General features: G+C 42.1%; 1 protein-coding gene across 2 annotated transcripts; it reads right to left on the bottom strand.

Annotated features, from left to right (window-relative positions):
• Window positions 1-18,291: 18,291 nt before the first annotated feature.
• Window positions 18,292-67,092, bottom strand: LOC112216752 (DENN domain-containing protein 2A). 2 transcript variants are annotated; one of them, XM_024376801.2, is made up of 20 exons: window positions 66,725-67,092; window positions 65,601-65,672; window positions 63,668-64,962; window positions 63,479-63,546; window positions 63,296-63,393; window positions 62,773-62,988; window positions 62,059-62,152; window positions 61,927-61,977; window positions 61,576-61,787; window positions 48,365-48,474; window positions 46,712-46,781; window positions 26,809-26,886; window positions 26,510-26,650; window positions 26,113-26,261; window positions 23,290-23,467; window positions 23,103-23,144; window positions 22,849-22,957; window positions 21,161-21,415; window positions 20,999-21,085; window positions 18,292-20,861 (listed from the first exon to the last, which is right to left on the bottom strand). In XM_024376801.2, exons 3-20 carry the CDS (start codon window positions 64,819-64,821, stop codon window positions 20,830-20,832), a joined length of 3,144 nt encoding a protein of 1,047 aa, XP_024232569.1. In that variant the 5' UTR covers window positions 64,822-64,962; window positions 65,601-65,672; window positions 66,725-67,092; the 3' UTR covers window positions 18,292-20,829. The 2 variants fall into 2 exon arrangements, with proteins under 2 accessions (XP_024232569.1, XP_024232568.1); XM_024376800.2 differs by having other exon boundaries at window positions 20,999-21,415.
• Window positions 67,093-72,089: the final 4,997 nt, after the last annotated feature.

Here is a 72,089-nt window from a genome sequence, read left to right as displayed (position 1 = left end):
TCTAGTTCCGACAATGCAGTAATAACCAACGAGTAATCTAGCTAACAATTCCAAAACTACTACCTTATACCCATAAGTGTAAAGGGATAAAGAATATGTACATAAAGATATATGAATGAGTGATGGTACAGAGCGGCATAGGCAAGATGCTGTAGATGGTATCGAGTACAGTATATATGAGATGAGTATGTAAACAAAGTGGCATAGTTTAAAGTGGCTAGTGATACATGTATTACATAAAGATGCAGTAGATGATATAGAGTACAGTATATACGTATACATATGAGATAAATAATGTAGGGTATGTAAACATTATATGAAGTAGCATTGTTTAAAGTGGCTAGTGATATATTTTACATCAATTCCCATCAATTCCCATTATTAAAGTGGCTGGAGTTGAGTCAGTGTGTTGGCAGCAGCCACTCAAAGTTAGTGGTGACTGTTTAACAGTCTGATGGCCTTGAGATAGAAGCTGTTTTTCAGTCTCTCGGTCCCAGCTTTGATGCACCTGTACTGACCGCGCCTTCTGGACGTTAGCAGGGTGAACAGGCAGTGGCTTGGGTGGTTGTTGTCCTTGATGATCTTTATGGCCTTCCTGTGACATCGGGTGGTGTGGTGTCCTGGAGGGCAGGTAGTTTGCCCCCGGTGATGCGTTGTGCAGACCTCACTACCCTCTGGAGAGCCTTACGGTTGTGGGCGGAGCAGTTGCCGTACCAGGCGGTGATACAGCCCGCCAGGATGCTCTCGATTGTGCATCTGTAGAAGTTTGTGAGTGCTTTTGGTGACAAGCCGAATTTCTTCAGCCTCCTGAGGTTGAAGAGGCGCTGCTGCGCCTTCTTCATGATGCTGTCTGTGTGGGTGGACCAATTCAGTTTGTCTGTGATGTGTACGCCGAGGAACTTAAAACTTACTACCCTCTCCACTACTGTTCCATCGATGTGGATAGGGGGGTGTTCCCTCTGCTGTTTCCTGAAGTCCACAATCATCTCCTTAGTTTTGTTGACGTTGACTGTGAGGTTATTTTCCTGACACCACACTCCGAGGGCCCTCACCTCCTCCCTGTAGGCCGTCTCATCGTTGTTGGTAATCAAGCCTACCACTGTTGTGTCGTCCGCAAACTTGATGATTGAGTTGGAGGCGTGCATGTCCACCCAGTCGTGGGTGAACAGGGAGTACAGGAGAGGGCTCAGAACGCACCCTTGTGGGGCCCCAGTGTTGAGGATCAGCGGGGTGGAGATGTTGTTACCTACCCTCACCACCTGGGGGCGGCCCGTCAGGAAGTCCAGTACCCAGTTGCACAGGGCGGGGTCGAGACCCAGGGTCTCGAGCTTGATGACGAGTTTGGAGGGTACTATATGGTGTTAAATACTGAGCTGTAGTCGATGAACAGCATTCTCACATAGGTATTCCTCTTGTCCAGATAGGTTAGGGCAGTATGCAGTCTGGTTGAGATTGCATTGTCTGTGGACCTATTTGGGCGGTAAGCAAATTGGAGTGGGTCTAGGGTGTCAGGTAGGGTGGAGGTGATATGGTCCTTGACTAGTCTCTCAAAGCACTTCATGATGACGGAAGTGAGTGCTACGGGGCGGTAGTCGTTTAGCTCAGTTACCTTAGCTTTCTTGGGAACAGGAACAATGGTGGCCCTCTTGAAGCATGTGGGAACAGCAGACTGGGATAGGGATTGATTGAATATGTCCGTAAACACACCAGCCAGCTGGTCTGCGCATGCTCTGAGGGCACGGCTGGGGATGCCGTCTGGGCCTGCAGCCTTGCGAGGGTTAACACGTTTAAATGTTATACTCACCTCGGCTGCAGTGAAGGAGAGTCTGCATGTTTTGGTTGCGGGCCGTGTCAGTGGCACTGTATTGTCCTCAAAGCGGGCAAAAAGTTATTTAGTCTGCCTGGGAGCAAGGCATCCTGGTCCGTGACATGGCTGGTTTTCTTTTTGTAATCCGTGATTGACTGTAGACCCTGCCACATACCTCTTGTGTCTGAGCCGTTGAATTGCGATTCTACTTTGTCTCTATACTGACGCTTAGCTTGTTTGATTGCCTTGCGGAGGGAATAGCTACACTGTTTGTATTCTGTCATGTTTCCGGTCACCTTGCCATGATTAAAAGCAGTGGTTCGCGCTTTCAGTTTCACACGAACGCTGCCATCAATCCACGGTTTCTGGTTTGGGAATGTTTTAATCGTGGCTATGGGAACGACATCTTCAACGCACGTTCTAATGAACTCGCTCACCGAATCAGCGTATTCATCAATGTTGTTGTTTGACGCAATACGAAACATATCCCAGTCCACGTGATGGAAGCAGTCTTGGAGCGTGGAATCAGATTGGTCGGACCAGCGTTGAACAGACCTCAGCGTGGGAGCTTCTTGTTTTAGCTTTTGTCTGTAGGCAGGGAGCAACAAAATGGAGTCGTGGTCAGCTCTTCCGAAAGGAGGGCGGGGCAGGGCCTTATATGCATCGCGAAAGTTAGAATAGCAATGATCCAAGGTTTTACCAGCCCTGGTTGCGCAATCGATATGCTGATACAATTTAGGGAGTCTTGTTTTCAGATTAGCCTTGTTAAAATCCCCAGCTACAATGAATGCAGCCTCAGGATATGTGGATTCCAGTTTGCAAAGAGTCAAATAATGTTCGTTCAGAGACATCGATGTGTCTGCTTGTGGGGGAATATATATGGCTGTGATTATAATCGAATTATAATTCTAAATCAGGTGAACAGAAGAACTTGAGTTCCTGTATGTTGTTGTGACCACACCACGTCTCGTTAACCATAAAGCATACGCCCCCGCCCCTCTTCTTACCAGAAAGATATTTGTTTCTGTCGGCGCGATGCGTGGAGAAACCAGCTGGCTGCACCGACTCCGTAAGCGTCTCTCCAGTGAGCCATGTTTCCATGAAGCAAAGAACGTAACAGTCCCTGATGTCCCTCTGGAATGCTACCCTTGCTCGGATTTCATCAACCTTGTTGTCAACAGACTGGACATTGGCGAGTAAGAATGCTAGGGAGTGGCGCGCGATGTGCCCATCTCCGGAGCCTGACCAGAAGACCGCTTCGTTTGCCTCTTTTACGACGTCGTTGTTTTGGGTCACAGGCTGGGATCCATTCCGTTGTCCTAGGTGGAAGGCAGAACACAGGATCCGCTCCGGGAAAGTCATATTCTTGGTCGTACTGATGGTGAATTGACGCTGCTCTTATTTTCAGTAGTTCTTCTCGACTGTATGTAAAGAAACCTAAGATGACCTGGGGTACCAATGTAAGAAATAACACGTAAAAAAAACAAAAAACTGCAGAGTTTCCTAGGAACGCGAAGCGAGGCGGCCATCTCTGTCGGCGCCGGAAGTACTGTGGCAGGGTCTACAGTCGATCACGGATTACAAAAAGAAAACCAGCCCCGTCGCGGACATCGACGTCTTGCTCCCAGACTGACTAAACAAATTCTTTGCTCACTTGAGGACAATACAGTGCCACTGACACGGTCCACTACAAAAACTCTGCGGCTAACATGAGTAAAACAGGTCATCTATAAGTCTATGCAAGGGTAAAGCTCCACCTTATCTCAGCCCACTGGTCACGATAACAACACCCACCCGTAGCACTCGCTCCAGCAGGTATATCTCACTGGTCATCCCCAAAGCCAACACCTCCTTTGGCCACCTTTCCTTCCAGTTCTCTGCTGTCAGTGACTGGAAAAAATTGCAAAAATCGCTGAAGCTGAACACTTACATTTCTGTCACTAACTTTAACCATCAGCTATCTGAGCAGCTAACCGATCGCTGCAGCTGTACATAGTCCATCTGTAAATAGCCCACCCAATCTACCTACCTCAACCCCATATTGTTTTTATTTACTTTGCTGCTCTTTTGCACCCCAGTATCACTACTTACACACGACCATCACCATGACCACCATGATGATGACCACTTACACTGCTCATCATCATCTGCTCATCCATCACTCCAGTGTTAATCTGCTAAATTGTAATTACTTTGCTACTCTGGCCTATTTATTGCCTTACCACCTCATGCCATTTGCACACACTGTATATAGACTTTCTTTTTTTCTATTGTGTTATTGACTGAACGCTTGTTTATTCCATGTGTAACTCTGTGTTGTTGTTTCTGTCGCACTGGTTTGCTTTATCTCGGCCAGGTTCCAGTTGTAAATGAGAACTTGTTCTCAACTGGTTTACCTGGTTAAATAAAGGTGAAATAAAAAGATAAAATAATAATCTTCCACGGAGACAGGCACAAATTCAAATGACATCCGACTCAGACTGTCTCAACTCCTCTATCTGACCACACAGTCCTCCGCCTCATAGTCCATGGCTCGTCAGTAGGCCCAGATGAAGCAAGCTTGAGCAGGGGGGTCAGTGGTCAATTCCAGCATGGGGAAAAAGACAGGAGGACACGTCTGGAGCCATTGATCAAGGCACCCCATTCCCAGCAGGGCTTTGTAAACTCTGTGGTGAACCACTCCTCAGTGGTAAACCACTCCAGGTTGTGTAAATGCTAAATATCTGACATTATATTCCCATTTCAAAAAATAATAATAATATTGGTCGCATACATGTGTTGAGAATATCTTATTGCGGGTGTAGCAAAATGCTTGTGTTCCTAGCTCCTACAGTGCAATAATATCTAACAATTCACAACAATAAACACAAATCTAAAAGTAAAAGAATGGAATTAAGAAATATTAGGACGATTAATGTCAGAGTCTGGAGTATAAATACAACGTCAACAGTAAAGAGGCTACTCCGGGATGCTGGCCTTCTAGGCAGAGTTGCAAAGTAAAAGCCATATCTCAGACTGGCCAATAAAAAGAAAAGATTATGATGGGCAAAATAACACAGACACTGGACAGAGGAACTCTGGCTAGAAGGCCAGCATTCCGGAGTCGCCTCTTCACTGTTAACGATGAGACTGGTGTTTTGCGGGCACTATTTAATGAAGCTGCCAGTTGAGGACTTGTGATGCGTCTGTTTCTCTAACTAGACACCATAATGTACTTGTCCTTTTCCTCAGTTGTGCACCGGGGCCTCCCACTCATTGTTCTATTCTGGTTAGAGCCAGTTTGCGCTGTTCTGTAAAGGGAGTAGTACACAGCGTTATACAAGATCTTCAGTCTTGGCAATACCTTGCATGGAATAGCCTTAGTCCATTATTTTTCAGAGAAATTGACGAGTTTCAGAAGAAAGTGAAAAAAGTTTCTGGACATTTTGAGCCTGTAATCGAACCCACAGATGCTGATGCTCCAGATACTCAACTAGTCTAAGGCCAGTTTTAATGCTTCTTAAATTAGAACAACAGTTTTCAGCTGTGCTAACATAATTGCAAAAGGGTTTTCTAATTATCAATTAGCCTTTTAAAATGATAAACTTGGATTAGCTTACACAACGTGCCATTGGAACACAGGAGTGATGGTTGCTGGTAATGGGCCTCTGTACGCCTATATAGATATTCCATTAAAAAATCTACCGTTTCCAGCTACAATAGTCATTTAAAACATTAACCATGTCTACACTGTATTTCTGATCTATTTGATGTTATTTTGATGGACAAAACAATTGCTTTTCTTTCAAAAACAATGACATTTCTAAGTGACCCCAAACTTTTGACGGTAGTGTATATCGATACCTACCTTCAAACTCAGTGCCTCTTTGATTGACATCATGGGAAAATCTAGTCTAGTTCATCCTTGTGAGCAATGTCCAAACCCCTGACGGTACCACTTTCATCTGTACAAACGTTCATCTGTACGCAAGTATAAACACCATGGGACCACACAGCCGTCATACCTTATCAGGATGGAGACGCGTTCTGTCTCCTAGAGATGAAAGGCCACTCAGCAAGGAAGAATCATCTGCTCCAAAACCACCATAAAAAATCCAGACTACGGTTTGCAACTGTACATGAGGACAAAGATTGTAATTTTTGGCGAAATGTCCTCTGGTCTGATAAAACAAAAATGGAACTGTTTGATCATAATGACCATCATTATGTTTGGAGGAAAAAGGGGAAGGCTTGCAAGACAAAGAACACCATCCTAACCGTGAAGCACTGGGGTGGCAGCATCATGTTGTGGGGATGCTTTGCTGCAGTAGGGACTGGTGCACTTCACAAAATAGATGGCATCATGAGGTAGGAAAATTCTGAGGATGTATTGAAGCAACATCTCAGGACTTCAGTCAGGAAGTTAAAGCTCGGTCGCAAATGGGTCTTCCAAATGGACAATGACCCCAAGCAAACTTCCAAAGTTGTGGCAAAATGGCTTAAGGACAACAAAGTCAAGGTATTGGAGAGGCCATCACAAAGCCCTGACCTCAATCCTATAGAAAATTTGTGGGCAGAACTGAAAAAGCATGTACGAGCAAGGAGGTCTACAAACCTGACTCAGTTACACCAGCTCTGTCAGGAGGAATGGGCCAAAATTCACCCAACTTATTGTGGGAAGCTTGTGGAAGGCTACCCAAAACATTTGACCCAAGTTAAACAATTTAAAGGCAATGCTACCAAATACTAATTGAGTGTATATGTAAACTTCTGACCCACTGGGAATGTGATGAAAGAAATTAAAGCTGAAATAAATCATTCTCTCTACTATTATTATTTCCCATTCTTAAAATAAAGTGGTGATCCTAACTGACCTAAGATAGGGCATTTTTACTAGTATTAAATGTCAGGAATTGTGAAAAACTGAGTTTAAATGTATTTGGCTAAGGTGTATGTAAACTTCCAACTTCAACTGTACATAGGGCAGTAGCCTCTAAGGTGCAGGGATGAGTAACCTGGTGGTAGCCGGCTAGTGACAGTGACTAAATTCAGGGCAGGGTACTGGGTGAAGGCAGGCTAGTGATGGCTATTTAACAGTCTGAATGCCTTGAGATAGAAGCTGTTTTCCCAGCTTATATTCACCTGTACTGGCCTCGTCTTGTGGATGATAGCGGGGTGAACAGGTCTTAGCTCAGAGCTTCTTGGCCTTCCTGTGACACCGGGTGCGGTAGATGTCCTGAAAGGCAGGCAGTGTGCAACCGGTGATGCTTTGGGCTGACCGCACCACTCTCTGGAGAGCCTTGTGGTAGCAGACAATGCAGTTGCCATACCAGGAGGTGAGACAGTCTGAGACAGGATCCTTTCAATGGTTCATCTATAAATGCTTGTGAGGGTCTTAGGGGCCAAGCCAAATTTCTTCAGCCTCCTGTTGTGCCTTCTTCACCACACTGTCTGTGTGGGTGGACCATTTCAGATTGTCAGTGATGTATACACCGAGGAAATGGGGGTGTGCTCCCTCTGCTGTCTCCTGAAGTCCACAATCAGCTCCTTGTTTTTTAGCACTCATCCTGTACTGTACCAAGACTTCCTGCCTCATACGTACTATTACCATGGGTTGACACAGAGCAGAGACTTTGAACATTAACATTCTCCAGTTTAGCCCTATCTAAGCTGGGGAAGGGGGGTTCTACTAAGCCACATGGAATTGTTTTAAGAAGGTCATTCCAAGGATCATTCAACTGTTTGATTTGGTATTTTAGGAGCCTTTGAATCATCCCAAAAATATATACATATATATTTGATGAAACAATATTTTTGCCCTTACCGCTATTAGCCCAACAGATAGTCCCAATAAAATATCAAAAGGAAGTTCTGAAGTGTCTCTCCTATATCTGAGAGATATAAGAAAGATAAGGAAACATTTTTTTAAAATATATTTTTGCACATTTATTTAAACCAATATTTTGGGCAATAAAGGGGACAGGCGAGACTCTGGAGGAAACCAGGCCAAGATTTAATCTGTCACAGTTAGTCCCAACAACCAGTCCTGTCTGCTGCAACACTAGAGATCTTGGAAGCCGTTAACCATAAACATAGATGGCGTGCTGTAGTAGATATATTGCACTCCGATCCAAAATACAGAATTCATGATTGGTGGATAAGCCATGTTGTTTGAAATATTCTTCGTTACAGTTTATAAATTAATATAGTGGAGCGGTATCCTAAAACTGCACAGAATAAAATGTGTTTAAATATAAAGTATAAGAAGTTGGTGTAGGGACGGATTTCAGGAAAAAGTGAATCAGAAACATGAATGAACGTTGCCTCTTACACAAATTCCGAGAGAGAGAGAGAGAGATTATTCAACTAAAATCTTTCTCTGGTTAATACTATTTTACTCAAAGTTCATCAAGCTTTTGTACTCTACTGTAGGCCTACTGGTAGCTACAATCTTAAAAATAAAGGTGCAAGTTGGAACCAAATAAGGTTCTTGAGAGCAATAGGAGAACCATTTTAGTAGTGCAAAGTTGGTCATAATTACAAAACAGAATTTCTTTCTTTCTTCCGGGTTAACTTTCCTAAGGGAAACAAAACAGCTATAGGCCTGAAAGCTATGGCAGTTCAGTAGGCTTCCAGTCAACCCCTACCCTTTTAAAATCTATTATCAGAAGAATTTGGTTACAGAAATATTGGATACGATGCCTTTAAAGACATACTCATCCAATTATAACGCTCCTCTCTTCTTTGATCATGGTTGTGTCCCAAATGGCACTCTATTCCCTACATAGTGCATGACTTTTGACCAGAGCCCTATGGACCATGGTCAAAAGTAGTGCACTATATAGGGAATTGGGTGCCATTTGGGACAAAGTCCACATGTTTCACTTCACTGTCACTGACAGCAAAGGATGTGCTCTGAGTCCACTGATGTCACTGATGTCCTCTTCATTGATCTTTATGGGCTTCATAACATCCTGCTCATCCTTTGACCACAATGAGGAAGACACAGATGACAAATGACAATGGTAATTGGTTATGACTAGACTGTATGAATTTCCTGTTTCCCTAACAGTGTAGCCAAATGAAAGTTGTCTTGGGGGCTTGGTTTAATGTGGGTGACCTCGTGTGTGTGTGTGTGTGTGTCTGTCTGTGTGTGAGTTCATGAGACCGTGTTGCTCCCATAGAGTGATGCCATCAGTTTAGGTGATGTAACCTTGTACTCAGTGTAAACTCACCATCATGTCCCAAACTCCCAATCACAGAAACAGCACAAGGATGCTACAGAATACATGAACTGTATGTATTAACTGTATGTTAATCAAACATATCCATGGATACCAAGGCCTGTTGCCATCTCAATGGAGATCAGGGAATCAACACTAATCAACACTCAAGCACAAACTTGTATAGAAGTCTCTCTAAAAATCGAAATATCTAAACACTCAAGATAAATATTGCCAGTCAACACACACCATCATAACAGAGATGAGGGCAAGACAAATACACAGAAAATATGACTGCAGTTATTTTGGGTGGCAGAGCTGAGACACAGCTGCTCTGTGAGAACTGTTTTATATTGTTGGGATGGGTAGTTAGGTCACACACACACACACACACACACACACACACACACACACACACACACACACACACACACACACACACACACACACACACACACACACACACACACACACACACACACACACACAGGCAAGAGTAGCTAGGCCCAGGGCTGATTCACTTCCCTCCTCTGGCAGACAGCCTTATAAAAGCATGGGGATTCTGAATGACTAGCCCTGGACCACAGCACGGCTGAGTTGAGTGTGTGTGTGTGCATGCGCTTGTGTTTCCAGGGAGAAGTGGGCAAAAAAAAACGTATTTCTTTCCATCTGCCTTCTATAGTGCTCAGTAATTTCCCTTTAAGGCACTCATGGGAGACGGTGGAAAAAGTACTCAATTGTCATACTTGAGTAAAAGTAAAGATACCTTAATAGAAAATGACTTAAGTAAAAGTGAAAGTCACCCAGTAAAATCCTACTTGAGTTAGTCTAAAAGTATTGTGTTTTAAACGTACTTAAGTATCAAAAGTAAAAGTATAAATCAGTTCTAATTCCTTATTTTTGTAAGGTTCTGTATTTATTTTCTTAGTCAACCTTGTGTTTTGTTTCGTTGTGTTCTTGAGCGTAGCCCTGTTTCTTTGTGTTCTTCAACGTAGGCCTGTCTTTCATTTTTGTTCATTGGTTTCACCTGTGTTAGTTACTCTTATCAGCTTCTTATTTAGTTCAGTTCATTCTGTTTGTGCCTTTGAGGTATTGTTCGTTTTGACTCTACTAAGCCTTGTCCTAGCTCTTTGTGAGAACCAGTTAGCCTTCAATCCTAGTTGTGATTCACCTGCCTGTTTGCCTACCTGTGTATGACCATTGCCTGCCTGTGACCACGATTCCTGCCTTCTGCGAAGGTGAAATAAACACCTGCTGCGTGTGAACCTACACATTTTTCTCCCTGGATAGTCATTACAATATTAAGCAAAGACAACAGCACCATTTTCTTATTTTTTTTTTATTGACAGATAGCCAGGGGCACACTCCAACATTATTTACAAACAAAGCATTTGTGTTTCATGAGTCCGCCAGATCAGAGGCAGTAGGGTTGGCCGGGGAATTTATCTTGATAAGTATGCAAATTGGACCATTTTCATGTCAAAATGTAATGCGTACTTTTGGGTGACAGGAAACATTTATGGAGTAAAAAGTACATTATTTTCTTTAGGAATGTAGTGAAGTAAAAGTAAAACTTGGCAAAAATATAAGTAGTAAAGTACAGCACTTTTTTTAACTTCACTACATTCCTAAAGAATATAATGTACTTTTTACTCCATAAATTTTTCCTGCATACATCTTCATATGGTGATGAGCCAAATTAGAGTTTTATGGCAGGGGATTGTTTTGGTATTTCTGTGAGATGAAACTTAAGTCCCTGGGATAACACACACACACGGTAGTTACCTTTCCCAGCTTTTCCCAGTTTCTGGGAAGAAATAGAAGAAACTTGTTGTTGTTGATTATTTTCCCATATTTAATTTTAATAAAGGTGTTTGATGCATGCAGGTTGTGTAATCAGACTGGCCCGTGAAGCAGTAGAGTGAAACTACTATTAATCCATTGGCAGCAGCAGGGATAAGCAGGGGGCTCATTTATCAAAGGTGCATCAGGGGTGTAAGTGCTCCCGAGCACAGAGGAGTGGCGCTCCCTCACTTCTTTTTTTTTCAGAATACGTGAAGCTGGTTAAACTATTTCTGGAATTATATTTATATTTATTTACCACTAAAATTCCATGAAAAATGATAGAATGGCAAACCAAATAAATACAGAATGTATTATAGATAGATACATTGTATTTTCTTTCCTGTCTTCTCTGTAGTGTTGAGCGTTTAGCCTAATTTCAGTTCATTCTTGTTTTTTAAACAACTAATTGACTAACATCGGGTCAGTTATTTGAATTCCATTTTGTACATTTTGTCCTCTGAGGGCATCACATCTTTGAGACAGCAGGACTAACTCCACAGGTCATTAAGCCACCCACCTTTGGGAAGAGAGGCTAGTTTCTCAGAGATCTCTTAAAGGTCTAGTTTCAGAGAAATAAAACTCCACCCTAATCTAGATAGAAAAAAAACCTCCTGTCCCGTCAACCAACCCATTGCTAGCTACTGTTTCAACACGTCTGAACGTGGGGCTGCCTCCTCTTCTTCTCTCCCTCCTTCATCCATTCCTCTCTCTGCCCTAAACAACCTGTAATCCTTTGATTTATTATTACAGCTGAGCAAAATCATAGAGTCCAATGGCAGACAGGAGTGTGTTTGCGTGTGTGTGTGCTCACGTGCGTGCATGCGTGTGTTTGTGCTTGCAAGCTTGCATCTGTGCATGCGAAACGAGTGCGTCTGTATATTTATGCATGCATGTGCGTGTGTGCGTCCATGCACGTGTTTGTGTGTGCATGTGTGTATGTGTGTTTGGGTGACAGTTTCCTGTTAGACAAAGAAAAAGCGCAGTGGGCTGGGACATAGCCTGGGTACAATACCAGCAGACAGAGAGACAGACTAACATCGTCAAGTGGTTTTTAATGAGGAAAGTTGATATCTAATTTCCGTCTTTCTAATCTATGGCCTGTAAATCCCAAATGGCACCATATTCCCTATATAGTCCACTACTTTTGAACCTATAGGGGTCGGGTAAAAAGTAGTGCACTATTGTAACGATGTTACCTGAGAGTCGGGAAGCAGGTTCAGGGAGTGAATACATTTGAATTAATTAATGAACAAAATAACAAACACAAACAGCGAACCGACATAAAACAGGAACAATGACGACTGGGGAAGAAACCAAAGGGAGTGACATATAAAGGGCAGGTAATCAAAGAGGTGATGGAGTCCAGTTGAGTGTCATTATGCTCTTAACGCTGGTGACAGGTGTGCGCCCTAACGAGCAGCCTGGTGACCTAGAGGTCAGAGAGGGAGCACACGTGACAACTATAGGGATTAGGGTGCCTTGTGGGACACATAATACATCTACGGTGACCTGCGACTCCTCAAGATGGGGAAGGGCAGGCTTAACGTTTGTTGAGCATCTGATAGAAAATCTAACTGATGACCTGGTAGGGAGATGAATTTCTCTCTTTTTTTTTTAGATTAAAGGCAGACAGTTGAGGATCCTTCCATATTGATGAGCATCATGGTGCGTGGCTTGTAACATGATCGCCCATTGTCTGTTTTAGTCAGCAGCCTGTGAGTGGGGCAGAGCAGTTAGCTTGGCCTCACAATACAGGGCCTCCACACAGTAGAGTCAGGCCCAAGCCATGCATAGTCCAGATGTTTCCACAGTTTTTCACTTTCCAGCAGAATACTGCATGTATTTTTTTTTAACTCCTGATTGGGAATGTGTTTTCAATATGTGGACTTGAATGGACTTTGGATGATTTTTCTAACCCGTATGAATCTTAGGGCTCAGGAGCAGGAGCTGGGACTGCATCTGTCATTATATAGACATACTTCAACATCTGACACTACAGAGATACTGCAGTATGTTATGTATAATAGATGCCTGGATACAGACATGGGGCATCTCTTATTCCATCCATACGGAGTCCTAAGGGCAGAAGCCAAACCATCAGCCATAAGTTGACCATGGTGAATGATGACAGCACATGGTCACTAGGTGAATGGTATTAGACTCTGTCGCAGACTTGGTGTTTCACACTTTGCAAATGTTAAAATCCCACCATACAAACTTTTCTATCTGCATCCCCTTCCACCAACCCACCTACCCATACCTTCTGCCCTCCTCAACCATAATTCACAGTCCATGCGTAGACCAGCCAGAGAGGCACAGCCACACACAGCAACGAGATGGTACAGAACGACTGGAAGGGGGAAATCTGCACGGACACGCTTGACCAGAACCAGCTCAGAGAAGTAGGGCAGCTGCGTAAACACACAATACGTAAAATGTAAGCTATGCACGTCACCCTGGATACGGGTTCCTGCCAAGAATAGAAATATTAAAACCTCTTGAGACTAGGGGGCAGTATTTTGATGTTTGGATGAAAAACGTGCCCAAAGTAAACTGCCTATTTCTCAGGCTCAGAAGCTAGAATATGCATAAAATTGGCAGATTAGTATAGAAAACACTCTAAAGTTTCCAAAACTGTCAAAATATTGTCTGTGAGTATAACAGAACTGATATTGCAGGCGAAAACCTGAGGAAAATCCAACCAGGAAGTGCGGTTTTTCTGAAACCTCTCTTTTCCATTGCAATTCTCCATTTATGGCTTCCACAAGGTGTGAACAGTCTTTAGATATAGTTTCAGGCTTTTATTCTGAAGAATGAGCGAGAATGATCACATCGCGTCAGTAGATAGCTTGGTGTCGAGACCTTTTCTCTCTCTCTCCTATTGAAAAGGCTACCGTCCGGTTGAAATATTATCGATTATTTATTGTAAAAACAACCTGAGGATTGATTATCAAAAATAGTTTGACATGTTTCTACGAACTTTACGGATACTATTTGGAATTTTCGTCTGCCCGTCGTGACCGCACGAGCCTGTGGATTACGAAACAAAACGCGCCAACCAAATGGAGGTTTTTGGATATAAAATAATCTTCATCGAACAAAACAAACATTTATTGTGTAACTGGGAGTCTCGTGAGTGAAAACATATGGAGATCATCAAAGGTAAGCGATTAATTTCATTGCTTTTCTGACTTTCGTGAGCAATCTACTTTGCTGCCAGCTGTTTGTAATGTTTTGTCTGCTGAGATCTGTCCTCACATAATCGCATGGTATGCTTTCACCGTAAAGCTTTTTTGAAATCTGACACGCCAGGTGGATTAACAACAAGCTAAGCTGTGTTTTAGTATATTGCACTTGTGATTTCATGAAAATTAAATATTTGTAGTAATTTAATTTGAATTTGGCGCTCTGCAATTCACCGGATGTTGACAAATGATCCCGCTAAAGGGATCGGTGCGCCAAGAGGTTTTTAATAAAGAATGATGAGGATAATAATAAGAAGTGAATACTTAAGTGGGATACGTGATAGCGACTGTGTGACGAAGGGGGCATGGGATGGATGACAGTGCCTTGAGGTTAGCTATAGTCCCCAAGTCCAAAAACTCTCAGTCCCCTAGTCAGGTCCTGCAAGGCCAGGACACAAGAGCCACGAGAGAAAGAGAGTGAGAGAGAGAGGAGGAGTCAGTAGATCATATTCACTACTGTAAATTAAAGACGGATTTCTGTCAAATATTTCTGAAGACTACATAGGATGGTATAGGATGGTACTTTAGCTATCCATTCTACACTGAAAAAAATGAAGGTTCTTTCTCAGCTCCTTGGAGAACTCTTGCCCAATAAATAACCTTTGAGAAAGGGTAGACTCAGTATCGGTCACACACAGTATCTGCACATGTGCACGGGTTCGCTTCACAGAGCTTGATTAACTTGATTAACAGCGGGGACTGTGAAGCAACCCAAACATTGGCACAGACACACACGATCATATACGCACTATACATACACATGTATTTAGTACTGTAGATATGTGGTAGTGGTGGAGTAGGGGCCTGAGGGCACACAGTGGGTTGTGAAATTTGTGAATGAATTGTAATGTTTTAAAATTGTATAAACGGCCTTAATTTTGGAAGAGTAGCTTCTGCTTTGGCAGCAGGTAATAGGGATCCAAAATAAATACAAATACAAAAAACTTTGAGTAAAACAGTAATTAACCACAGAAAAGTTTTAGTTGGATAAACGTTGAAAAAAGTTCAGATTTAGATGAAGTTTATATTTAGATAAAGTTTAGATTTGATATGAGATCTACTTCTAACCAGCTTTCTTTCTCTACTAACATGCAGAGAATGAATGACAATAGCTGTCCAAGCAGAAAAAAACGTCAGGATATTCTTCTCTGCACCACTTTAGAAATAAACACTCATGTGAGAATTCTCCAGGTTTGGAAGAGCTTTCGTTTGGCACGAAATCCACTGCACATAGAATTTGGAAGTGTATCAAAGACCATATTTGTCAGAGAAGCCTCGACTCAAACCTTTTCAAATCAAATCAAAGTTTATTTGTCACGTGCGCTGAATACAACAGGTTTAGACCTTACAGTGAAATGCTTACTTACAGGCTCTAACCAATAGTGTGAAAAAAGGTGTGTGTGTGTGTGTGTGTAGGTAAGTAAAACAACAGTAAAAAGACATTTGAAAATAACACTAGCAAGGCTATTTACAGACACCGGTTAGTCAGGCTTATTGAGGTAGTATGTACATGTAGGTATGGTTAAAGTGACTTTGCATATAAGATAAACAGAGAGTAGCAGCAGTGTTAAAAGAGGGGTTGGGAGGAGGCACACAATGCAAATAGTACGGGTAACCATTTGGTTACCTGTTCAGGAGACTTATGGCTTGGGGGTAAAAACTGTTGAGAAGCCTTTTTGTCCTAGACTTGGCACTCCGGTACTGCTTGCCATGCGGTAGTAGAGAGAACAGTCTATGACTGGGGTGGCTGGGATCTTTGACAATTTTTTGGGCCTTCCTCTGACACCGTATGGTGTAGATGTCCTGGATGGCAGGCAGCTTTGCCCCAGTGATGTACTGGGCCGTACGCACTACCCTCTGTAGTGCCTTGCGGTCGGAGGCAAGCAGTACCAAGTCTAAGGACAAAAAGGCTTCTCAATAGTTTTTACCCCCAAGCCATAAGACTCTTAAACAGGTAATCAAATGGCTACCCGGACTATTTTCATTGTGTTAATCATATCTACATGGAAATCGCTACTTTTATTGCCTCGCTACTGTATATAGCCTGTCTTTTACTGTTCTTTTATTTCTTTCTTTATTTCTATTGTCCACCTAATACATTTTTTTCATTATTGTTTAGAGCCTGATTTAATTTGATTTGAAAGTCTGTTGTCAATTTGTTTACTATAAAATAGCATTGTATCTGGTCAAACACAATTTCTTCCCCAAATGTTTACTAAGGGTTAGTAACAGGCTGATTGGTTGGCTATTTGAGCCAGTAAAGTGGGCAACAGTACATACCAAGACACAGTGAGACATACTTCAGGTACAATTCACTACAGAAAGATTCAATAAAATAGTAATTGATTGATGATACAGTAGTTGCAGATTAGTTATCTTCCCTACCTCCCTTAAATCAAGTAATCTGCATACCGAATGGTACCCTATTCTCCTCATAGTGCACAACTTTGGAGAAGGGCTCTCCCGCACCCTATGACTTTACTCTGGAAATAAAGTTTGGCTGTGGAAAATCTATGGTTTGTCAGGAGCAGCATAGGATGTAATGTGCTTTGAATGGGCTGTAATAGTGTGCTTTGTATAGCATCGAGTTGGTGGCCCTTGTTGCTTACAGCCCGCTTTCTTTTTTAAAACTGTTCAATTCCTTTCCAATGTTACAAATGAATGGTAAAAAAAGGAATATCATACATGTCAAGGGTGAATACCAGCTCAGTTTTTTACAGGAATGTCATACATGTAGACATGTGTCACGACTTCCGCAGAAGTTGGCTCCCCTGCCTGTTCCTGCGGTGCTCAGCGGTGTCGTCACCGTCCTACTAGCCGCTACCTACCGATCCCTTTTTCGTTTGTCTGTTGGTTTTGTCTTATTAGTTTCATCTGTGTGTATTTTAGTTTAATTAGCTTCCCTATATGTAGTAGGTCCCGCCCTTGTTTTGTGCGGGATTGTTTTTTGTTACTCTGTTGGATTGTGGTTTTCATGTGTGTATTCTCCGGACTGTTTGGTCCGGGTTTTGGGCTGGTCTGTTCTATGCGCCCTGTATGTTGGCGTGACTGTTTTTTGGCCGGAGAATAAAATCACAATATACTGATTCCAACCCACCACTCCTAGTATCCCGTGACAACATGTTGGCCACCATATTATAGCCCAGTTGTCTACACATGGCTAAACCCCAGCACAACCAATTCCATCTGTATTAATGTTGTATTGAGCACTCAGTAACAGGTCAGCTACATTGCATTAAGAACCAGGAGTCCTTGTCAGTAATCCACAACTGACATGCTGACAAACAGACAGGTGGTTGCACTGCAGGTATGCTGCCATGGATAGAATAACCAGATAGCAACCTGGCTGCTATAGAGAGAGATAATTTTATCCTGGAATGAGGCAAACATCTGTCAACAGACTTCTTTCAACAGATAATTCTTCAAAACATTGTGATATTTCATTGCATCCTGGGAGGAGTTTGAGGCATGTTAATGGACGTCACTGTCTGATTTGATGATACAATTACTTCTTGTTATCCTCTGACAGCTTTACGGTGCAAAAGTGTGGCTGTGAGTTTGTTGTGTTGATGTGGAATGTCCTTGGGGCATACAGGCTGGCTCACAGGGCAAAGGGTAAAGACCGGAGGCCGAGACAGTGTTATGTAATGCTTTACTTAGCTAGCAGGCTTAAAGGTGGCAGGAAGACATCTATGTGACCCCTCCTGTCTCAGCCTCCAGTATTTATGCTGCAGTAGTTTATGTGTCGGGGGGCTAGGGTCAGTTTGTTATATCTGGAGTACTTCTCCTGTCCTATTCGGTGTCCTGTGTGAATCTAAGTGTGCGTTCTCTAATTCTCTCCTTCTCTCTTTCTTTCTCTCTCTCGGAGGACCTGAGCCCTAGGACCATGCCCCAAGACTACCTGACATGATGACTCCTTGCTGTCCCCAGTCCACCTGGCCGTGCTGCTGCTCCAGTTTCAACTGTTCTGCCTTATTATTATACGACCATGCTGGTCATTTATGAACATTTGAACATCTTGGCCATGTTCTGTTATAATCTCCACCCGGCACAGCCAGAAGAGGACTGGCCACCCCACATAGCCTTGTTCCTCTCTAGGTTTCTTCCTAGGTTTTGGCCTTTCTAGGGAGTTTTTCCTAGCCACCGTGCTTCTACACCTGCATTGCTTGCTGTTTGGGGTTTTAGGCTGGGTTTCTGTACAGCACTTTGAGATATCAGCTGATGTACGAAGGGCTATATAAATAAATTTGATTTGATTTGATTGATGTGGCAGACTGAAGCTGTGCTTGTTTAGGATGGCAGAAAGGCAGGGCATTATGCCACATTCATGTTATGTTGGAAACTCAGGACCTCTGAGTTAAAATGAACGCAAGTTATTTCCTATTGGTTGATTCTGGTACCTCCCAAGTGGGAAACTCACCAACTCTTCCTGCTAGGTTAGCAAGTTGGAATTTTCAGAGTTTCCAACATGACAGGAATGCCGCATTAGCTCTGGAGGAGTTTCATGTCTAGGTCCAACACGACAGCTGTATGGACATCCATCAGCTGTCACCCCATGGACTCTCCTCTCCTCCTACTCTCCAGAAACATGCCCAGTACAACACCTATCCCCAGCACCTTCCCTTATCCTAGGTAGCCTGTTGAATATGTAGGCTGATAAACATGCATGCTCGGAATGAGTATGCATCTTCAACTTCATACAGTACATTTTAAGTTGTCCGTTTTTTAGACCCTCAATGTACTAACATTTATTGTACACAACACTGAAATAAACAAAGGAATTCAAGGGAAACAAAAGCTGTTGGTTTTGTCCGCAAATAATTATCCAGTCAGAGGGCAGGTTTCAATCAGCTTGACATCCGCATAGAGTTGTTTTGACGGTATCTGAGGTGGAATTGCGTTAGAGCTGTCAAATCTACAAGCAGTTTATTGCGTTACCTTATTGCAGACTGCCATTGGATGCAATGAAACCACACCTGACTATAATCCGACAAATCCCATACAGCCACTTTACAAGTTCAAACACAAAATATATATTGATGGGCATACATCCCCCCCCCCATCCAAATGAACATGCATTAGCCTAACATCAATGGTTTGACATTTGAGAGTCATTATTTCAAAGATCGATAGAGCCTTCGCTTTCTAGCGCAGTTTTGAACTTCTAACGCAATAGGTATAATAAATAACGGAGTGGTTTGTGACACACAAGAGCAGCCGCTCACAGATATGTCAGCTCATACTGCAGTTACACCTCCAACACCACCAATACATTTGCTATGCGGATATCGGTCAATGCCGGCTAACGCTCAATCTGATTGCATCCTGGCCAGAGTCTCATTCACAAGAACAATGGTCACGGCAAAGTGTCTGTATTCATCAAATCAGACACACTCATAACAATTACATTATACATGTTAAAATAAAATAAACTACTGCCCTCATGTGGCCTCAAATGTAGTTTGGATAATTTAGACTGGATAAGTACACTATATAGTACAATACCAGTCTCTCTACAGGCTGTGCTATACAGTCTCCCAGTATACAGGATTCTCTCTGTTGAGTCTATCATGTACACACCGCAGGCTTCATGTGTCCCTGAGGGCATGTCTACACTTGACACTTACATGCGACTTCTGCTATCAGAATATGAGGATCGGATTGAAAAGACAGGTGGTCTGATTGTGTTCAGAGATGGCTACCTTTTCATTATAATGTTGGAGGAAATATGTTTCTAGCGTTTGAGGAACGTGTTTGCTGTCCTCATAAATGCAAGCCAGAACAAAGTGTGGACACAGTAGACACATTTAAATGTAGGTGTAGATGCATGCTATCTTTTAAAAAGCATGTTGACGAGTTAGTCAATAAATTAATAATTAAGTTGGGCTTAATAGGAATAGGGCCAGCCTTTCATTTAAATAGTAGAAAACAGATAATTCAGGCTACATTTATTCCTGTTTTAGATTATGGTGATATTAAATACATGAATGCTGCTTCCAGTGTTTTGAAGCCCTTGGACACAATTTATCATAGCACACTTTGTTTTATAACATCTGACAGTTTTGACACTGACCACTGCATCCTTTATCATTATGTTGGTTGGACCTAGCTAAAAACACATAGGTCACTTCATTATTCTGTTTTTATTTATGAAGCCTTACTCAATAAAACTACCAATTTACTTAACAGCATTGTTGAAATATAGAAATGTGGATTACAACATTAGATCACAGGGTTGGTTACTGATGGAGACTCCACGTGTATCCATAGAGTTGGGTAAATCTGCCTTTTCCTACCAGGCCCCTATCATGTGGAATAATCATTTGAATGTGCTGTTGTCTCTGGGTCAATTTAGGAGAAAGGCTGGGGATTTTTTTTTACATATAAATGTGTTTGTTTTAGTTTGATTGTTTATATAATATTTTATATTTATTAAATGTGGTGTTCTGTATTGTTACCAGGGCACATGTGCAAATGAGACCTAGGTCTCAATGCGTTTTTCCCTGGTTAAATACAATTATATAAAATGTAATTATTTATTCGAAATTCCATGATCAGAACTCCATGATCAGAATACAAAAACTGCATTAACTGTCAAGTCTAGACATAGCCTCAGTCACAATAACCTCATTGTCAGTCGGTCTCTTGGTTCTTCAGTCATTAATGTGTCCAGTCCCATCTTCATCTGCATGTAGGCTACTGGTTTAACAGATTAGCGATCGAGAGAGGATCACTTTTTGGACAGGAATTTCATTTTATTTCCTGGAGGTAAAAAAACAACAAAAAACATGCCAGCTTTAAACACAGGTACATACTTAAACAATATGAGCACCAGCTTGTCTTCTCACACTCCATTAACACTCAGTTCATACTCTCCTATGTAATGTTGTAATCCTTACCCAGTCCTTTGAGGAACTTGTTAACCCTGCGATGCTCATTACCATGAATTGAATCCAAATACTCGTGCACCCTCACCTCAAACAGTCCTGTAGAAAAACAAACAAACTTTGTGTTATACAAAGTTGGACAATAAAGCTTTGAATCTGAACTTTGACCCGTACCTCTCAGTGCCTGTCTGTGGTGCTCTCTCTCCTGGATGAACAGTCCAAACATCTGTGTCTCCATGAAGACCTCCAGGAACTGTCTCATACTCTTAGACGAGACAGACTTACGGAAGGACTCGCGTTGGAAAGAAGAAGGGATGGGGGAGGAGGCCTCAATGTCCCTTTGGGTGATGAAGAGTGGATAGTGGCTGACGAGTTCTACAAAGAAACGCACAAAGGCCTCGGACACAACGGTGCTGAGGTGGCCAGAGTCTGTGTGAGAGAGTGAGAGAGAGAGTCAAAATTGCTACAGTCCAAACACTGGTCTGTCTCCCTCAAACTAATGATCTCGAGGGTCTAAAAAGTTACTCCAGTTCCGAGATGGACCCGGGGATGTCCTCCACGGACCCTACCTGAATAAATAAACATGGAGACCCGGTCCAAATGGCACTGAGGACAACCAGACCCAGCCCTGTATAGACCCGGTCAGGCCCAGACCTGATCTGAGCCATCCAAGTGAGGGAACCAGAGGAAAAGTCCATTTTTAGCGGCAATAAAACTTGTATTAATTGCCTGGTGTTTATTTGCTTAAATCACCAAACACAACAGGCACTTAGAGACACGCTTCTATTTGAGCCAGGCATCTATATCCTTAATGCACACAGGTTTAGCAAATTTACATACTTAATTGTTTCATTCCAGAATTTAAATCCATTTTTTCATTTACATTTTTGTCATTCAGCAGAGTGGATACATTTTTTTACTGGTCCTGAAATTGCTAGCACCATGCTCTACTAACTGAGCCACAGAGGACTAACATTTGCTGCACATATGCATTTACACACGGTCACATTTCTTTTGTCTTAGTATGCCTCTATTTCGAGAAGGAAAAATAAGTTTCCTTGACAGAATAATTATTCTCCTCTTTGACTGTGCATTTCAGCAGTTCTTACTTGCCGGCATTTATTTGAAAGAGGCGTTTATTTACTGAAATGTGTACCATTGCCCGGCTATTCAAAGGGACAGTCGGCTATTTGAGACTCAGCGTTTAATTGAAGTTAAGGTAGGCTATTAACTTAAGCTGTTAATGCACAAGCCGAGAGCCAAGGGAGAGAGGAATTCTAGCAGCAGGCGGGCGAGGCACTGTGCATATGCAGTGTGTGTAAGTAGCGTGAGGTGCAGGCAGCTTGGAGGAGGAAGAGAGACAGCAGCAACCAAGCTGAATCACACTAGTTACCAACTTCTAGCTGCTAACTTCTAGGTTATTTATCATCAATCTGATTCCATAGTAACTGTTTTGACTGCGTCAAACCCAAAAGAAAAGCTACGTAACCTAGCTACCTAGCTAGCAGGGTAGGCTAACTGAGGCTGCTCTTTCCCCATCCTACACAATTACAACAACTCCATTCAGAGTATTAAGTAGCAGCCTACCTGTTGGCTCTTGGTCATTGTAGCCTATCCTTTTCTCATTAACTTTAATTACGTCATTTTAGTTCATCTTCCATTGATCTCCTAACTTGTTTGCCACGGCACACAGAGCCAGAGGCTAGTGCCATATTATGCCGCTGCTCAGGTTTTTCACAAAAATGGCATGTGTAGCTTGTTGTTGTTGTCGTCGGCCAATCACAAGTAATCAAAGGAGTCAATTTTCTCTCTGGTTCTCTACTGCAGCAGTTGCGCGGGTTATCACAACAGTATAATTGTACCATTAGGACCATCTCCTCCTCGCTCTGACGCCAGTTCTCTCCTCCTCTCCAGGACTGTCTCTAGGGCTGACTGGAGTTTAGAAGGCAGGATAGTGTCCTCATCATCCAGCTGACATGGGAATTCAAGAGAAATACAGTATACATGATTAGCTAAATATCATAGACATAGATGAAGCGTACTCAATGAAGCTGCATTTGAGTCCAGAACTAGGCTAAATTTGTGTCTTTCAGGGTAATCAGTGAAGAAACAGTACCTGTCTGAGGAAGCGACTATTTCCAAGGTCAACCACCAGAACCTGGAGAGTAGGGAAGGCAGACAGAGTGTGTGAGTCCTGGCCATCAAACTTCAATTCCTTGTGGATTACAGCACCCCAAAACATATCTACAGTACATATATTCTCCTGTTGAGTTTCGACCACCAGACAGGGGTTGTATTCTCACCTCCTCTAGGGGTAGCTCTGTGAGCTGAGGGAGTGAGCTGGACAGTAGCCCTACGATGAAGGGGGTGGGGGTACACACTATGTCCAGCATGGCAGGGGGCAGTACGGGGATGTAGGTGTGCTGCCAGGTGAACGGGTAGAGTAGAGCCACCACCGCATGGCAGCACTGAGACAGAGTACTGCAGAGAAGAGAAATGGTAAGTGATTCAAGTTCAAACAGTTAGCTAGTTATCCTCCAAGTTGAATCACAACAGGTTTGATGATATCCTCGCTGTATTCTTTGCTGCACACTAAAACAGGGTCATTCAATTTAAATTGATATTTGGTTTGAGGTTAAGTCATTGAAATCTAAGCTATTGACATTGAAAAATATTGTCCCATGTACATTGTGTAATGTACTGATGGTCCGTAACTAGCCCCATATGGATTATGTCAAACCAAATTGACCATGGGCAATACGTTCGGGTCGCATGCAGCTGCGTTCCAAATTGATGATTAAATTGGGTGCTGCGGGCATGTGAGCAGGATTGGAAAAAAAACAACCCCAAATAAACTTAAATGGTTACCCTTCATTCTGTGACAATTTTTTTCTCTCCTAAATATCTCGCAAATCTGTTTTATATATTTAAACCTTTTAGTCAATTTTGACACTAGAATACATTCTAATGACTCATATTGATGACACATAGGCCATTTTGTACCAGAGAAGATGTTTATTGCCATCAGTTGCTCTTTAAAAAGTTTGTATGAGTATTTTCACCACGAGTGAGAAAGTGTGGCGTCAAATATTTATTTATTGTAGCTGGGAAACACTGTTGAAGTTCTATCAACACGTTGCCTGTAGTACTCGCACTACAAAAACTCTTGACCATTGTTACTTTCCCTTCCAGGATGGCTACAAGGCCCTCCCCTGCCCACCCTTCGGCAAATCGGATCACGACTCCATTCTGCTCCACCCTTCCTATAGGCAGAATCTCGAACAGGAAGTACCCGTGCTAAGGTCTATTCAACGCTGGTCTGACCAGCATTCGCGGAAAACTGAAAGTGTGAACCACAGCATTTAACCACGGCAAGGTGACTGGGAATGTGGCTGAATACAGTGTAATTATTCCCTCCGTAAGACAATCAAACAGGCATTACGTCAGTACAGAGACAAAATGGAGTCGTAATTCAACAGCTCAGATACGAGACGTATGTGGCAGGGACTACAGACAATCACGGATTACAAATTGGAAACCAGCTGCGTCGCAGACACCAACGTCTTGCCCCTGGACAAGCTGAACACCTTCGCCTGCTTTGAGGATAACACAGTGCCACTGACGTGGTCCGCTACCAAGGACTTTGGGCTCTTGTTCTTCATGGCTGACGTGCAAACTTGCTCAGCCCCCCACTTCACAGTTGAAGTGTACCTATGATAAAAATTACAGACCTCTACATGCTTTGTAAGTAGGAAAATCTGCAAAATCAGCAGTGTATCAAATACTTGTTCTCCCCACTGTATTTCTTAATTCCATTCTTTTACTTTTAGATGTGTGTATATTGTTGTGAATTGTTAGATACTACTGCACTGTTGGAGCTAGGAACACAAACATGCTATTGCACCTGCAATAGCATCTGCTAAATATGTGTATGTAACCAATGACATTTGATTTGATTTTGAGCGGATGGTCAGGGGGCCTGAACATAATTGCAAATAATATGTCAACTGGAAATTGACCACAAGTAGCCCAAGCAGATATAACATTTGACTAAAACCCAATCATTTCAAACTTGCTTACATGTGTATACGATCACATACACTGAGTATACAAAACACCTGCTCTTTCCATGACATAGACTGACCAGTTGAATCCAGGTGAAAGCTATGATCCTTTATTGATGGCACTTGTTAAATCCACTTCAAACAGTGTAGATGAAGTGGAGAAGATAGGTTAAAGAAGGATTTTTAAGCTCTGAGACAGATTGTGTATATATGCCTTTCAGAGGGTGTGTGGGCAAGACAAACCAGGCGCAACAGTTTGTGTCAAGAACTGTAACCCTGCTGGGTTTTTAATGCTCAATAGTTTCCCGTGTGTATCAAGAATGGTCCACCACCCAAAGGACATCCAGCCAACTTGACACAACTGTGGGAAGCATTGGATTCAACATGGGCCAACATCCTTGTGGAACACTTTCGACACCTTGTACAGTCCATGCCCCGATGAATTGTGTCTGTTCTGAGGGCAAAAAGGGTGTGTGTGTGCAATGTATGGTATACTCAGTGTATATCTCTCTATTATGAGTGGGAATACATTGGAACAGATTTCCTCAAATAAAATCACTTCAAGCTGATTTGCTTTTTATTTTTACAGTCTTTTATGTCCATCAATGTAAAATGTTGTACCATAATCACCCGTGGGCCGCGAGTTGGGGAACCCAGCTCTAGGACAACTGTGTCATTCTATTCTGCGTACCTCTTCTCTACTACACTGACCCCAGTGACCTTATTAATCTCTGGCTCTCACAGGCTATTTCCAAAGAGAAATAAACAGTTTCTAAAAGGGACAGAATCAACACAACAGCAGGCATCACTCATTATCTCCCTGTCACATTGAAGAAAAACATTTGAACCATGAGGCTGAGCCACTATTTTATTTTCTCTGTTTATTCTGTCTTGTGTAATTCCTCTCAGCTATAAAATCCACAGTCCCAGCTTCACTACCCTCTTTGGGGATGCTTTGAAATAAAATATAATTGTAAAATAATACCTCAAATTGTTTTGATTTCTACTTATTAACTTTGCCATACAGTAGCTGAGTAGCCTATCAGGCTAATGGCATCACACCTGAGTTTGTCTGCAGTGAAGATGACCCTACGTTCCAGCAGGAGAGAACCAAAGACCCTGAGTAGCAGACGCAGACTCAGACAGGAGAAGAGACACTCAAAGTCCACATGCTCCAGACGAGAGTCAGACGGACGACATAGCTCCATTACCTGAGACAGGTGGATTGGTGGGTAGAAAGAAGGGGGGAGCGAGAAACAGACAGGGAGTGACATGGAAAGAAAGATAATGAGAAGAGGAGAGAGAGAGAGACAAAGTGAATGGAGAGTGAGACATATTTTACTAAGTAATACAAAACTGATGCAGTATAGAACACTTCAACTCAAACACTTTGCATGGCATCTGTATGTAATATTATTGGAAGTCTTCTTTGGAGACTAACGTAAAATCAAGGAGCTACCTCAGTACCAGATCCGGGCAGGAAGGTTTTAATGGTGATGGGTCTGCCAGGAGCAGGGAATGGAGCTTCCATAATGGCCCTCATGAAGGGCTGGACCAGGGCTGGAGACAGGGCTCTCCTCCTCTCCACCTCATCCAGGACCTGACACACACACACACGGCAGGACAGAGAGATCAGCAGGTAGCCTAGAGGTTTGAGAGATGGGCCAGCAATGGTAGAGTTGCCAGCACGAATCCTGGGCTTGATGGGAAACAGGATGAGAGGTGGCAACCAGGAGGCTGAAGTACAGTACACTATACCTTGGAGAAGAGGTGGAAGCATCCCAGGTGGCTGACGATGCAGTAGACTTCAGGGAGACGCTTTCCTTTCCCACTGGGCTGAGAGACGAGAGGAGGATATTTTAATGCTTTGTCATAGCCCCTCTAGGAAAAACTAAGCCGTGTTCCTGCTGTAAAACCCCCAGCATCTACAAAGAACCGTTTGGATCTGAAGAAACCCTTTTGGAAGAGAATAATTCTTTGTAAGGCAAAGGTTTCTACCTAGAGCCTTTAACATCATATGAGCTGTTTTTGTAGGAAAGGGTTCTTTGATGATTCTTTGAAGGCACAATGGATTCTTTGGAAAGCAAGAAGGGTTCTACATAGAACCATATATCATATTTCCCCACATACTCTCTATTGCATGACCGAAAAGATCTTCTGGACATCAGAATAGCTATCAATAACCTCCATTTGGAGGAAGACTTCTACTTCACTGAGTCGGAGGCGAATGACATATTGATTAACGCGGCCCAATTCTCTGACACTCGAAGAAGGAGGAGACAACACTACAGAGGCCTGAGTGCGGGATACCTGATGAGACTACTTTGGTGAGTGGATAAATCGCCTGTACCCTCCATTCTATTGGCGAATGTACAATCACTTGAGAATCAACTGAAAGAGCTCAATTCGAGACTATACTAGCAAAGTGTTTTTCAGAGTCGTAGCTGAAAAAGGACATGGTAAATATAAATCTAGCTGCTAATTCTATACATCGGCAGGACAGAACGGCTGCGTCTGGGAAGTTCAAGAGGGTGTGTGTGTCACTTTGTTAACAGCAACTGGTGCGCAATCTCTAATATTAAGGAGTCTGGAAGTTCTGCTTGCCTGAGTTAGAATATCTCATGATAAGCTGTAGACCACACTATTTACCAAAGAGTTTGTCTATATTTTTTGTAGCCTTTGTCATAACTCTCCTGTGACGATCTGAATTATCAGGTTACAGTGGGTCCGCTCTACAGCATGCTCTCTCGTAGAGGGGGAGAGCAGGAAGTCTGCTGTTTTATGGCAATCATAAAATCCACTGCCGCTATGCTCTGTAGTATTCGAGAATGTATACTGTGGAACACAGAAAGACCCTTGGACATCAAAAGTTTGAAAAAGTAAACAATATTGGACCCTTAAGGGACAGTCATGATGAGTTTGTTTCATTTGGCAATCTCATGATGGACAGGAAACACTCATTACTGTGTCTTTGGTTGTGTACACTTCTTAATTATGTGGTTTACATCGAAATATTGTGAAACGTATGTTATTAAACATTAAACTATTTGTGAAAAGATGTAATATGATGTTAACCTTCTAAATGAGAGTATGGATTTTCATATAAAGTTGAACTGGTCAGTGGCCACACCTCCATGAGCCAGACAATACATCAGGCATCATGGAACCACCCTTTTCTACTCCAGAGTATAAAACCACCCATGATGAAATGTACATTTCATGTCAAAGGGACACACGATAAGCCGGATGTCTCAAATGGTGTAGAAGACCAGAAAATATGTTGAAATGGTTAAGAACTACAACGCTATAGGCCCAGGAGACCAGACAGTGTGTAGTGTTGGCTACATGGCTGGAAATGGTTAAACTCTGAGACTATCAATCACTACAGAGAAAGAACAAATTCTATTCATAGAATTACTAGTCTGCAGCTGGAAATGACGTAAATCTAGTATGAGAATACTGACAACCACGGAAGCATCTATCTCTATGCAACAACCATCTGTACGCCTGACATATCCATTACAACAGACAGTATCCAGAGCTGCTGAGAAAGTGACAACTACGAAAGACATTGTAACTTCTGGGGAAGTTAGCCAGAGACTCTCTGATGAACTGACTCACCAGCAGATGGACTGGCGATTCCAACAGAGAAGACAGTGCAGTAATATCTAACAAGTCATAGCCAATAAATTACACAACATATACCCAATACACACAAATCTAAGTAGGAATGAATTAAGTCCATATACATATGGATGATCATGGTCAGAGAGGAACGGACTAAGATACAGTAGAATAGTATAGAAAACAGTACATACACATGAGATGAGTAAACATTAAGTAACTAAGATACCATAGAATACAGTACATACACATATGAGATGAGTTATGCCAGATATATAAACATTATTAGTGACTAGTGTTCCATTCCTTACAGTGGCCAGTGATTCCTAGTCTATGCCTATAGGCAGCAGCCTCTAATGTGCTAGAGATGGCTGTTTAACAGTCTGATTGCCTTGAGAGAAGCTGTTTTTCAGTCTCTCGGTCCCAGTTTTGATGCACCTGTACTGACCTTGTCTTCTGGATGATTGCGGGGTGAACAGGCAGTGGCTCGGGTGGTTGATGTCCTTGATGATCTTTTTGGCCTTCCTGTGACATCGGGTGCTGTAGGTTTCCTGGAGGGCGGGTAGTTTGCACCACTCTCTCTCTCCAGAGAGACCTTGCGGTTGTGGGCGGTGCAGTTGCCATAAAAGGCGGTGATACAGGCCGACAGGGGGCTTTCAATTGTGCATCTGTATACATTTGTGAGGGTTTTAGGTGACAAGCCAAATTGCCTCCTGAGGTTGAACAGACTCTGTTGCGCCTTTACCACACTGTCTGTGTGGGTGGTTAATTTCAGTTTGTCAGTGATGTATATGCCAAGGAACTTGAAGCATTCCACCTTCTCCACTGGGGTCCCATCAATGTAGATTGGGGTGTACGCCCTCTGCCCTTTCCTGAAGTCCACGACCATCTCCTTTGTTTTGTTGACGTTGAGTGAGAGGTTGTTATCCAGGCACCACTCTCCGAGCCCTGTCTCGTCATCATTGCTAACCAAGCCTACCATTGTTGTGTCGTCTGCAAACTTGACAATTGAGTTGGACATGCAGTCATGGGTGATCAGGGAGTACAGGAGGGGGCTGTGCACGCACCCTTGTTAGGACCCAGTGTTGAGGATCAGCAGAGGTGATGTTTCCTACCTTCACCACCTGGAGGCGGCCCATCAGGAAGTCCAGGACCCAGTTGCACTAGGCGGGGTTCAGACCCAGGGCCTCAAGCTTAATGATGAGTTGAGGGTACTATGGTGTTGAATGCTGAGCTGTAGTCAATGAACAGCATTCTTACATAGGTTTTCATCAAGTCCAGATGTGATAGGGCAGTGTGCAGAGCGATGCTGATTGCATCGTCTGTGGATTTATTGGGGCGGCAAATTGAAGTGGGTCTAGGGTGGCAGGTAAGGTAGAGTTGATATGATCCTTGACTAGTCTCTCAAAGCATTTCATGATGACAGAGGTGAGTGCTATGGGGCGATAGTCATTGAATTCAGTTACCTTTGCCTTCTAGGGTACAGGAACAATGGTGACCATCTTGAAACATGTCGGGACAGCACACTGGGATAGGGAGAGATTGAATATGCCCATAAACAAACCAGCTGGTCTGCGCATGCTCGGAGTACGCTGCTGGGGATGCCGTCTGGGCCGGCAGCCTTGCAAGGGTTAACGCGTTTAAATGTTTTACTCACGTCGGCCACGGAGAAGGAGAGCCCACAGTCCTTGGTAGCGGGCTGCGTCAGTGGCACTGTGTAATCCTCAAAGCGTGCAAAGAATGTGTTTAGCCTGTCCGGAAGCAAGACGGTGGTCTCGGGGATGTGTCTGGTTTTCCTTTCGTAGTCCGTGATTGTCTGTAGTCCCTGCCACACACTTTTCGTGTCGGAGCTGTTGAATTGCGAATTTGGTTAAATTTCTCTATACTGACGTTTAGCTTGTTTCCCTTGTGGAGTGAATAACTACTCTGTTTATATTCTGCCATATTACCAGTCGCCTTGCCCTGGTTAAATGCGGTGGTTCTCGCTTTAAGTTTCGTGCGAATGCTACCATCTAACCACGGTTTCTGGTTAGGGTAGGTTTGAATAGTCACAGTGGGTACTACATCTTCTATACACTTCCTTATGAACTCAGTCACCGTATCCGTGTATGCGTCTAGATTACTCGGAACATATCCCAGTCCATGTGATCAAAACAATCCTGAAGCGTGGATTCCGATTGGTCAGACCAGCATTGAATAGCACGAAGCACTCAATAGCACGAAGCACTTGAGTTTCTGCATATAGGACGGGAGGAGCAAGATGGAGTCGTGGTCAGATTTGCCGAAAGAAGGGCGGGTGAAGGACTTGTAAGCATTCCGGAAGTTTGAATAGCAATGGTCAAGAGTCTTAATGGTGCAAGTATGACCGTTGATATGTTGATATAACTTTTTGGATGAAAAGAGTGCCCAAATTAAACTGCCTGCTACTCAGGCCCATAAGCTAGGGTATGCATATAGAATTATTAGATTTGGATAGAAAACACTCTAAAGTTTCCAAAACTGTTAAAATAATGACCGTGAGTATAACAGAACTGACATGGCAGGCGAAAACCCGAGGAAAATTCAACCAGGAGGTACTATTATTTTGAAAGGCTGTTTTTCCATTGAAAGCCTATCCACCATACAAAGACTTAGGACCCAGTTCACGATCTCTATGGCTTCCTCAACATGTGACCAGTCTTTAGGCATTATTTCAGGCTTTTACTCTGAAAAATGAGGGAGATACACCGCTTTCAATGAGAGGACAGTCAAAATTTCCAGACATGAACCAAGCACGTGATCGGGAGCGCACATTTCTTGTTTACCTTTTCCATTGACGAAGCTTTTGTCCGGTTGAAATATTATTTATTATTTATGACAAAAACAACCTGAGGTTTGAGTTTAAACATCATTTGACACGTTTCTACTATCTTTTATTGTACTTTTTTGAATTTTCGTCTTGGTTTTGAGAGCATGCATTGTGCCTTTGAGAGCGTGCATTGTGCCACAATGCACCAACAAAACGGATGGATTTGGACATAAAGATGAACTTTATCGAACAAAACGAACATTTGTTGTCTAACATGGAAACCTTGGAGTGCCACCAGATGAAGATCATCAAATGTCACTTTTGTGACACTCTTCTTGGTTGGAAAATGGATGTATAGGTTTCTGTGGCTAGGAGCTGACCTAACATAATCGTAAAGTGTGCTTTCGCTGTAAAGACTTTTTGAAATCTGACACAGCGGTTGCATTAACTTCTTGACGCTACCCATCCCTAAAGCGGTATAATTGTCATCAGCAACCGCTGAATAGCATAGCGTCACAGTCAAATAATATGACAAAAATATTCATATTCATGAAATCACAAGTGCAATATTGCAAAACACAGTTTAGCCTTTTGTTAATCCACCTGTCGTCTCAGATTTTGAAATTATGCTTTACAGCGAAAACAATCCAAGCGTTTGTGTAAGTTTATCGATCGCATGACAAAACATTAAGTACACTTAGTATCAGGTAGCTTGGTCACGAAAATCAGAAAAGCAATCAAATTAATCGTTTACCTTTGATCTTTGGATGTTTTCACTCACGAGACTCCCAGTTACACAACAAATGTTCCTTTTGTTCCATAAAGATTATTTTTATATCCAAAATACCTCAGTTTGTTTGTTGCGTTATGTTCAGAAATCCACAGGAAAGAGCTGAGCGGTCACGACAGCGCAGACGAAAATTCCAAATAATATCCATAATGTCCACAGAAACATGTCAAACGTTTTTTATAATCAATACTCAGGTTGTTTTTAAAATATATATTTGATAATATATCAACCGGGAGTGCAGGTTTTTCAATAGGACAGGGAGAAACAATGGCCGCTTTACTCTGTTTTTTAGCCAAAAACGAAAATACTGCCCCCTACACGCAAAAGGTTAAGGAGAAGTTTATCTGTATTCGTATGTTTAACACTTGTATCTTTTATCAATGTTTATGAGTATTTCTGTTATTTGATGTGGCTCTCTGCACTTTCACTGGATGTTTGTTTGAGACTGCATTTCTGAACATAAAACACCAATTTCAAATGAGGTTTTTGGACAAAAATATTAACTTTATCGAACAAAACACACATTTATTGTGTAACATGAAGTCCTGTGAGTGCCATCTGATGAAGATCACCAAATTAATCACTATTTCTGACATTGTGAGCCCTCTCCTTGGCTGAAAAATGGCTTTATGTTTTTCTGTGACCAGGTGCTGACCTAACAAAATCGTTTGGTGTGCTTTCGTCGTAAAGCCTATTTGAAATCGGACACTGTGGCTGGATTTACAAGAAGTTTATCTTTAAAATGGTGTATAATACTTGTATGTTTGAGGAATTTCAATTATGGGATTTCTGTTGTTTTGAATTTGGCTCCCTGCAATTTCACTGGCTGTTGTCGAGTTGGGAGGCTAGCGACCCACTTGTACCAGAGAGGTTAAAATCCCCAGATACAATAAATGCAGCCTCAGGATATGTTGTTTCCAGTTTGCATAATGTCCAGTGAAGTTCGAGGGCAATTGAGGTTTCGGCTTGAAGTGGGAAGTAAACGGCCGTGGCGATGACAGAGAGAAATCCCTTGGGAGATCATACTGTCTGCATTTAATTGTGAGGTATTCTAGGTCAGGTGAACAACAAGACTTGAGTTTCTGTATGTTCCTAGAAATACACCATGAGTCGTTAATCATGAAGCATACCCCTCCACCCTTCTGCTTCCCGGAGAGATATTTATTCCTGTCTGTGTGATGTACTGAGAATCGTGCTGGCTTTTTGTTTTGGGTCGGCCTCTGGAATAAGTTAAATTGCTCTGGGGAGAGTGAACGAAGGATCTGCTCCTGGGAAGTCGTATTCCTGGTCATAATGCTGGAAGAACTGGTGAGTTACCGCTGCTCTAATATCCAATAGTTCTTCCCGGCTGTATGTAATGACAAAACATTTCCTGAATTAATAAATGTACATTTGTTTTACATAAAATAACAGCAAAGTTTCCTAAGAGCTAGTCGCGATGCTGCCATCTGTCGGTGTCAAAACACTTACGAAAACAAGACAATGCTCACTCAGAGGTGGTGCTCCTAGTGGCCAGTGACATTAATGCAAGAAAACTGAAATCTGTTTTACCTCATTTCTACCAGCATGTCACCTGTTCAACTAGAGGCAAAAAAAACTATAGATCACCTTTATTCCACACACAGAGACACATACAAAGCTCTTCCTCACCCTTCATTTGGCAAATCTGTCCATAATTCTATCCTCCTGATACCTAATTACAAGCAAAAACCCATGGATTACAGCCAATATCATCACTGAGCTACAGGCTAGAGCTGCTTCTTTCAATGAGTGGGACACTAATCTTGACGCTTTTAAGAAATCCCGCTACGCCCTCCAACAAACCATAAAAACAGGAAAAGTTTCAATACAAGACCAAGATCAAATCCTACTACACCGGCTCGGACACTCGTCGGATGTGAAACGTTCACTTTAGCCTCTTAAGGTGGTAGCCACCAATCTGGAAAAAGTCAGTTTGGAAGGATGAAAGCAGCAGTAGTTAGGCATCTGCTCAGATAATGCCCCAGTGCAGTGTAGGGTGCCCAGGTATATCCAAGTAGGCCTCAAAAGTTTCAGCAGACCTGTTTTGTATGTTTCCTTAACTCTATATGCAATATTGCACTATTGTCCAATGTATTCACAGAAAGATGAAATGAAGGTAAATGGAGACAAAAATCCACACAACTTTTCAGCTACAAACACAGATCAGACAAAAAAAATAAGTGCTTGCCACCATCTTGAAATGAGTGTGTCCAGTGAAGGGGATGATGACACCTTTCCTCTCGCAAAGATTGTATCTGATTTCATTGATCCTCAACTTGTGACCCAGACACACTTGAGTTAGCAACCAGCTTAGTTCTGAAGGATTTGTTGTCATAGAAATGTACCTGGCTAAAAGGTGAGCCACTTTCGTATGACCAGTTATCCTTAATTGAACTCAGCACTGACAAAAAAGTTACCACTAACTCCTCAAACCCAGTACATAATATACCCCTATGGTCACCAGCAAAAACACAACAAAGACTGTTCACCAGCCTATGCTGTTTTTTTCAGCAGGGTTAACAAGAAACTGGTACATCTTTCATTCATGCTGGGAAAAGCGAGTCGCTCCCTTGAAGCAGATTACCATTCTCACGGCTGCTGTGTTGGCGGTTCAAGTCGACAGAATGTTGAGGAAATAGTTGTCACTTCAACTGGGACAGTCAAGGTTTTGGACATTGAAAGTGAGAAGAGACGATTTCACAACTTTGTGGCTAACCAAGTAGCAGCCTTAAGAGAAGCCACAAAAATGTCTTAGTGGAGATATATCAGCATCAAGTAGAATCCTGCTTATGAGGCTTCCAGAGGGTTGTAGGCTGACAGCTTTCTGGCTTGTAAAAGATGGATAGAGGGCCCAGACTTTCTCTTAAAGTCAGAGGAGGAATGGCCAAAGCCTGCTTTGGACCCCCATTCAATCCCGTCAGGTGATCCAGAGATTAAAAGGGGCCTGATGGTGAATGGTGTTGTAAAGGACTCAGAGCGCAACTAATCGACTGATTAACTATGTCTCAAAGCCTCAGTTGCTTGGTTTCTTAAACTCAGAGATACTCTTCTATAGCTCAGAAGGAAAATAAAAAATACTAAATACTGACCTCTGCTGGTGACTCCCAAGTACAGTCAGTCAAAGTAGAAACAGAAGGTCAGAGCTGCATTGGGTGGTCTATTACTCTTTAGTTTCAGTCAGAGAGAAAGATTCCTACAGCGCATTCACAAGCAGCTGGGACATGCTGGAATAAACCACATTTATCTGCACTTCTAAAGAAGTATTGTATCATGAGGGCCAACTCTGCCTGCAGAAAAGTTATTTCTGATCGTGTCATCTGACGGCATCACCACGGGAAGTTTGGAGAACAGAATATGGCAGATTTGCCAAAATAAAGAATTGTTGTCCTGACATTCCTCATTTCACAAATGTGGGGGTTTTGTATTTATTATGGATTCAGTCAAATGGTCAGGTGCCACAAAGAGGGATTTAGGGAAATTGCAAAAAAAAGAAGAAAAAAAAGAAATTGACTACTACACAGAGCTGTCTGTTTAAACGACTAGCACACAGATCAGACACCCATGCATACCTTACAAGACATGCCACCAGAGGTCTCTTCAGTCCACAAGTCCAGAACAGACCATGGGAGTACTACATAGTGCTATTCATTATGACAGCTTAGCGACACAATAGCAGGGATTAAATGAGCTATGGTTGGGTCATAGATAAGTCAGTCTCAACGCAGCCTATTAATGCTGTGAAAGGATCCAAGAACACACATGATTTGGGTGGATCCCATCCTCCTTATAAAACGTGTTTTGGAGATGGCTCCCCTGGCGAACAAACTCCGGGCAACACCGGCCAGTTGGATAATGCCAAATGTCAAGACAGAGATTCATCCAACATGTGAACACCGTCCAGCCACCGGTATAGAAAAGGTAAACATTCTACCATGCGTTACCTGCGTGATCAAGGAAGCCACCCTCAAGTCTATAATCCTCGGCAAGCAAACAATTGCTGCATTGGAACTCTGAGTGATCCAGTTTATCCCAAAACAAAGCGTAGTAGATACCATTTGTTTACCTCTCCAGAAAAAGAGGGCTCCATTGGAAAACTCGTCTGGGACTAACTTTGTTAGCTTGATCGCTAATGTTAGCAGCTTAGTGGCTCTTTCAAGCAGGCTTTAACCTGCCCTTTAAGCAGGATTCTGGGAAAATAAACAGCGGCCCTAGCTGTAAAAAGCTAACCGTGTTGAGGAATCTGTGCAGAAACAAGTTTGGAATTTATGTTTAACAAAGATGGGTTATCATTTAGTTAAAGTAACAAACCGAGTGTTTCCAATATACAGTGTTCAGCTGAGCACTCTGATGTCAGTGTCACGACTTCCGCCGAAGTCGGGTCCTGTCCTTTTTCGGGCGGAGCTCGGCTGTCGGCGTAGCCGGTCTTCTAGCCTTCATCGATCCACTTTTAATTTTCCATGTGTTTTGTCTTGTTTTTCCTCAAACCTGGTTTCAATTCCCTCAATTACTTGTTGTGTATTTAACCCTCTGTTCCCCCCATGTCTTTGTGTGGGATTGTTTATTGTAAGTGCTTGTGCACGTGTTGACTGGTGCGCGACAGGTTTTGTACCCATGTCTTGTTATTTTTATGCCATTGGTTTTGCTATTAAACTGCTCCGGCTATTACCTAGTTCTGCTCTCCGGCGTCTGACTTCCCTGCTACCGGTTGCACACCCCTTACAGTCAGGTGAATTATTAATATATGGTCAAAAGATATGGTATCATTTTCACTTGCATGGCAGGCAGAGCAATAAACCCTGAAGTTCGTTATTGGACACCAATTCCTGTATTAACGTTGTGCGAAGAGCCATGTGTCGCCAAAGTCAAGTGTCTCACATAAGGTAGTCTCACAAATAATGGTACAAATTTCATTGAAGCTGAAAGAGAGCTCAGAGAAGCACTGGCCACTCTGGACCACAGCAAGATAGCAAGACACTCTATCAAGTGGAATAAGGTGGAACCTCAACACTCCTGCTGGTTTTCATCATCGTAGAATGTGGGAGCGTCTTCTTCGTCTGGTGAGAAAAATGCTCTACTTTACACCAGGAGAAGGTGGAGACAAGTTCAGTACTACTGACTATACTTCCGGCGCCGACAGAGATGGCCGCCTCGCTTCGCGTTCCTAGGAAACTATGCAGTTTTTTGGTTTTTTACGTGTTATTTCTTACATTAGTACCCCAGGTCATCTTAGGTTTCATTACATACAGTCGAGAAGAACTACTGAATATAAGATCAGCGTCAACTCACCATCAGTACGACCAAGAATATGATTTTCGCGACGCGGATCCTGTGTTCTGCCTGCCTTTCAAACAGGACAACGGAATGGATCCCATGCGGCGACCCAAAAAAACGACTCCGAAAAAGAGGAAACGAGGCGGTCTTCTGGTCAGACTCCGGAGACGGGCACATCGTGCACCACTCCCTAGCATTCTTCTCGCCAATGTCCAGTCTCTTGACAACAAGGTTGATGAAATCCGAGCAAGGGTAGCATTCCAGAGGGACATCAGAGACTGTAACGTTCTTTGCTTCACGGAAACATGGCTCACTGGAGAGACGCTATCCGAGGCGGTGCAGCCAGCGGGTTTCTCCACGCATCGCGCCGACAGAAACAAACATCTTTCTGGTAAGAAGAGGGGCGGGGGCGTATGCCTTATGGCTAATGAGACATGGTGTGATGAAAGAAACATACAGGAACTCAAATCCTTCTGTTCACCTGATTTAGAATTCCTCACAATCAAAGGTCGACCATATTATCTACCAAGAGAATTCTCTTCGATTATAATCACAGCCGTATATATCCCCCAAGCAGCACATCGATGGCTCTGAACGAACTTTATTTGACTCTTTGCAAACTGGAATCCATTTATCCGGAGGCTGCATTCATTGTAGCTGGGGATTTTAACAAGGCTAATCTGAAAACAAGACTCCCTAAATTTTATCAGCATATGGATTGCGCAACCAGGGGTGGAAAAACCTTGGATCATTGTTACTCTAACTTCCGCGACGCATATAAGGCCCTGCCCCGCCCCCCTTTCGGAAAAGCTGACCACGACTCCATTTTGTTGATCCCTGCCTACAGACAGAAACTAAAAAAAAAGCTCCCATGCTGAGGTCTGTTCAACGCTGGTCTGACCAAGCTGATTCCACACTCCAAGACTGCTTCCATCACGTGGACTGGGAGATGTTTCGTATTGCGTCAGATAACAACATTGACGAATACGCTGATTCGGTGTGCGAGTTCATTAGAACGTGCGTTGAAGATGTCGTTCCCATAGCAACGATTAAAACATTCCCTAACCAGAAACCGTGGATTGATGGCAGCATTCGTGTGAACCTGAAAGCGCGAACCACTGCTTTTGATCAGGGCAAGGTGACTGGTAATTTGACCGAATACAAACAGTGCAGCTATTCCCTCCGCAAGGCTATCAAACAAGCTAAGCGTCAGTACAGAGACAAAGTAGAATCTCAATTCAACGGCTCAGACACAAGAGGCATGTGGCAGGGTCTACAGTCAATCACGGACTACAAGAAGGAAACCAGCCCAGTCACGGACCAGGATGTCTTGCTCCCAGGCAGACTAAATAACTTTTTTGCCCGCTTTGAGGACAATACAGTGCCACTGACACGGCCTGCAACGGAATCATGCGGACTCTCCTTCACTGCAGCCGAGGTGAGTAAGACATTTAAACGTGTTAACCCTCGCAAGGCTGCAGGCCCAGACGGCATCCCCAGCCGCGCCCTCAGAGCATGCGCAGACCAGCTGGCCGGTGTGTTTACGGACATATTCAATCAATCCCTATACCAGTCTGCTGTTCCCACATGCTTCAAGAGGGCCACCATTGTTCCTGTTCCCAAGAAAGCTAAGGTAACTGAGCTAAACGACGACCGCCCCATAGCCCTCAGTTGGAGGCCACGCACGCCTCCAACTCAATCATCAAGTTTGCGGATGACACAACAGTGGTAGGCTTGATTACCAACAACGCGAGACGGCCTACAGGGAGGAGGTGAGGGCCCTCGGAGTGTGGTGTCAGGAAAATAACCTCACACTCAACGTCAACAAAACTAAGGAGATGATTGTGGACTTCAGGAAACAGCAAAGGGAACACCCCCCTATCCACACCGATGGAACAGTAGTGGAGAGGGTAGCAAGTTTTAAGTTCCTCGGCATACACATCACAGACAAACTGAATTGGTCCACTCACACAGACAGCATCGTGAAGAAGGCGCAGCAGCGCCTCTTCAACCTCAGGAGGCTGAAGAAATTCGGCTTGTCACCAAAAGCACTCACAAACTTCTACAGATGCACAATCGAGAGCATCCTGGCGGGCTGTATCACCGCCTGGTACGGCAACTGCTCCGCCCACAATCGTAAGGCTCTCCAGAGGGTAGTGAGGTCTGCACAACGCATCACCGGGGGCAAACTACCTACCCTCCAGGACACCTACACCACCCGTTGTTACAGGAAGGCCATAAAGATCATCAAGGACAACAACCACCCGAGCCACTGCCTGTTCACCCCGCTATCATCCAGAAGGCGAGGTCAGTACAGGTGCATCAAAGCTGGGACCGAGAGACTGAAAAACAGCTTCTATCTCAAGGCCATCAGACTGTTAAACAGCCACCACTAACATTGAGTGGCTGCTGCCAACACACTGACACTGACACGGACTCAATTCCAGCCACTATAATGATGTAAAATGATGTAAAATATATCACTAGCCACTTTAAACAATGCTACCTTATATAATGTTACATACCCTACATTATTCATCTCATATGCATATGTATATACTGTACTCTATATCATCTACTGCATCCTTATGTAATACATGTATCACTAGCTACTTTAACTATGCCACCTTGTTTACATACTCATCTCATATGTATATACTGTACTCGATACCATCTACTGTATCTTGCCTATGCTGCTCTGTACCATCACTCATTCATATATCTTTATGTACATATTCTTTATCCCCTTACACTGTGTATAAGACAGTAGTTTTGGAATTGTTAGTTAAATTACTTGTTGGTTGTTACTGCATTGTCGGAACTAGAAGCACAAGCATTTCGCTACACTCGCATTAACATCTGCTAACCATGTGTATGTGACAAATTAAATTTGATTTGGCCAATCTATTCTGGAAACAATGGGTGAAGGAGTGCTTACCATTGTTACAAGAAAGACAAAAGTGGAACGAACATTGGCGGCGCTGAGGAGAGCATGCGTCTTGTCGGTTCCTGCTCGACTTTGCTTTCTATGGCTATATTTGCGTGATTTATTACTTTGTTTGCTCAAAATGTTTGTGATTCTATTTTTACTGCCATTTATTTTCTGTTCATATTCTTATTTTTACTATTTTTTTTATTGTTGTTGCATTATCGAGAAGGAACAGCCACCCTAGTCATAGACTGTTCTCTCTGCTAGCGCATGGTAAGCGGTACCAGAGCACAATGTCTAGGTCCAAGAGGCTCCTATATAGCTTCTACCCCCAAGCCATAAGACTCCTGAACAGCTAATCAAATGGCTACCCAGACTATTTGCATTGCCCCCCCCGAACGCTGATGCTACTCTGTTATGCATAGTCACTTTAATACAGTGCCTTGCGAAAGTATTCGGCCCCCTTGAACTTTGCGACCTTTTGCCACACTTCAGGCTTCAAACATAAAGATATAAAACTGTATTTTTTTTGTGAAGAATCAACAACAAGTGGGACACAATCATGAAGTGGAACGACATTTATTGGATATTTCAATTTTTTTTAACAAATCAAAAACTGAAAAATTGGGCGTGCAAAATTATTGGGAGAGCTCACAGTTCTTAGCACAATCCAACTAAAACTAACGAAAAATAATGCAATATACCCCAAACAAGATACTAAGGATTACTACAGAATGCCTATTCTTTAAATGGGCCTTCCACACCATCTTAAATAAGCATGCCCCATTCAAAAAATGTAGAACTAGGAATAGATATAGTCCTTGGTTCACTCCAGACCTGTCTGCCCTTGACCAGCACAAAAACATCCTGTGGCGTTCTGCATTATCATCGAACAGCCCTAGTGATTTGCAACTTTTCAGGGAAGTTAGGAACAAATATACACAGGCAGTTAGGAAAGCTAAGGCTAGCTTTTTCAAACAGAAATTTGCATCCTGTAGTACTAGCTGAACAAAGTTCTGGTACACTTGTAAAGTCCATGGAGAATAAGAGCACCTCCTCCCAGCTGCCCATTGCACTGAGGATAGGAAACATTGTCACCACTGATAAATCTACGGTAATCGATCATTTCAATAAGCAGTTTTCTACGGCTGGCCATGCCTTCCACCTGGCTACCCCTACCCCTACCCCTACCCCTGCCAACATCTCAGCACCCCCTGCAGCAACTTGCCCAAGCCCCCCCCCCACTTCTTCTTCACCCAAATCCAGACAGCTGATGTTCTGAAAGAGCGGCAAAATCTGGATCCCTTCAAATCAGCTGGGCTAGACAATCTGGACCCTCTCTTTCTAAAATGATCTTCCGAAATTGTTGCAACCCCTGTTACTAGCCTGTTCAACCTCTCTTTCGTATCGTCTGAGATCCCCAAAGATTGGAAAGCTGCTGCGGTCAACCCCCTCTTCGAAGGGGGAGACACTCTAGACCCAAACTGTTATAGACCTATATCCATCCTGCCCGACATTTCTAAAATCTTCAAAAGCCAAGTTAACAAACGATCACCGACCAGTTCGAATCCCACCGTACCTTCTCCACTATGCAATCTGGTTTCCGAGCTGGTCATGGGTGCACCTCAGCCACGCTCCAGGTCCTAAACGATATAATATCCGCCATCGATAAAAGACAGTACTGTGCAGCCGTCTTCATCGTCTTGGCCAAGGCTTTCGACTCTGTCAATCCCCACATTATTTTTGGCAAACTCAATAGCCTTGGCTTCTCAAATAACTGCCTCACCTGGTTCACCAACTACTTCTCAGATAGCGTTCAGTGTGTCAAATCGGAGGGCCTGTTGTCCGGACCTCTGGCAGTCTCTATGGGGGTGCCACAGGGTCCAAATCTTAGGCCGACTCTTTTCTCTGTATATATCAATGATGTCACTCTTGCTGCTGGTGATTCTCTGATCCACCTCTACGCAGACGACACCATTCTGTATACTTCTGGCCCTTCTTTGGACACTGTGCTAACAAACCTTCAACCAGCTTCAATGCCATACAACAATCTTTCTGAGGCCTCCAACTAAGTGCATGCTCCTCAACCGATTGCGTCCCGCACCCTCCCGCCCGACCAGCATCACTACTCTGGACAGTTCTGACATGTGGACAACTACAAATACCTAGGTGTCTGGTTAGACTGTAAACTCTCCTTCCAGACTCTCATTAAGCATCTCCAATCCAAAATTAAATCTAGAATCAGATTCCTATTTCTCAACAAAGCCTCCTTCATTCATGCTGCCAAACATACCCTCGTAATACTGACCATCCTACTGATCCTTGACTTCAGCGATGTCATTTACATTTACAAAATAGCCTCCAATGCTCTACTCAGCAAATTGGATGTAGTCTATCACCAAAGCCCCATATACTACCCACCACTGCAACATGTATGCTCTCGTTGGCTGGCCCTCACTACATACTCGTCGCCAAACTCACTGGCTCCAAGTCATCTATAAGTCTATGCTAGGTAAAGCCCCGCCTTATCTCAGCTCACTGGTCACCATAGCAACACCCACCCGTAGCATGCGCTCCAGCAGGCATATTTCACTGGTCACCCCCAAAGCCAATACTTCCTTTAGCCGCCTTTCCTTCCAGTTCTCTGCTGCCAATGACTGGAACCAATTGCAAAAATCACTGAAGCTGGAGTCTTATATCTCCCTCTCTATCTTTAAGCATCATCTGTCAGAGCAGCTTACTGATCACTGTACCTGTACACAGCCAATCTGTAAATAGCACACACGACTACCTCATCCCCATATTGCTACTTATCCGTTTGCTCTTTTGCACCCCAGTGTCTCTACTTGCACATCATCATTTGCACAACTATCACTCCAGTGTTAATGCTAATTGTAATTATTTCGCCTCCATGGCCTATATATTGCCTTACCTCCCTACTCTTCATTTGCACACACCATACATAGATTTTTCTATTGTGTTATTGACTGTACGTTTGTTTATGTCTAACTCTGTGTTGTTGTTTTTGTCGCACTGCTTTGCTTTATCTTGGCCGTGTCGCAGTTGTAAATGAGAACTTGTTCTCAACTAGCCTACCTGGTTAAATAAAGGTGAAATATATATATTTTTTAACATCCAAACTAGACCCTGTGTATTCTTCAAACATGTCAGGGAACTGTCTTATACGGGACACCATATGAGGCGATGACAACCAGGAGACAAAATGCTGATACTTACGGTATCTGTATCGGCAATGGAAGATATACAGTACCAGACAAAAGTTTTATTTTTACTGTTCAAGATTGTAGAATAATAGTGAAGACATCAGAACTATGAAATAACACATATGGGATCATGTTGTAACCAAAAAAGTGCTAAACAAATCAAAATATATTTTAGATTTTAGATTATTCAAAGTCTGCCTTGATGACAGCTTTGCACTCTTTTGCTATTGCATCAAGAAGTTCCTCATCTGTAATTTGGCCTTTACCTGAGTCTTTCTGTACAGCTGTTAGTTTTACATTATTAATAGAAAAAAATCCATACAATTAACTTCGGTTAGTAGAGATGGAGGAGTCTGAAACAAAAACATATGCTTAAAGTAATTTTGCTTTCTCTTTCAAAATATAGTTTGGTGAATCATGGATGACTCCATCATTTGTAACAAATTTCAGTAAGTTATTTTTGGTAGCATTTCTATGTTGAAGATTAAAAAGAACATGGTCAATTTGGTGCACAAAACGTATTTTAACTGTGTGTAGAATATAACCACAGATAGAACCCTTGTTCTGTCTATGGTTGTACTCTACCCACAACTTATTTTCATTTGATAGGTAAAGTGTAACTAGCCAGTTGTAGAATATTGTGTTGGCAGTTGATATTGTTTCAACTGTAACATGTCTAAACTTTACTTTCGTAGCAAGGTGTTGTAGAACAAGTGTCTCATGAAACACATTCCAGACGCTGGTACTTCTTGCTATCTTGGCATAACTGTGATTTGACAGAGAAATATCAGCTAGCTAGATATGCTAGCCAGCTGTAGCTATCCCCAAGATATAGCTAGCTAGCTGCTGTCAGGTTGGCTAAAAACAAGAACATCTTCTGATGGCGAGAAGTCCTCAACTTCAAAACTTAACTCCATAACAAAGCTAGCATAGCTTACCTCACTGTCACTAAGTTACTCACTACTGCCCTTGTTTGTTTGTTGTGATTGAATGGCAAAGACAGACCCAAGAAACACCCACATTAAACCGCAATCCAAAGACAACCCGTTTGGGCTTCAGTAATAGCCACTGCATTTCTTAATGAGCACCGGAACACATGCAGAATCAGTCTGTGCAGTTCACCTTTAACACAGGCTCAATCTAATAAATAATATCAGTCACCTTTATTTATTTAACTTGGCAAGTCAGTTCAGAACAAATTCTTATGTACAATGACGGCCTACACCGGCCAAACCAGGATGACGCTGGGGCAATTGTGCTCCGCCCTATGGGACTCCCAATCACGGGCGGTTGTGATGCAGCCTGGAATCAAACCAAAAATGACATTACCTTTGTGAATTTTCAAGCCATTATGTGCTTTATGTGCTTGCTTTGATTACAAAATGCTTCAAAATTCACAAGAAGTGATGTCAGCTGATGAAGATGATCTCATAGAACAAAATGCATAAGATCTCCTAAGACTGTTTACCACAGATATTATTTTCCAAAAACCCTACGAAAAAAAACATTAATTTCTCCCTAGACTTTGGACAACAAGCCATGGTGGAGTTAGTGCCTACAACAAAAAGCCGTTACTATTGCTCTCTATTCTGAATGTAGCTTGTGAAAATCCACTCTGGCTGGCCAGCATAATGTGTTTTGATGCTGGTTTTTGCAAAGGCTGGTCACCTGCGAGAACACAGCGAAGGCTGGTCACCAGCAAAAACACAACAAACGCTGGTCACCAGCGAAAACACAATGAAGGCCGGTCTGCCAGCATAACCAGCTAGACCATGCTGATCAGACCAGCTTGACCAGCATCTGAACAGCACTAACCAGCATAGACCAGCACTGACCAGCTTGAAATGTATGCTGGTCTATGCTGTTTTTTTCAGCAGGGTGAAAGAGACTGAGGATGTTTTCACAAAAATAACAACACACAAGAATCTACAACACTATACACACAGTAAAGCACACGCATAAGCGCACACATACACACACATATTTCCGCTGAATCCATCTCAGGGAATAACTGTTTCCCACCAGTCCATCTCTATTTGCAGTATCATGGTTATTTACTCAGCTGACATCATAGATAACCACTTCCTGTCGGTGACTGTCTGTCTGTCTGTATGGTACACTATAGATATACACAAAAGTATGTGGACACCCCTTCAAATGAGTGGATTTGGCTATTGCAGCCACACTCATCACTGACAGGTGTATCAAATCGAGCACACCCCATGCAATCTCCATAGACAAACATTGACGGTAAAATGGCCTGAAGAGCTGAGTGACTTTCATCGTGGCACCATCATAGGATGCCACCTTTCCAACAAGTCAGTTCATTACATTTCTGCTAGAGCTTCCCCGGTCAACTGTAAGTGCTGTTATTGTGAAATGGAAATGTCTAGGAGCAACACCAGCTCAGCCACAAAGTGGTAGGCCACACAAGCTCATAGAATTGGATCACCGAGTGCTGAAGCACGTGGCGCATAAAAATCATCTGTTACTACACTCACTACCAAGTTCCAAACTTTTTCTGGAATCATCATAAGCACAATAACTGTTTGTCGGGAACTTAATGAAATGGGTTTCAATGGCCGAGCAAGCCTAATATCACCGTGGACAATGCCAAGCGTCACCTGGAGTGGTGCAAAGCACCATTGGACTATGGAGCAGTGGAAACGCGTTCTCTGAGTGATGATTCACGCTTCACTGTCTGGCAGTCCGACTGACAAATCTGGGTTTGGCGGATGCCAGGAGAACGCTACCTGCCCGAAATGCACTGCGTCCAAGGCCTAATCGCCCAACATCAGTTCCCAACCTCAATAATGCTCTTGTAGCTAAATAGAAGCAAGTTCCCGCAGCAATGTTCCAACATCTAGTGGAAAGCCTTTCCAGAAAAGTGGAGGGGCAGACCAACTCCATATTAATGCCCATGATTTTGGAATGAGATGTTCAATGAGCTGGTGTCCACACACTTTTGGGCAAGTAGTGTATATGTGTACTGAAGGAATACATGCAAAATGTACCAGTAGACGACGACAGTATCCAAACCTCCTGCTTCCATCTTCGCCAGTCAAAACAAAAGAGAACATTTCACTGTGGAAAAATAAAATACAATAAATGTATGTATAATATGCTTACAGGATTGTGATATAAACCCCCCAGAAAACATGTTCACATTGGTATGATGTGGGCCCAATGCAGGCAAACATATTGTCCCCATGCTGACTCCCCATATTGGGCCAATGTGCCTTTGCTCAACAGCTCCACGTTGGCCCCCAAGGCATTGGCCCAGTGTGACCCAATGTGGGCAGCCCATATCTGGTGAGGGCAGCCCTCACTTTGCCTGAAATAAGCCTGTCCTTTCCCAGCAAACATGTCCATATTAGAACGATGTGGGCCCATTGCGGACAAAAATATTGGCCCCCATGTAAGCTGCCTATATTGGGCCGATACGCTGTTGCAATTTCATAGGAATATATTTATTTATAATTAATTCAACTTTATTTCAATGCATAAATTGCATAATTGTCAAGACGTCAAGGTATTTAAGGGATCATGGATGACCAAGATGTTTCTTTCAAAATATATTTTTACAAGAGAAACTGTTAAGTTTCTCATATATCACATTTGGCACTTATTTAAGCATTTTTAATTGGTCTCTTTGAGATACAAGTTTAAGATCTTTTAAGTGTTTTTTCCCCTCCTCCAATGTATGCTTTGGCCACAAATACATAGGATGTATAGGATGAGTCAACAACATTATTTTGTTATGAGTTAACATAATATGAACTTTTAAAAGTGAGATTTTCACAGGACAGGTACTATAAATTTCCCCGAAAATAATTGTGTGCTAACCATGCCTGACACATATTGAAATGAGCCACTTGGTGTGGGCTAGCCCCTATTGGGCTTGGTGTGGGCTGGCCTGTGTTGAGCTGTAATGGGCTAGCCTGTGTTGGGCTGGTGTGGGCTAGCCTGTGTTGGGCTGGTGTGGGCTAAAATGTGTTGGGCTGGTGTGGGCTAAAATGTGTTGGGCTGTTGAAGGCTTGGCATGGGCTAGCCTGTGCTGGGCTGTTGTAGGCTAGCCTGTGTTGGGCTGTTGTTGGCTAGCCTGTGTTGGGCTGGTGTGGGCTAGCCTGTGTTGGGCTGGTGTGGGCTAGCCTGTGTTGGGGTGTTGGGCTGGTGTTGGCTAGCCTGTGTTGGGCTGTTGTAGGCTAGCACGTATTGGGCTGGTGTAGGCTAGCCTGTGTTGGGCTGATTTGGGATTGGTGTAGGCTAGCCCATGTTGCGCTGATGTGGGATGGGTGTTGGATAACCTTTGTTTGGCTGGTGTAGGCTAGCCTGTGTTGGGCTTGTTGTGGGCTAGCCCGTTTGGGGCTGGTGTGGGCTTAGTGTTTTGGGACGTTGTTGGATTGCTGTGGGCTAGCCCGTACCCACCTTGCCCACTGAATACCGACATGGGCCCAATGGGGTAATGTTTACTGGGCCACATAGTCTCCAAGGTCAGTATTTTGGTTCATGAGGTTAAATAAGAGTAAAGTATGGTACAGATCCATAATAAATAGCTAAATACATTCTATCTATGAAGTGCTTTTCTCAAACATTAGAACTGTGTATGATTACAAAGACATGTAGGCTATATTAGATTAGTGCATTATTAGTGTGATCCTGCTGACCTGGGGTAGTTCTCTACTGGCTTCAAGTCCTTAGCATCAGGGAAACAGAACTGGGGGATGATCCTTAGCTGATCCTCTGTCTCCTTCATGAACTTGAAGCTCCGCTCCAGCTGCAGAAAGAGCAGGACAAAACATCATAAGTCTGGGTCAAAATACGAAATCCATCAAAAACCGAGTCTAATCCCGACCCAAATCAACACTTAGCCTTTAACATCTAAACACTTTCCGGAAGACCCATTGCAGATCTCAGAGAATTACCCAATGCTAAGACAATTGGAAGGTTAAGTGGAACCATCGACAGATTGCTAACTATCCTGTCACTTTAAAATTCAAAACATTTTTATACTCCCCAAAGTGCAATTTCTGTGCAGCATAATTTTATATCTGCAAATCGAAAAGGAGAAGGGGCTTGGTCAGGACACATTTTCTGTCCAGGCACTCAAATCAAATCACATTCTATTTGACACACGCTTCATAAACAATAGCTGTAGTCTAACAGTGAAAGCCTTACTTATTGGTCCTTTTCCAACAATACAGAGTTAAGATAGAGGAATAAATGCACAGTGAACAACAATAAAGAAAAAAGTGACATGGCTATATACAGGGAGTACCAGTACCGAGTCAATGTACAAGGTAATTGAGGTTAGCTATGTACATATACTGTAGGTAAGGATAAAGTAACTAGGCAACAGGATAGATGATAGACAGTAGGAGCAGCATATGTGGTGTGTGTGTATGTGTGTGTGACGTTAGTATGCATGTGTGCACGTGCTATAAAGTGCCTTCAGAAAGTATTCACACCCCTGGACTTTTCCCACATTTTATTGTGCTAAAAAGTGGGATTAAAATGATTTTAATAATGTTTTTGTCAAAAATCTACAGAAAATACTCTTTAATGTCAAAGTAGAAGATTAATGAACATTAATGAAAAATAAAACAGTATCTTTAAAGTGGGGTGGATCAGCTTTAATATTGCATATATACATTTTACTGACACAGTATATTTTACATTAGTTATCTTGTTTTTTTTGTTATTTTTAGTCCCACCCTTCAGCTCTATCTCTGAATACCATCCAGGTTTGATGTCTATTTTCCATATATTTCCAACTGTGCTGTTTCACATATGTTCTCAACCTTTATACATTTTATGGCAAAATATGTCTACTTTGAAGAATCTCAAATATAACATAGATTTTGATTTGTTTAACACTTTTTTGGTTACTACATGATTCCATATTAGTTATGTCATAGTTTTGATGTCTTAACTATTATTCTACAATGTAGAAAATAGTAAAAATAAAGAAAAACCTTTGAATGAGTAGGTGTTCTAAAACTTTTGACCGTATATATAATAATAATAATAATATATATTTTTGTTGCCTATTTGCATTTAATTTGGTTAATAATACCTGTCATATCAGTTTGCAAACAATGTAAAAACAAAAAATGATTGAGTTAATAAAGTCGCATACAAACATGGTCTCTTTTTTGCTTTCTTGAGTAAGGCACCTCCAAAATGCAGGTGTTTCAGCCCAGCTCAGTGCTTTCTATGGTGGTGGGGCAGCCAATGATAAATACTGAGCATAGAGGTTAGTAATGTTCTCTAGTTGCGCCATGATTGGCTCAGTGTTCTGTCACTCATGGGCACACTACATCAACGCAAAATCTACGGTGAGCTCAAAAATTCAAGCCCCTTGGGTGCTGCAATAGAGTTACATTAGAAGTGCCCATCCAAGAAGGCTCATTGGCAACAGATAAAATGACGTCAAATCATGCTATATCTACCATAGCTTTGATTGGACTTAGCTAGCAAGCTAGACAAGCAGTCATTGTCAAAAATCACATTGACAATCTACTGGCATATCCTTTTCAATTCTTGTCATACGAAGAGAAATGATAGATAAAACATATCGGTGTTCATCGGCCATTGGACGTAAACATTACACACACAACATATTGGAATTTGCAAATTCAACAATGAGTGGCTTGGAAGGAATCATTTGCTAACTGCAAGCATTGCAAAGCAATAACTAGCCTGCTATTCAGTGGAGTGGTTGTGTGGTCCAAGTCTGGGTTTAAGGGTCTCTTTTCCAAGCTTAAAAGGATGAACATTCAACACCATGGGCCAGAAAAGTTTGAATACAATGGCCATGCTGGCAATCCAGCATGACTTCTGCCGTGTTCAAAACAACTGGAAACTCTGAACTGGGAAATCTCAGACTTCAGTGAATTCAAGACAAGTGGGAACTAACTCTGAATACTTTTTGAACGGTCATCCAACTTGGAATTCCAAGTCAGGAACTCGGGCCTCTTTCTAGAGCTCCGACCTGAAGTGCACTGACGTCATGATTCAACCTAGTTTTTTTTCCAGAGTTCCCGGTTGTCTTGAAATCACCATAAGTCCAGAGTTTGCCAGACTTTGATGACAAAGTTTGAGGACAAAATTTGCCTACGACCGCCATGCTGTTCAAGTGAGCACAGCACAACAAGGTGAGTCCAAAAATGTCTTGTATGCTGATGCATAAATGATGTAATATGCCAGGGAGATATGTATACTGTAGCTAGGAAATGAATACTAAGTGTACAGTGGGGCAAAAAAGTATTTAGTCAGCCACCAATTGTGCAAGTTCTCCCACTTAAAAAGATGAGAGAGGCCTGTAATTTTCATCATAGGTACATTTCAACTATGACAGACAAAATTAGAAGAAAAAAATCCAGAAAATCACATTGTAGGATTTTTAATGAATTTATTTGCAAATTATAGTGGAAAATAAGTATTTGGTCAACAACAAAAGTTTCTCAATACTTTGTTATATACCCTTTGTTGGCAATGACAGAGGTCAAACGTTTTCTGTAAGTCTTCACAAGGTTTTCACACACTGTTGCTGGTATTTTGGCCCATTCCTCCATGCAGATCTCCTCTAGAGCAGTGATATTTTGGGGCTGTTGCTGGGCAATACGGACTTTCAACTTTTTTGTATTTTTATTTAACCTTTATTTAACTAGGCAAGTCAATTAATAAGAACAAATTCTTATTTACAATGACTCCCTTATACCATAGTTTGTACATCTCAATTGTCAGTAGAAACCACATTTGTTTAAGCATGTCAGCTATACAGTCTCAGCTATGTTTTTTTAAGCAGGAAATGAGGCTGAATTAACTGTTTTGCTGCCAGACAAGGCTTCGCTAATGGCCAGGTGTAGCAGTGGTAAGGATTCACTCCATGGAGCTGAAAATAAAACTCTGCTGTTGAGACAGCTTTATGTAGGCCTTACCAGTTTGTGTGCACCATTTGTCATTGTTATAGTGCAATTAATGTATTGTTTAGTGTTGTGTTGTATAGTGGCTTTGCTGGCATGCATCTAAAAAATATGTTTTTTTTGTTTGCCCCACCAAGATGTACATGCTAAAATCGCCACTGGATATTGTATATAATAATAGCATCAACATACATTATTGTTTAAGGCTAGCGGGACAAATTCCGATGAAACTGGAAGGAGCGCAATTAAAATAAATAATCATAAAAATTATGGATATTAAACATTTTACGTACATAGAAGTGTCCTATATTGGTTAAAAGCTTAAATTCTTGTCAATCTAACTGCACTGTCCGATTTACAGTAGGCTTTACAGGGAAAGCATGCCATGCGATTGTTTGAGGACGGCGCCCCACATCAAAATATTTGTCCAAGGAACAGGTTTCATAAATTCACAAATAGCGATTAAATATTCACTTACTTTTTTAAAATCTTCCTCTGATTTGTCATTCAAAGGGTCCCAGCTACAACATGTAGTGCCGTTTTGTTAGATAAAATCCTTCTTTTTGTCCCAAAAAGTCTGTTTAGTTGGCATCATCGATTTGAGTAGTCCACTCGTTCAACATTGAATCCAGAAAGCTACCGCTAAACTTTGTTAAAACAAGTCAAAATACATTTCTACCTAATCCTCAGGTACAATAAAATGTAATTAAACTATAATATTTCATACTGAAAGAAATATGTTCAATAGGAAAATGATGTCAGCAGGTGCATGTCCTCTTCGTCGCACACGCATACACGAATTTCCAAGTCTGTGTCCCTGTAGTAAAACTCACATTTCTTACTCTTTTTGGAAGAAACAAGCCTGAAACCTTGAACAAAGACTACTGACACCCAGTGGAAGCCATAGGAATTGCATAGTGGGAGCTAGATTAATTTTTTACCTATATGTTCCAATGGAAGAGCATGCATGGGCTCTCAAAAAACGATCCTGTTGGTTTTTCTTTGGATTTCCACCTACCATATCTATTGTGTTATAGTCTCCTACATTATTTTAACATTTCTGCAAACTTCAGAGTGTTTTCTTTCCAATGGTACCAATTATGTGCATATCCTGGCTTCAGGGCCTGAGCAACAGGCAGTTTACTTTGGGCACATCAGTCAGGTGGAAATAGACCCTAGCCTGAAGATGTTCTTAATTTAATTTCACATATATATTTAATTGTTTCCAATTTAATTACATTTTTATTACATGTCATCTTTTGATTCAACCATAATACATAATAAGCATCATCAACAGGGGGACCATATTGGGTGTACATGCACGTGAATATGTGACTTAACTTCAGTCCTATTTATGATATAATTTACAAAGATTATACTATTTTAATGTATTATATTTTCAAATAATGTTTTTTTTAATCAATTAGTATATTTGAGTTAAACAATAATATTTGTTGTAATATATGTTCTGTCTTTTATAGTGTATTAACCTGAAATTGTAACCAACTTCTATGGCTTGTTTAAAAATAACAATATTTTGGAGATTATTTAATTTTCAAATATCCGAAAGTGAGAGGTTTGAATCTGAATAAAGAGAAAAAGGCCATTCTTGAACACAGGGTGAGACATTCTTACGAATATGCTAGAGAACCCGTTTGGATTAAAGTACTGCTTTTGTATGACTGCTTTAATATTGAATCATTTCTGCCCTCCGAATTAATATTCATTATATATTTTAAATTTTGTCTGACTTGACATTCCAAAATAAAAATGAATATTTTTTGCTCACATAATAAAAAAACGGTGATATGACTGTATGTAATATAGTGTATATCATAATTTAGTTAATTTAGTTCTAATCCAGAGAAGTAAGAAACATAATCTAGAGCCTCTATGAGTCCATGGAGGGATCCAAATTGTGGATGTAAAAGAAAACATGAATCATCAGCCTACAATAACACCTTTGTTTTTAAGCCCTGGATTTCTAGCTCCTTGATATTATTGATGGATCTGATTTCAATAGCAAAAATTTTGATGGCTATACATTTGCCGATGTGAACAACCTTGTTTTACTCCTCTTGACAGTTTAATACTTTCTGAGAAGTAGTCATTATTTACTATTTTACACATAGGGTTCCTAACATAACTTTAACCCATTGTGTAAGAGATTCTCCAAAATTGAAATATCCCGGGCATTTATATAAAAATGCTAGTCGTACTTTATCAAAATACTTTTCTAAGTCAGCTATGAATACCAGGCCCGGTTTCCCAGATTTTCAATAGTGTTATATTGTTCCCAGTACTTGTCCTATATTATCTCTAATGTATTGTCCATGTAAAAAAAAACTTAATAATATACAAGAATACCTTTTAAATTCTATGCGCTATGCATTTTGCTAGAATTTTTGGGTGTCAACACTGAAGTGCATGGGCCTCCAATTTTTTTAATGGACTGGATCTTTATATTACCACCTGGGTCACCTGGATCATGTTTCAGTAACTTTTTTTATTTTTAATTCACCTTTATTTAACCAGGTAGGCTAGTTGAGAACAAGTTCTCATTTGCAACTGCGACCTAGCCAAGATAAAGCATAGCAGTGTGAATAGACAACACAGAGTTACACATGGAGTAAACAATTAACAAGTCAATAACACAGTAGAAAAAAAGGGGCGTCTATATACATTGTGTGCAAAAGGCATGAGGAGGTAGGCGAATAATTACAATTTTGCAGATTAACACTGGAGTGATAAATGATCAGATGGTCATGTACAGGTAGAGATATTGGTGTGCAAAAGAGCAGAAAAGTAAATAAATAAAAACAGTATGGGGATGAGGTAGGTAAAAATGGGTGGGCTATTTACCGATAGACTATGTACAGCTGCAGCGATTGTTTAGCTGCTCAGATAGCAGATGTTTGAAGTTGGTGAGGGAGATAAAAGTCTCCAACTACAGCGATTTTTGCAATTTGTTCCAGTCACAGGCAGCAGAGAACTGGAACGAAAGGCGGCCAAATGAGGTGTTGGCTTTAGGGATGATCAGTGAGATACACCTGCTGGAGCGCGTGCTACGGATGGGTGTTGCCATCGTGACCAGTGAACTGAGATAAGGCGGAGCTTTACCTAGCATGGACTTGTAGATGACCTGGAGCCAGTGGGTCTGGCGACGAATATGTAGCGAGGGCCAGCCGACTAGAGCAAGAATCAGACCTTATTGTTGAGTATCTGATAATGTAAAACTTTTATAGGAGTGGTTAAAACATGCTAATAACGGTCCTCTGAGTATATCAACAAATATTTGGTATTCCTCAACTGGTATGCCATCCAGCCCTGGAGTTTATAATAATAAATAAAGGCTATAATTGCATCAAGAAGTTCCTCCTCTGAAATGTGGCTTTCAAATGAGTCTTTCTGTACAGTTGTTAATTAACAGCTGTATTAATGGAAAGAAATCTTTACAATTAACTATTTTTAACCTTCATTTAACTAGGCAAGTCAGTTAAGAACAAATTCTTATTTGCAATGATGGCCTACCCCGGCCAAACCTGGACGACGCTGGGCCAATTGTGCGCCACCCTATGGGACTCCCAATCACGGCCGGTTGTGATGCAGCCTGGAATCAAACCAGGGTGTCTGTATTGACGTCTGAAGCACTGAGATGCAGTGCCTTAGACCGCTGCACCACTCGGGAGTCCCAAACATGACATTTCAATAAAATCGTTTGGTGAATCATGGGTCATTTGTTTAAGTAAATTATTTTTGGTAGCATGCTTAATATGTTGAAGATAAAAAGAAATTGGTGCAATTTTCCCCATATTCCATCCAGTCCGCTTTATTTTTTATAATATATTACATTTGATCTTTCTTGAATAAGTTCCTCCAGTTCTGTTTGTTTTTCCTCTAAATTGTTCTGTGTCTCTATGGGACAGTTTTTTTGCTATCTATCTGTACTATTTCTATTGTTAATATGAACTCTTTTGACCTAAATGGCTTTTGTTTTAAAGATGAGTATTGAATTGCATGGCCTCTAAAGACACATTTGAAAGTGTCCCATACAATAATGGGATCTGCTGTATCTATGCTATGTTGGGAAAGTCAGTTATTAACTATTCTGTCCTGGTTAAAAACAAGTTGTCATCCAACAGCCTTTGATTACATTTCCAATATCCTCACCAATGTGGAAAATCTGTAAGAGTGATGTAAATTTCAATTATTTGATGGTCCGACCACATTCTGTCCCCTATCAACACGTTTTAAACTTTTGGAGCGAGCGAGAATGACATAAGAAAGTAGTGAAGACAACTAGCTTGATTGAGCCTATCAAATCAAAGTTCATTTGTCATGTGCGCCAAAAACAACAGGTGTAGGTAGACCTTACGCTTACATACAGGCTCTAAATAGTGCAAAAAAGGTATTAGGTGAACAATAGGTAAGTAAAGAAATAAAAACAACAGTAAAAAATAACAGTAGCGAGGCTATAAAAACAGCTAGGCTACATACAGACACCAGTTAGTCAGACTGATTGAGGTAAGCCAATGTGCGGGAGCACTGGTTGGTCGGGCCAATTGAGGTAGTATGTACATGAATGTATAGTTAAAGTGACTATGCATATATGATAAACAGAGAGTAGCAGCAGCGTAAAAGAGGGGTTGGAGGGGAACACAATGCAAATAGTCCGGGTAGCCATTTGATTCAGGAGTCTTATGGCTTGGGGGTAAAAACTGTTGAGAAGCCTTTTTGTCCTAGACTTGGCACTCCGGTACCGCTTGCCATGCGGTAGTAGAGAGAACAGTCTATGATTGGGGTGGCTGGGGTCTTTGATAAATGTTATGGCCCTCTGTAGTGCCTTGCGGTCGGAGGCCAAACAATTGCCGTACCAGGCAGTGAAGCAACCAGTCAGGATTCTCTCAATGTTACTGCTGTAGAACCTTTTGAAGATCTCAGGACCCATGCCAAATCTTTTTAGTTTCCTGAGGGAGAAGAGGTGCTGACGTGCACTCTTCACAACTGAGTGGGGTGTATGTGTACCATGTTAATTCCTCAGTGATGTGGACACAGAGGAACTTGAAGCTCTCGACTCCCTTCACTACAGCCCCTTCGATGTGGATGGGGGCGTGCTCGCACCGTTGTTCGTTTTCTGGAGTCCACGATCAGCTCCGTTGTCTTGCTGATGTTGAGGGAGAGGTTGTCCTGGCACCACACTGCCAGCTCTCTGACCTTCTCCCTATAGAATGCCTCATCGGTTATCAGTCTTACCACCGTCGTGTCATCAGTAAACTTGATGATGGTGTTGGAGTTGTCCATGGCCACGCAGCCCTGGGAGAACAGGGAGAACAGGAGAGGACTAAGCACCCACCCCTGAGGGACCCCGTGTTGGTCAATGTGGCGGATCTGTTGTTTCCTACCCGCACTGCCTGAGTGTGGCCCGTCAGGAAGTCCAGGATTCAGTTGCACAGGAAGGTGTTCAGATCTTGATAATGAGCTTGGAGGGGTCCATGGTGTTGAATGCTGAGACGTAGTCAAAGAACAGCATTCTTACGTAGGTATTCCCTTTTGTCCAGGTGGGTAAGGGCAATGTGGAGTGCAATAGAGATCATCTGTGGATCTGCTGTTTTCAGTCAGGATCTCAGAGATCACTGCCTCATTGCCTGCATCCGCTATGGGTCCACGGTCAAACAACCACCCCTCATCACTGTTGGGGCTGTGCACAAATTGGAGTGGGTCCAGGGTGTCTGGGATGATGGTGTTGATGTGAGCCATGACCGGCCTTTCAAAGCATTTCATGGCCACAATCCAATGAGCATCAGAGTCAGCGTAGTAGGATTCGATCTTGGTCCTGTAATGGCGCCTTGCCTGTTTTATGGCTCGCCGGTGGTCGTTGTGGGATTTCTTATAAGCGTCTTGATTAATGTCTCGCTCCTTGAAATTGGAAGCTCTAGCCTTTAGCTTAGTGCTAATGTTCGCTGTAATCCATGGCTTTTGGTTGGGTTATGTACGGACAGTCACAATGGGGATGACGATGTCGATGCACTTATTTATGAAGCTGGTGACTGATGTTGTAAATCTCAGAACATATTCCAGTCTGTGCTATAGCGAAAGAGTCATGTAATTTAACATCTGATTTGTCAGACCACTTCCGTATTGAACTACGCTCGCTTCGAGGCAAACAACACATTACCTCCTGTTTGAGTTTTTTGCTTGTAAGCAGGAATCAGGAGGATCGAGCTATGGTCTGATTTGCCAAAGGGAGGGCAAGGGAGAGCCTTGTATGCATTTCTGTGTGTGGAGTAAATGTGATCTAGAGTTTGTCGCCTCTAGCTGCACAGGTGACATGCTGGTAAAAATGAGGTAAAACGGATTTCAGTTGTCCTGCATTAAAATGACCAGCCATGAGAAATGTCACCTCTGAATGTGCATTTTCTTGTTTGCTTACGGCCCTATACAGCTTGTCTAGTGCGGTCTTAGTGCCTGCATCGGTTTGTGGTGGCAAATAGACAGCTATGAAAAATACAGATGAAAACTCTCTTGGTAGATAGTATGGTCTGCAGCTTATCATGAGGTATTCTAACTCGTGCAAGCAAAAACTCAAGACTTAACATTAGACATTGCGCACCAGCTGTTGTTAACAAAGAGACACACCCCTCCCCCTCTCACCTTACCCAAGTCTGCCATCTGGTCTTGAGGATGCATAGAAATACCAGCAACTCCGAGAAACATAGGACCTTACAGTTTTTCAGGTCCCATTGATAGGATAGTCTCTAGCAGAGCTAATCGAGATTGCACCTTCGACAACAAAACACTCACGCTCATCTCATACTCATCTTTAAAACAAAAGCGATTTAGGTCAAAAGAGTTCATATGTGACCCAATTCAGGAAACTAGATGTATGTCACAAGTCACAACTTCACAGGAAAGTAATTTTACGAAAAACATGTTTTTCTTATCAAAATGCATTTTTTTGGCAGAAATGCCTTCTTGAACATGTGAGCTTTCGGGATATTTTGTCAGGACAAGATGCTAGAATATGCATATAATTGACAGCTTAGGATAGAAAACACTCTAAAGTTTCCAAAACTGTAAAAATATTGTCTGTGAGTATAACAGAACTGATATTGCAGGCAAAAGTCTGAGAAAAATCCAATCCGGAAGTGCCTCATGTTTTGAAAGCGCTGCGTTCCAATGCGTCCCTATTGAGCAGTGAATGGGCTATCAACCAGATTACTTTTTCTCCGTATTCCCCAAGGTGTCTACAGCATTGTTACGTAGTTTTACGCATTTATGTTGAAGAATATCCGTAAGCGGCTACATTGCGCAACTGGTCACCTGATGGCTCCCAGAGTGATTCTCGCGTAAAATACAGAGGTAGCCATTATTCCAATCGGTCCTACTGAAAAAACAATTGTCCCGGTGGATATATTATCGAATAGATATTTGAAAAACACCTTGAGCATTGATTATAAACAACCTTTGCCATGTTTCTGTCGATATTATGGAGCTAATTTGGAATATTTTTCGGTGTTTTCGTGATTGCAATTTCCGGGCAATTTCTCAGCCAAACGTGAAGAACAAACTGAGCTATTTCATCCTACAAAAATAATATTTTGGGAAAAAAGGAACATTGGCTATCTAACTGGGAGTCTCGTGAGTGAAAACAGCCGAAGCTCCTCAAAGCTAAACGATTTAATTTGATTGCTTTTCTGATTTCCGTGACCAAGTTACCTGCTGCTGGCTGGACAAAATGCTATGCTAGGCTATCAATAAACTTACACAAATGCTTGTCTAGCTTTGGCTGTAAAGCATATTTTGAAAATCTGAGATGACAGGGTGATTAACAAAATGCTAAGCTGTGTCTCAATATATTTCACTTGTGAATTTCATGAATAGGAATATTTTCTAGGGATATTTATGTTTGTTGCGTTATGCTAATTAGTGTCAGTCGATTATTACGCTCCCTCATGCGGGACAGGGGGTCATTAGAGGTTAAGCCACAGAAAAATTGTTGGTTAAGCCACAGAAAAAGTCAGCAACCTTCCCACTAGCCATGATTGGCTGAGATAATGAGTGGGCTGGACATGCCAAGAGAGGAGTTCGGATTGGTTTGCCATAGAATCAGAATGTGTTGGTAATCCTGTCAAACGCTTCTTTAAAAAAATGTATTGTGTAGAGGAGTTGCATAAGTGTGGCTCTCCACTTTCTGGAGGATCAAGTTTTGAAATCAGTGGAATCAGAGTATGATAGCTAAAGAGATGGAGGAAACACCTTTCTCCGGATTACATCTTCAAACTAAGGGCAACCATGGCACGGCATTCCTGACAGGGAGACGCGTCCATGCACGATGATGTTTACAGGTAAGATAGTCTAGTGTTAGCTTTTTAGATATGACACATTTTCTAATTTTGACAGGAAGTGGTTTAATTTCAAGCTAAAATGTACCGTTAGCTAGCTAGCTAACGTTAGCCAGCTGGCTCCCTAACTGACGTTATTATTCATTTCCCAGAGCCGTGCTCTGTTCTACTTAGAACCTAATGTTAGCTAGCTAACATTAAATATGGTTTGTTAGCTCCCAGCACTGTGGCATTGTTGGCACTGTTTACTGTTTAACTAGCTAACGTTGGCTGGTTGGCTCGTTAGCTAACGTTACGTGATGTGTGTACAACACCCGTTGAATATGGGCAGTGTCAGTAAACATCGGTAAAAAAAGAGTAATGAAATTGCTGCCAGCAGAGCTGGTTAGGCTGTTTTCATGTTATCCAGAGGTAAACAAATCATCGGCCAGTGCTTGACGCTCTGGCGCTCGAGATCGAAATGAGATGGGTGGGGCTAAAGCTTAGGGTGAGGGTGTGAACGATGATGAATGGGTGTAGACAAAGAAGTGCTCTTCACAAGATAGCAAAACATTAAAAGGAGATTTTCTCACAAGTGAGTTTACAAGTTGAACAACTTTCGAAGCAGAATTGCTTTCCCATTGTTCCTCAAATACAGTGTATGATCTTCCATTTTGTCGCTCTGAGTCTCTACTTTTATATAATGTAAAAAAAAAAACATTTCAAATTTTGCTACTTAAAGACCAAATCCATGTGGTGAGTCATAAATCAACAATGGAAATAGAGGGACTAACAGTACAGATAGATAGCAATAAAACTGTCCCATAGAGGTACAGAATAAGTTAGAGGAAAACCAAAAAGTACTGGAGAAACTTATTCAAGAACGATCAAGTGTAATATATTATAAAAAATAAAGCGAACTGGATGGAATATGGAGAAAATCAGCATTTAAAAAAAAAATCTTTAACATAGAAATGCTACCAAAAATTATTTACTGAAACTTGTTACAAATGAAGGAGTTAATCGCGGTCTACATGCTCGCTGACGTAATCTCCTTATGGCGTGGCGTCGCTTGTGTCACGTCCACTCCCGCTTCCCCACTACAGCCCTCGACATCACCAGTTTAATAACCACCGGTCCTGGCAACCCATCTTTACGCACACCTGAGTCTCGTCATCAGTCACACCTGAACTTCATTACTCCCTTGATTACCTACCCTTTATTTAGCACTCTTCAGTTATCAGTCAGCAAGTAGTATTGTTAGTGTTTCCATGTCAGACGTATCTTTTGGTTTGTATCATTCCATAACTGCGCCTGCTTCCTGACTCCCTGCATCTATGTTACAGCTTGCCTCTTTTTTGCCACCGCTTCCTCTTTCGAGTCCTGGGATCAGGGTCCAGAGTAAGCAGAACGTCCAGGGCTGTCGACTTGTTAAAGTAGAAATCTTCATCCAAATTGAGGTTATTGATCACTGTTCTGATGTCCAAAAGCTGTTTTCAGTCATGGGAAATTATGGCGGAGACATTATGTGCAAAAAAATGTAAGATCAGCATAGAAAATAATGAAAAAAAAAACAGCAGGAGCCTCTAAGACGGCAGCCCCATGTTCAAACTCCTTCATTCTCCTCACCTTGAGGGGAAAGTGCTGTGTGACCTCCGGCAGGTAGTGGACGCCAGCCTTGGTGCTGTGCAGCGCCACAACCAGAAAGTACTCAAAGAGCTGGCGTTGATGTAGCTCCTTCAGATTCCTGGTGAGGTCCAGAGAGCTGTGTTTATTACAGTACTGACCCTCACCCGGCTGGCTCAGGATAGACTGGACTGAGGACATGCGCTGCCGATGGGCTGTGAGAGGGGAAGGAGGGTATGGAAGGAAAAGCAAAGGTAATGAAAGAAGGAGAGGGGTAGAAAAAGGGAAGATTAATTTGATACTGACAGAAGCACTTTATGGAATTGTGAAAGATGTCAGTTGGTCACATAGTACCTTTAGCCCTGTCCTCTGTCTCACTCTCTGAGTCAGTGTTTTCATCTGTGACTGCAACAAAAATGAAAAAAGTGTTACAAAAGGGAGAGCATTGAAATAATGTTTTGGGGGTTGAAAGAATCTCACACTCACCTCTCCCTGAGCTGGTCTCAGCAATGTGATACACCCTCCTCAGATGTTTCTTTCCAACACGAGCCTCAAAGATACTGTTGATTTTAAGCACATCCTGTTGGAAGAATGAATGTTAGAAATATCAATATTGGATATACACTGAGTATACAAAACATTAAGAATACCTTTCCATGACATAGATTGACCAGGTGAATCCAGGTGAAAGCTATGATCCCTTGTTGATGTTACTTGTTAAATCCACTTCAATCAGTGTAGATGAAGGGGAGCAGACAGGTTAAAGAAGGATGTTTAATAAGCCTTGAGACAATTGATATATGGATTGTGTATGTGTGCCATTCAGAGGGTGAATTGGCAAAACAAAATATTTAAGTGCCTTTTGAACGGGGTATGGTAGTAGGTGCCAGGCGCACCGGTTTGTGTCAAGAACTGCAATGCTGCTGGGTTTTTCACACTCAACAGTTTCCCATGTGTATCAACTGTGTGAAGCATTGGAGACAACATGGGCCAGCATCCCTGTGGAACGCTTACGACACCTTGTAGAGTCCATGCCCCGATGAACTGAGGCTGTTCAGAGGGCAAAAGGGGGGAGGGGGTGTGCAACTCAATATTAGCAATGTGTTCCTAATGTTTGGTATACTCAGTGTATAGGAGAAGGAGAGGAGACGAGGAGAGGAAGCCACTTAAGACTATTGAGATTCCCCCACAGTCTCTTACCATTGGTATCCTCCTGCAGGCGTGGTTATAGGAATCTCCTCCAGACAGCCAGTGGGGCAGCTCATCTGCGCTGTGAGGGGTCGACTGGGGGCTGAGCCGGGGGGGAGATGCTACTCCTCCACTATCACTACGGTGATGGTTGGTCTTACGCAGATCTGGAAGCTTGAAGCTGCAACTCCCACCAGAGTTCTGTCTGAAGAAACCAGGCCTGGAGATCTGCACAGAGACTAAAAATAATCAGATCAATCTGTGAAGTAAAGTAAGTCATAAGCTAATGTAAAGGACATCGCACTGCTTGCTTAGCGAGTACCGCTTCCTCCTGATTTGGCTCATGAGACTCAAACCCAAGATCTCTGCCCCGCAAACACACACATCTTACCCAGTCATGCCACTGAAAAGCTGGCTATCCAACAGCGCATGTGGAGACACTTCAGGCTGAGGAGTGAGCATCACAGATCCCCATCTGCTACACTGACACAAACTGTCATGACTGTTATGTCATCATTAAGACAGTGTTATGTACCTTGGAGCATTCTGACCCAGGAGAGGAAGGTAGAGAAGGTTGTGATGAGCACTGACTGGATACCTCAATGTCCTCATATGGATTCTCCTTGGAAGAGTCTGCAGGAAGACCAAAGATAATTAAACACTATTGAATTTAGTTCAAATTATTATTTGTGATTAGATCAGTTTTTTTATTCTTCACCTGTAATAATTTCATAATGATGATAAGGTGGATGACATGATGGAATGTCCTCAAACTCAAATGATTTCCTGTGAAGGAACAAAAGAAAGGGGGAAATACTTAGAATATATTGTGTGTATGTTTATATGAGAGTGAATGAATTACTGTTAGTGTGAATTTAGTGTTGTCTGTTCTGTATGGCTATTTTACCTCCTGGGGTTGTCTCTATCTCTTTGTCTGTCTGTCCTGGGTCTCCTGTAGATGTTGGGGGAAGGCTGGTTGGACAGAGGTGGAGGGGAGATGGAAGGCAGTGGGGGCAGATTCCTCTGCCCTTTCCCATGTCTCGGTAATGAGCGGGTCCTCGCTTCAAATTTGGAGAGGTGCTGAAAGGTACGTTGCTGGAAGGTGCGCTGGGGTTTGGGGACCGGGTTTATGGGTGGTGACCCTGGCTCTGTGTACACATTCTGCAGGTCTCGTCCCTCTTGCCCACCTTGCCTTGACTCCCCAAACATCTCATCGGCATCCAATGTTCCTAAAATGGATTCTATCTCTCTTCTCTTGGCCTCTACATGTGTATCTCTGCTAGGTGGGCAGAAGTAGTTGCCAGGTAGCTCTAGAGGACTTTTGCTGGGGTTCTCCTCCCTCATGGTCTGCTCCAGCTTCTTGAAGAGAGTGAAGACGGCTCTCTGCTCCACCAGTCTCCTACCATTGTCTTTCTTCAGCATCCCCATCACCTGCTCCTTCACAGGCTCCACAGTAGGCCGAGAAACCCCTGCCCTTCCTATGATCGCTTTCCCAAGGTTCTGCTGCTTTTCCCTGCTGGCCAGCCTGCTGCAGTGTCCTTTATGCTGCTCCTCGGAGGGTCTGACATCCTTCTTCTGTAGGGATTCAGTTATTTTCACAGTAGTGTCCTTTACATGCCCCACAGGCGAGGTAGTCCTCAAATTCCCAGCCATTTCTACATTATCTTTCCCATGGTTCTGCTGTGTCTCCTTGCTGGCTGGTCTACTCCAGTGCTCGATGGTGGTTCTGGAATCAATCTTTTTTAGGGATTCTGTTATTTTCCCAATAGGAACTGTAGTGACTGTTGGGGAGATATGCTCTATGTTCTCCTTCCCATTGTTCTTCTGCTTCTCCCTGTTGGTTGGTCTTTCGCAGTCCTCAATGGTGGGTTTGGAATCACTCTTAATTAAGGAGTCAGTTCTTTCCACAATACTCTGAGTGGGTGTAGTTGTAGCTGTTGTTAATGTTGGGGATGGGGAAGACTCCTTTCCTTCCCACTTTGAGATCTTGTCTTTGATGGTGGCATGGGGAGGTTTGGAGAGTGTTCTGCCTCCAGCCAAGGTGTTCCTCTCAGCCTGCATAGTTATGCTTGGGACCTCCAGCAGGTTGTTTAGGTTGTTTAGGGAGATGAGAGGCAGATTGGTTGCCCTTCCCTGTCCTGGCACTGCCCTGGCCTGTTGTTAGGGTCTGTAGGTGCACTGTCCCCTTTCAGAAGGCCACGTCTGAAATATCAGTCCAAATGGTAGTCAACACAACGCACAACGGCTACTAAACCATATTAACACAGGCAACTAAAACTTTTAGACCTCAAACACAACCTTGAATTTTCAATTCAGGCAAAATAGACTTTAAAATATATTGTAGACCTCAAATTCTCCATTTAGTCAACATAAAAAGACAATAACAACAGGACTCATTTAAGGAACATTCCAGTCTGTTCAGTCATTGATGGGAAAGTCAGGGTCTTTAGTCTGGCGGTAGCATAAATGTCATGAGGACAGGCCTGTGACCGACCATATCCTTCTCACAGAGCTTCAGTAAACAAACACATACTTGGACCAGAGCCACATGGACCAGAGCCAACTAAAACTGTTTTGTTTTAGATGGAAATAAGCAAATAGATTAAATAAGCATTCTGAACCCAAATAAACACTTAACAGTCGTTAATTAAAGAGAAACTGAATTAGTTGTATGTGTGTTGATGGTTTTGAATTGGGAAGTGTATTAGTAGTTGAAAGAATAGTATGGCTTAAGGGGAACCACTTTACATTGTAACCATGATCTTCTTGGTGACTTTTTTTTTTAATGGACCCATAAATATTCCCCCAACATTACAGGTCCCCACTCTCATCATACTCACTTGTTAACAATTTGGTAAAGGCAGTCCTGCCCTGCAGTCATCATGCTAGCAGACTCCATTCTCAGCATACACCTGTAGAGAGAGAGAGAGACAGGAAGATAGAGACAATTTTCAAATTACAGTTACACACAAAGGGATACTGCAGAAAAAAAGAGAGAGAGAGAGATCAGATATTTTGGATTCCCTTAATCCTAGTTCTAGTCATGCAGATATGTCTATGAAGCTCATAAAATCACTAGCCAGACATCTAGAGTCGAGGCATCTCTATCCCAGTGAGACTGAATCAGTGTAAGAATAGTATCCTATAACTGATTTTCCACCTCTCATTCATTCCTCACATCTGGTTTCCTACAGTATTTTGCACAGCCAGTTAAGTCTCATGCAAAACCATGACAAAAATAGTTTAGATCCCATGGGGGGCTAAGTCAGCACACAAATAAAACATTTGAGTCACAAATAACTATTGGAGAGGGAGTACTGATACTTTTGAACCCCTGTCACTGTCACAATGGCAAATGGAAATGTTTTAACCACTCTATGAGACTCTACTCTGTCTCTGTATCTCAGTTCTCAGGGCATTGTCTCTCAGTTCACTGGCTTCTGAGAAGATCTTGGGTAGAGTTTCCCAAGCAGACCCTTTTAGACCGCATGTCTGCCACTTGAATAATGTTTACATCACTCATATCATATGAATGTACTGTATTTTATACCATCTATTGTACCTTGCCTATGCCGCTCGGCCATCGCTCATCCATATATTTATATGTTCATATTCTCATTCATCCCTTTAGATTTGTGTGTATTAGGTAGTTGTTGGGGAATTGTTGGATTACTTGTTAGATATTACTGCACTGTCGGAACTAGAAGCACAAGCATTTCGCTACACTCCCACCATGTGTATGTGACCAATAAAATGTGATTTGATGCTGTATACTAAGTCGTAGATAAGTTGAAAAAGCACCAGGGGTTCACATACTGCTGGATATACAGCAGGACATACATAATATCACATTATTCTCGCTTATCAGCCTTGTAGAGGTCCTACAATTCTGACACAGGACAAGAAATGAATACAATATTATCAAACTCAGCCAATGCACAAATCGTCATCTGGTCGTCCTTACCTTTCTCTGTTGCACAGACCTTGTGAGTCTACCAGTGGAACAGGAGCTCATTTCCACATCAGTGACCCTTGATACAACAGCATCATTATCCATGACTTCCTCAATCACAAGCAGGTCAACTCCTCTCTCATATACTATATGTTGCCATACTAAGATCTGCCTCTCCTTTCCCACGACTCCAACACTAGTCATCAATCATCTCTCACACACTGTGGAAAACATGTCTTGGCTTATTATGAAGAAGTGTATCTCAAAGGTTGCATCAAGTCCAACGCAGCTCCAAGGCTTTAGTAGTCTGATTTAGTATTTCCCTCTATATGCTTTATTTGCCATGTATCCTAAAGGAATAGCTGACCCCTTTCTCCTAAACTCGCTCTCCCACTATAGCTGCAGACCCCTCCCACTCTTACACAATGGTCCCTTCCCAGCTAACTGAAAGTTCTGGTGCCTCTCCACCACTTCTCATCTTAAGCTAGATCATTGGACATTTTAGCTGGCTGAGGTTCAGTTGACTTGCAATGTAATAGGTTCAAATTAATTCATCCACTGTGCAGGGATTATTCACTTTTCTGTCAAGAAGTTCATTTCTGTAGCAAGGATTTTGTTTTACTGTTCCGAGGTCATTGTTTCCATTGGTCTGTTTCTCTACCTCTATCTGCTGTTTATTGTGATTACGGCAACTTGAAGTTCATAACTATTTCATAACATGATGATTAGGACAAACTTATCGATTTAAGTTAGTAAACAACTGCTAGTCCAAGAGAAAGGGGAATTGAAGGCAGTGACAACTATATACATTTTCCTAAAAACCATGTGTTGAACCTCTCATGGCAACTGTCTATCTGCACCACTGTTGCAATGCAACTGTGCCTACACATTTCGATCCCCAGCCTGCTACAAGAACTACATCTTTCTGTATGTAACATACTGAAAAACAACTTTAATATGTCATTATGTAGCAACAGGTTATTGCAATATCCCAGTCTATTACTTTTAAGATCTTCATATCATAACTTTAAATAATTATGCATTATTATTTTCAACTAACTTTGCATCAACGGTTTCAGTGCAACAACAGAGACCACACACACAGCACATGCAGCACTTCTTACAATAACATAATACAACAGTTTCTCAAAAAACTTTCACTTACCTGTGTTCACCTTACATGACGACCATTTTGAGACACTTGACACGCTGCGAGTCCCGCCTCTCCCATCTCCTCATTGGTTTTTAGGATCGTATACCCAAGTGGGTGATTGAAAGATGAACTGAGGTCCACACCCCAGTTGGTGGTGGTAATTCACCTTAAAGTTGGTTGCCAACCTCCATATAGTGTCCAAAGAATAAGAAGAAGGAGCCTGAAGGAGGAGAGATTACTGGAAACAAACTTGGTTGACCATTTTATCTGTGGATTAATTGTCGGAATAGAGGACCTTGTGCATTTCAAGTAAAATAACAACCCAATGTTTATATCCCAGGACAACAGCAAGCTAGCTAGCTAAATTGACATACATGTTTCCTGCTTTTCGACCTGTCCCCAAATTAATATAGTTGGTTCTGTATTGATTTTGAGGAAGGAAAAGATATTCAAATTGTATGATGCTCTTCATCCATGGGTATTGATAAAAAAGATAGACAGAGAGTTCAATTTACTTCAAAGAACAGAGAGAGCCCAGTAAACATGACCACATTTACCCAATGCAGGTAAAATATTGGCCCTACATAGGCTGCCCACATTGGGCCGATGCGCCTCAGCTTATCGGCTCCACATTGGCCCCCAAGGCATTGGACCGGTGAGGACAGCCCTCACTTTGCCTGAAATAAGCACATCTTTTCCCAGCAAACATGACCACACTGGCACGATGTGTGCCCAAATCATGTTAAAACATTCTACCAATGCAAGGGGGTAGATCAGCTTTAATATTGCAGGTATATTGGGGGTTCCATCAACGCAATTATCTGCATAATTTCCAATCCCCCATATATATATATATATATATATATATATATTTTTTTTAAATATAAAGTACCAGTCAAAAGTTGACACCTACTCAGTCAAGGGTTTTTCTTTATTTTACTATTTTCTACACTAAATAAATCTACATTCTACATGAAATAAATCAAAATATATTTAAGATTTTAGAATCTTCAAAATAGCCACCCTTTGCCAAGATGACAGCTTTGCACATTCTTGGCAGTCTCTCAACCAGCTTCATGAAGTAGACCATTGTAAAAACACCTGGAATATTTTTACAACAGTCTTGAAGGAGTTCCAACTCATCCCAAACCATCTCAATTGGGTTGAAGTCGGGTAATTGTGGAGGCCAGGTCATCTGATGCAGCACTCTGTCACTCTCCTTTTTGGTCAAATAGCCTTTACCCAGCCTGGAAGTGTGTTGGGTCATCAATCAATCAAATGTATTTATAAATCTCTTCTTACATCAGCTGAGCTGTCTCTAGAGAGTTGAAAAACAGCAGGTCTGGGACAGGTAGCATGCCCGGTCAGGGTTCCATAGCCGCAGGCAGAACAGTTGAAACTGGAGCCATGTGGACTGGGGACAGCAAGGAGTCATCAGGCCAGGTAGTCCTGAGGCATGGTCCTAGGGCTCAGGTCCTCCTCCGGTCATTGTCCTGTTGAAAAACAAATGATAGTCCCACTAAGCGCAAACCAGATGGGATGGTGTATCGCTGCAGAATGTTGTGATAGCCATGCTGGTTAAGTGTGACTTGAATTCTAAATAAATCACCAACAGTGTCACCAGCCAAGCACCCCCACACCATCACACCTCCTCCTCCATGCTTCATGGTGGGAACCACACATGCGGAGATCATCCGTTCACTTACTCTGCGTCGCACAAAGACACAGCGGTTGGAACAAAAAAAATCTCAAATTTGGACTCATCAGACCAAAGAATGGATTTCAAATTTCCACTGGTCTAATGTCCATTGCTCGTGTTTCTTGGCCCAAGCAAGTCTCTTCATCTTATTGGTGCCCTTTAGTAGTTTTCTTTCCATCAATTTGACAATAAAGGCCTGATTCCCGCAGTCTCCTCTGAACAATTGATGTTGAGATGTGTCTGTTACTTGAACTCTGTGGCTGCAATCTGAGATGCAGTTAACAAACTTATCCTTAGCAACTGATGGTTTTTGCGATTGCACTTGAAGAAACATTTTCAAAGTTCTTGAACTTTTCCAGATTGACTGACCTTCATGTCTTAATTAAAGTAATGATGGACTGTCATTTCTCTTTGCTTATTTGAGCTGTTCTTGCCATAATATGGACTTGACTATGTTCTCTATACCACCCCTACGTTATCACAACACAACTGATTGGCTCAAATGCATTAAGAAGGAACGAAATTCAACAAATTAACTTTTTACAAGGCACACCTGTTAATTGAAGTGCATTCCAGGTGACTACCTCATAAAGCTGATTGAGAGAATGCCAAGAGTGTGCAGAGTTATGAGGGGTGGCCATGGTCAGCTATAAGTTCACATGTTCGAAAACTCCTTTCTGACAAAAAACGCATTTTGATAAACAAATATGTTTTATGTTTAAATGGCTGTCCTGTTGAGTTGTGAATTGCGACATATGTCTAGATTCCTGAATCGGATCACATATTTTATATTTCAGATTCTTCAAAGTAGCCATCCTTTGCCTTGATGACTGGTCTGCCATATAGAAGGGTTCTGTCTTGTCAGTCTGTGGCTAGCTGCCAACGGCTAGAAAGGACAGATTGCTGAACAACATGGTAATGATGATAATACGTGATAAATTGATCAGAAGTTCAGAGGGTTTGGGTTAAAGCAGAAGGAACATTTCCTATGTTGATAATCGTGACTTAGAAACGGTGACTCCGGTCATGCCGAACTAGCTACATTCTGGATAGAAAAAAAAGATTTTAAAAACATTTTCACGAAAAAGTGCAGATTTGTTTTTTCATATTCGTGACCCAGAAACGGTAACCGGTCATGCCGAACTAGCGACATTCTGGATAAGCCGAAAAAAATATTTTAAAACCATTTTGTTTATGGAAAACTGTTTGTAGCTGTATTTCATGGTTGCAGCTTGCTGAAAATTGTCCACAGTGTTCCTATCATCTATTTTAAAACAGTACTGCAAATAAAATTTACTTACAGAGTGCATCAATCATGATTTAGACCTTATTTATGGAAAAGTGTTTATAACTGTATTTCATGGTTGCAACTTGCTGAAAATTGTCCACAGTGTTCCTATCATCTAATTTAAAGAGTACTGCAAAAGATTTTACTTTCAGAGTGCATCAAACATGATTTAGACCTTGTTTATGTAAAACTGTTGAACTGTATTTCATGGTTGCTCCTTGCTGAAAACTGTCCACAGTGTTCCTATCATCTAGTTTAAACAGTACTTTAAAAAAATGTTATTACAGAGTGCAGCAAACATGATTTAGACCTTGTTTATGTAAAACTGTTTATAACTGTATTTCATGGTTGCATATTGCTGACATTTGTCCACAGTGTTTCTATCATCTAGTTGAAACGGTACTGCAAAAAAATGTACTTACAGAGTGCATCAAACGTGATTTAGACCTTGTCTATGGAAAACTGTTTATAACTGTATTTCATGGTTGCAGCTTGCTGAAAACTGTCCAGTGTTCCTATCATCTCGACCTACCAGCACAGCACACATTTTTACTTAGAGTGCATCAAACACGATTTAGACCTTGTTTATATAGAACTGTTTATAACTGTATTTCATGGTTGCAACTTGCTGAAAATTGTCCACAATATTCCTATCATCTAGTTTAAACAGTACTGCAAAAATGTTTACTTACAGAGTGCATCAAGTGTGATTTAGACCTTGTCTATGGAAAACTGTTTATAACTGTATTTCATGGTTGCAGCTTGCTGAAAATTGTCCACAATGTTCCTATCATCTAGTTTAAACTCCGCATTATTTGTAATTTTTGTTCGCACTTCAATGCTAAAAATAAGCTGGTTAGCATAGAATGGTTTCGATCCATCGACCTCTAGGTTATGGGCACAGCACGCTTCCACTGCGCCACTCTGCTTTCAGCCACTTCAGAAAAGACTAGAACTTCCAATCCATGGCTTAGGAGGCCAGTGTCTTAGGCCACTGGGGTTCTGTGTAGTCAGTATGACTATACGAACTGATGGAAGAGGCAAAAAAAATGTATAATGGCACTTACACATGTAAGGGATTAATTGTATCTCTATTTCTGACTTGTGTAACTCTTCTACTTGGCTGGTTACTGTTTGTAATGATTTGTCTGCTGGGCTATGTTCTCAAATAATCGTAATGTATGCTTTCGCCATAAAGCATTTTTTAAATCTGACACCGTGGTTGGATTCACAAGAA

This window comes from Oncorhynchus tshawytscha, linkage group LG17 (genome assembly GCF_018296145.1).
Source record: "Oncorhynchus tshawytscha isolate Ot180627B linkage group LG17, Otsh_v2.0, whole genome shotgun sequence".
NCBI classification, from domain to species: domain Eukaryota; kingdom Metazoa; phylum Chordata; class Actinopteri; order Salmoniformes; family Salmonidae; genus Oncorhynchus; species Oncorhynchus tshawytscha.
This window is presented reverse-complemented; position numbering and strand designations above follow the sequence as displayed.

What these genes read in the sequence shown, in the direction of transcription:
- LOC112216752 (XM_024376800.2), bottom strand. Translation starts at nt 64,821, where the DNA reads ATGCAGGCTGAGAGGAACACCTTGGCTGGAGGCAGAACACTCTCCAAA. An exon ending in GACAGAGGACAGGGCTAAAG is followed by an intron (nt 61,788 to 61,926) that starts GTACTATGTGAC and finishes CCCCTCTCACAG; the next exon opens with CCCATCGGCAGCGCATGTCC. An exon ending in CACAGCACTTTCCCCTCAAG is followed by an intron (nt 48,475 to 61,575) that starts GTGAGGAGAATG and finishes CTCTTTCTGCAG; the next exon opens with CTGGAGCGGAGCTTCAAGTT.